The following is a 72089-nucleotide window of genomic DNA, read 5'->3' on the forward strand; positions in this document are numbered from 1 at the left end:
ATTAAACTAGTCCTTAGGTTTATCAGCAATAAACACAGAATTGACTTGACAAGGGATTTGATTTTTTGGACTGTTTTGGTGTGTTCTTTAGTCGAGGGCTTTGGATTCTTTTTGAGCCTTTCAAAAAGTGGCTTGCAAATGGGTCTGATATTTTGAAGGAAATCAGACACATAATTGAGACATCCCAAAAATCATTGTAGTTGGGTTTTATCCGTAATTTGGTCCGAAAAGTTTGAGGCAAACTCAATGGATCTTTGAATGGGTTTATTAGACCCAAATGAATTTCAAATCCAAGAAAACGGATCTTTGTTGGAAAAAGTTTAATTTTTGGTTTAGACACAACTAAACCGTTTCTTTTGACTGTCGTAAAAAATGTTTGAAGATGCTTGAAGTGTTGATCGATGTTTTGAGAAAAAATCAGAACATTGTCAACATAAACAATTGAAAAGTCTTGAAAAGGATTGAAAATATCATTCATAATCTTTTGAAATTCGGATGGAGTGTTTTTTAGCCCAAATGGCACAACTTTCCATTCCTATTGTCCGAAAGGGACATTGAAAGCCGTTTTATACTTGTCTATTTCTGAAATCTGGATTTGCCAAAATCCTGATTACATATCAAATTTTGAAAATACTTTTGCATTTGAAATTCTTTGCATTAAATCTTATTTATTTGGAATTGGATATCTAATCCATTCCAAAACCTTATTTAAGGGTTTGTAGTTTATTACCAGTCGTGGGACTCCACGTTCATTCTCTACCTGGTTGTTGACGTAAAAAGCCGCACATGACCAGGGGCTCTTTGACGGCCTAATAAGACCCTTCTGCAAAAGATTATTGATTTCTGCTCTGCAGAATGTTAGTAATTCCTTATTCATTTGAATAGGTCGGGCCTTCGTAGGAATATTTTTCTCCTCGAAGTTTTTGACATAAGGAAGATTAACTATGTGTTGCTTCCTATTCCAAAAGGCATTAGGGATAGTTGAACAAATCTCCCTTTCTATTTGAGTTTGTAAAGTTTTGATTTTAGACTGGACGGTCTTACTTTGAATCTGTTCTTCTATTCTCTTGAATGAAATTTCTTCCTTCAAAAAAAGAAATTTGTTTTTCTGTATAATTTAATACATTTATTGATTGAATAATTGTATTTTTTTTGTAAGGTTATTTATTTCACTCATCCTTATAGGAAAAGGAAATTAAATTTTATCTTCTTTACTAGGGCTTTTGACTCTAACCGCTTTTCAGTTATTTTAAAAGGGTATAATTTAGTAATGAAAGGAGTACTAGGATTAGTTCTTGTCCTAAGTCCTTTACTAAAAGAAAGGAATTTACGAAGCAAATTCTGTCATTACAAACATGGACTTTAGATAATTTGTAATTAATTTTGAGTCTATTGTTATTTGCACCTCTAAGGCCCTCAGTAGTTTTTTCAAAATACTTTGTAGGTATTAGGCCTTCTTGAATGCAATTTTGATCGACTCCAGTATCTATGAGAGCCTTTAGTGTGATTTTGAAATCATAATTTTTTAAGGTAACGAGAGCGTACCATTTTTGATATTGAGAAGTGGTGATGGCTCCAACGAAGGAACTATGAAAGTCATCCTCGTCCAGGTTTGGTTCCGCCGTTTTCTTTCGTTCGAGCAGCCGTTCCTGAAGCTTGAGAACTTCTTGGCGAAGCATATAGGATTCTGACCTGGTTTCAGATATTAATGCTTGTACTTCTTGTTTGAGAATATTAATCTCTTTTTGTAGGTCTTGAGTAGTGAGTTCTCTCGGTTTTTCAAACCTTTGGAGAACTGATTGAAGTCTGTAGGGATTTCTTTCTTCCCTTTTTCTACTACTTCGAGTAGAATTTCTCGATCCTTTGTAAGGACATTTATGCATCCTTCGCACGTCCTCTTTCCTTATTGTCCTGATTCATATTCTGTGCTAGAATATGAATCAGATTCTTCTTGGAGTTCGAGGATTTCTCCCTCGCTTGATTGTTCTGAGTCGGTTAGAGCCAGTCGTAGTAGCTGATTTTTCAGCTCTTGATCTATATCCAACTCATTGATCTTTCCTCTTATCGGACACTTGTTAGCATAGTGTCCTTCTTCTCGACATTTGAAGCAAGTTTGCTTTTTCTTTCCTCTATGGGTTTTGGTAGGAGTATATTTTCTTCTTGAATATGTTGGCTTTTGAGATTGTACTGGTTTGTTCCGATACTTTTCTCTGGGCCTGTACGAATTATATACTTTGGATGCGTCTTAACCTTCTTCCTTCTGGAGGTTGAGGGGGTCTCTATCCCCTTGCATCCATATTAATCGCAAGTCTGAGTCCTTCTTCTATGATGAAGGATGCTATTGACCCGTATGACAAAGTCTGCCATGGAATTGTTCCATTATACTTTGTCTTAAGACCGTCTTTTATCCTTCTTGAGAAGTGTTTTGGTAGTCCATTGACAAAATTCTCTTTCCAGAATTCCAACGAACTGTTTCTTCTAATAAGAACTTTACTGAAATACATGTCTTTGTACCACTTGAAATCTCCTAAGGTGGGGCACTTCAGATTCATGAGTATTTCGGCGGATCTTTCCTGGTATTTCAAGGGGTCGCCAACGAAGAATTCTATAAGGGTATAAATGAGGGTGTTTACAGCATCCTCTACCCTTTCATGTTGTACTTCTGTCCTAGTTGATGGACCTTCCTCTTTGATGATTTGAGTAGTTGGCCTAATGACATGGTGGCTTAATATCTATTGGCGAGTTGCTTCATCGAGATCTTTGTCCCACCAGTCCTTGAGTTGCCCGGTAAATCCGTTCACTAAAACCTGAGCTATTTGATGGTCGGATTTATGGCCCTGTAATTTATACGCGCCTGCGGCCATCATCATTTCATTGACAACATTCATTATCAGATAGTCGGACAATCCATCGATATTCCATTCATAGATTGCTAGACCATCGTAATGAGCTTGAGTTTGTAGAGTCTTTTCTTCGAATTGAATATCCGGAAAAGACGGTTGAGGATACCAGTTTTTCTGATTACTGGTATTATTTTGACTTCTCCTGTTGGTTCTTTCAATTCGATTGTACAGAGGCTCTTCTACCTCATCTAAATTCTCGTTTTCGAATTCTTGAATTTCATCGTCATTGTTAACGACATTGACAGATGAATCCTGATGTGTTATCCAAGGATTTAGGATTCTATCCAACTTTTCTTCTATTTTGGCCATCGCGACCTCTTCTTTTGAAATCCTCTTTGTAAATACGTCGAGGTTTGCCGGTCTGAGTATTGGGATTGACTCATCGACTTTCGGTACAGAGCTGTCTGCTTGTTCTTGCAGAGTACCAGAATTTTTTGAGATTTTTCCCTAGATACTCTCAAGCTAGGTGGAGATCGTGGATAAAATCTTGTTTGAATAATTATTTTGATGCTGGATATTCTTGATATCCTTTAGGGTCGGATTGCCCTTTTCTAGTCCTTCTGGGATAGTTTTGAAAGGACTAGCTTTGACCTTTTCTCCGTAATAATTGTAAATTCGACTTCTTCCAATGGAGGATGTTTTGAATATACTTCGCCTCTTCTTGTAGTCTTTCAGCTTCTTTGAGTCGAAGTGCATATTTGCAAAATATTTTCTTCAAACCATTCGAAGAATGATATGTTTTCTTCTATGGTTTCCATATGAGAATACCATTGAGCTCTTAATTCACTTCGCTTAGCTAATTTGTAGGTTTGGAAGAAAGCTTTTCTCTTTGAAGAGTTGGCAGCTGACATAAAATCTGCCTTCAATAATTCTTTGTCTATCTGGAAATCAGCCGTAATGACATTTAGCTGACTTTCGTAGACGGATTGAGTATCCATATCCATATGGGTTGGAGATTTTTAGTCATCTCCATAGTGGATTGATGCCCTTTTTTTTTATCATAACTGACCACTTTTACCTTTAAGGGGTCATACATTGATCTTGAAACTCCCGACGTACTTGGTCTAGAACTCAAGAATTCTTTTACTTTTGATTCTGACGAGGGTTCTTCGCTGAATTTTATTTCAACGCTTCCATCGTCATGTTCGATGATTTGTAATGGGTTTTGAGATTTCTTTTTCCTCGGAAGATTAGCATCTTCTATTTTCCGGAGAGTATTTCTGGTTATTTGATCCCAAGAAAGAGTTTTTGGAACAGCCACCGAGGACTTTTCAATATTTTCCTCTATGAGCATGGTTGATCCTTTTGGCAAGGATCTTAATGCTCTTTGAGAAATATTTGTATTCATGAGTTTGTAATAAACCGTGAATATGACGACTGAAGAATGAGTTTCAGCCTTGATGTTCAAATTTTTTTATTGTAAGTCCAGCATGAGGGCTGATAATATGTGTGGGTCGTGGAGCGACAAAGTAAAATTTGGATAACAATTGAAATAGACTGGTTCATTCTCTAGATTGGATTGAATCTTTCCCAATAAAGAATTTGAGAAATCTTCATGTCTCTTATCTCGTAAGGAGATAAGGACTGGGATATCTAACCCAAGTCTGAACAATGGTTTTACAGCGACTTGGACAAGACCGACGTGAAGATAGTTAAACTCTTCACGATGTTGGAGTATAAGAGATTTTGAAAAAAGATTCAAAGATTCCCTATTGCTATGAATTTGGATGTTTTTCTCTGAGAATTTGATGCATGATCTTTGAGTAAAATTGAAGGTTGAGATTTGGTAGATAGTTTTAGGATCTACCTTTGGAATAGTCCAATTTTGGAGTTGGTCTTCGATCCTGCAATCTGATATTCTTGATTGACAGTATTTGAGATTGTGAGATTTTCTCCCCTTCTATGTTCATTTGAACTTTCTTCTTCATGGGTAGAACATTTGAAATGGTTTGATTTTGTGAGCTTTCTCAGAACTTCATTCATAGAGTAGAATAATTTTTCTCTGAATTCTTCAATTGATATTCAAGAGAGAGCTATCGGCCGATCGATGCTCTCCTTCATTGATGAAGTCGTTTTATAGACTTCAGATTTGAACGTAAATTTGAAAAATACCAACTAAGAGATAAGATCAAATCTTACAGGACAGGACCCTGCAAGATCTGCTTTCCTAAAAGTAAGAAAAAGACATAAAGCAAACTAATAATTTAAAAGACTAATAATTTACAAACACTGATAATTCACGTCTGAGCCTTCACTGTGTGCCTGACAAGTTGTCAATCTTTGTTTTGTCTCTGATAAAGGTGTCAGGTTGTAGATAAGATTTTCTTCAGAATTTTTCATACGACTAAGCACCCAAGCTTGCCAACGGACTTACTGCGCTTCCCGCGTCTTACCACCTGGAACACAAAGGGCTATTCGCTCAGCTATCACATACTCCAATTTCTTCTGAATCTCTCTTATCATCCTCCTGGTTTACACTTTCGTTCTTAAAGATCGAGTAACTCCTCTTCCATCACAAAAAATGAGAGGCTGGCTCTGATACCATTCCTACGCTTAATGACTTGAGCCCTAACAATTTACATGAGCTCTGTCATCCTAGCTTAATTTACATATTCAAAATACAATTCTTAATGTACATATAAATAATTAGATGAAAGTGGAAATCCATATTTATCAAATGAAAATGGAAAAAGTGAAAATAATAAAAGTGGGAAAAGTGAAAATGGTGAAGCAAAACATAGAAGAAAAACAAACATGATGAAATATGTGAGGAAATATGTTTTATCCTCACATATTTCACCTACAATTTTTTTTTTTTTTAATGTTGTAGTGGATACTCGATTCGAGGCATGAAAACTATCTCGATAGACCAATGTAGTCTTTCCAACATGCTTTGTTCTCATTCACATGCATCCTAGGAAAATTTCTAAAAGATCTCCCAACATATAATTGCTCCGAGTAAAGCATGCTTAACCATGTGGTCCTATGATTGAGCTAGCATAAGGGAAGGTGCTCCTTGGTTGTATAGGTAGTGACTTTCAAGTCTTTTAAACATTTCTTAGTCATCTTATCCTCACGGTCGCTCTTATAAGGATGTGATCTTAGGTGATTCATGTACCTATAATTTACTCAGAAGTGACACTCATTAACATAGTATTGTTTTTTCATAAATTACTTATTCAACAAAATTTAATAAATTCAAAGTAAAAAAGAAAAGAAAAAGTAAAATAAAATGGAACTTGAGATAAATTGACAAGAATATTACTTTAACATCTTTTTTAATTATTATATGGATAAATATATTTTTGTTCTAATAATTGTAATATTATATGTATTACATAAATTTAGTGAGTACAAAATCTACTAATTTTACTACAGCATAGCAATATAGCATAACATGAGACATCCGATCCCTTCAATAATTTTTTTTTCAGAACATGCCCACTAGTAGATTCATTGACAAAGAGGGGCTCTATGGTGGACCTCTTGACAACTGCAATGGACATTCATCGTCTCCATCTTTTAAGGTAGGTGGAGTTTCTATCGTTCTAATTATGATCATCTTATATTGCATGAGACATCCATTCGAAATGGTGCAAAACAAGGAAAGAAAATCTATGGATTCGGATGTCTATTTACCCTAAGGAAAGTTTTTCTTCCCAAGATTTAATTGAGGCCACTATTACTTTTCACGAGACGTGCTTATGGAGGGACTGTATACAAGCCAGTGATGCATTCTGGACAAGCTATTACTGTCAAGAAGTTAACATCAAACAGGGAAGGGAGTAAAGTCAATAATAGGAAAGAACCTGTAGAGTATTTTCAGAGTTTGTAGTATATGAGGTAATGGTTATGTTACCCAAATATTGCTTAGATTTTGCATTTGTTCTAGGATTCAAAAGTAGGCTTGTTTTGATACTTAACATGTTCCAATAGTTATGAAACTTTACCACATCCTCGAACATCACAGAATAAGGTGTACCATAGAATTTTATAGCATTTGGAGGTCCTCTAGGTAATGAACCGTTGGTAGTATGCTCAGTGACACAATCGCACTTTCGAAGGCAGCGGACTAGCGATTGTGCGGCACTCACTTTCCAGCGACAAGTGAGTTAAGCCAATTTGTTCTTGCGTCGCCTACGGCCAAGCGACGTACGGTCGAGCCTCTAGCCTCGGTTTTAAAAGAAGGTTTTAGAAAACGAGGAGAGAGAGAGATTTTTGAAAGAGAGATTTTAGAAAGAGACGTTATATAAGCAAGCAAGAGAAAGATAACAACGGCTTAGCATATATAACCTTGGGTAGGGAGAAGTTGACGACTAGTCATATCCCCCTATAGTACATTCTGGGCCATTTTAGTTCTGGCAGGCCTAGACATGATTTTCTTGAGGTGTCATACGCTCTAGAATTACAAAGGGAAAAACACTAGAATGAAAAGACATGACAAGGGTTTGGCTTGTCATGGGCATGCGGCCATGGGCAAACACTAGAATGAAAAGACATGACAAGGGTTTGGCTTGTCATGGGCATGCGGCCATGGGCAACAGGCCCTGGACAGGCATGACCGAGACATCCTCCCCCACCTAATTGGTTGACGTCCCCGTCAACCGACTACTTTCATACCTTGCGATGTGGGTGGCGGCGGAGTTCAGATCTTCGGCGCGTTCCCAGCTTGTTTCCTCTGTAGGGAGATTCTTCCATTTGACAAGGAATTCACGAATCGTCCATACAGGTCTTCCTATCTTCCTAACCCTGTCGGCTAGGATCTCTTCCACTTCCTTTGTTTCTTTTTGTTTCAGATCGATGCTCGGTCTTGTGGTTGTATTTCGATGGTCGTCGTCTGGATCAGGGTGATAGGGCTTCAAGTTGCTCACATGAATGACGGGGTGAATTTTCATCCATGCGGGGAGTGCAACTCGGTAGGAGGTAGCCCCAATCTTTTTAAGGACTTCAACCGGGCCTTCGTATTTACGAACTAATCTCTGGTCCTTTCGGCTACGAAATCTGATCTGTTCTGGTCTCAGCTTGATAAGGACTTGATCTCCTGCACGGAAATGAAGGGGGCGACGCTTCTTGTCCGCCCATTTCTTCATATGCTTGGAAGCCTTCTCTAAATATGCTCGGGCTATATCTGTCGTCTGCTTCCATTCTCTTGTAAAGTTGTGTGCTTGAGGGTTTTTTCCTGCATAAGGATGATCAATAATATGGGGTAAGGCCGGTTGTTGTCCACTTACAATTTCAAAGGGACTCTTCCCTGTAGACGAGCTTGTTTGACAATTGAAGCAAAATTGGGCGACATCTAACAATTGTATCCAGTTCTTTTGGCGAGCGTCGACGAAGTGACGTAAGTATTCTTCGAGCAAGCAGTTGAACCGTTCTGTCTGTCCATCGGTTTGAGGGTGATAACTCGAGGAGATGTTCAAGGTTGTTCCCAAGAAAGCGAATAACTCAGTCCAGAATGTCCCAATGAATCTGCCATCCCTGTCACTGATGATGCTCGACGGAATGCCCCATAACTTTACAACGTGTTTGAAAAACAGTTGGGCTGTGAGTTCCGCCGAACATAATTTGGGAGTGGGGATGAACGTTGCATATTTTGAGAACCGGTCCACAATAACCAAGATGGCGTCATATTCCCCGACTTTTGGGAGGTGTGTTATGAAGTCCAGAGATACACTTTCCCAGGGTCTTGTTGGCACAGGTAGAGGTTCCAAGAGTCCAGAGACTTTGGCTTTCTCGACCTTATCCTGTTGGCAGATGAGGCACGTCTTGGTGTATTGCATGATGTCATCTCGCATGTTTGGCCAGAAGTACCCCTTCTTTATTAGGGCGTATGTTCTTTGCCATCCCGGGTGTCCGGCCCATAAGGTGTCGTGACATTCTTGAATGAGCTTCTTCCTCAGTTCCCCCGTTCTTGGGACGTACAATCTGTTTCCTTTGGTTATCAGGAGGTCCCCCTCAACCCAGAACTGCCGTGTCTTTCCAGCCTTAGCTAGTTCGACAACGGCTTTGGCCGATGGGTCTTTGTGTAAATGTTCCTTGATGATGTCGCGCATCGATCCGTCGATCTTACTTGAATGAATATGGGCTAACATGCACAGGGCCGCATGTTCGCCCTTCCGACTCAGCGCGTCGGCTGCTTGATTACTCTTTCCCGCTTTGTGTTCGAACTTGAAGTCGAATTCAGCCAACGACTCCTGCCACCGGGCTTGTTTTGCTGTTAATTTTGGTTGATCAAAGAAGTGGCAAGTGGCGCTGTTATCCGTCTTCACTACGAACTGCGATCCTAAGAGGTACTGTCTCCAGACTCGAAGGCAGTGGACTACAGCCAGCATTTCTTTCTCGGAGACAATGTATCTTCGTTCGGCATCGTTGAGCTTTCGACTTTCATAAGCGATGGGGTGGCCTTCTTGAATAAGGACCCCACCGAGAGCAAAGTCGGAAGCATCGGTTTCCACTTCAAATGGCTTTGTGACGTCAACCAACCCGAGGACAGGACCCCTCGTCATGGTTGTTTTCAGATTTTCAAAGGCCATTTGACAATCATTCGACCACGACCAAGGGTGGTCTTTCTTCAACAGCTCTGTCAATGGGGCGGCTCGTCGTGAAAACCCTTCGACGAACCGCCTATAGTAGTTGGCTAGTCCTAAGAAGGACCTCAACTCAGATACGGAAGTAGGAACCTTCCATTCTTGGATAGCTTTTATCTTGTCGCTATCCATACTGATTTGTCCACATCTGACGACATGTCCAAGGAAGTGGATGCATGTTTGTGCGAATGCACATTTCTCCTTCTTCACATACAGCTGATTCTGCCGGAGCTTGTCAAACACTAACTTCAAGTGCACTTTGTGTTCCTCGAGGGTTGTGCTGTAAACAACAATGTCGTCGAGGTATACTATGACGAACTGATCCAGGTATTCGTAGAAAACCTGGTTCATCAACGTGCAGAACGTAGCTGGGGCGTTTGTCAAGCCAAAGGGCATTACTAGGAATTCGAAGGCCCCATATCTTGTTACGCACGTCGTCTTGGGTTCGTCCCCTTCGGCAATACGTACTTGATAATATCCCGATCGTAAGTCCAATTTCGTGAAGTACTTGGCCCCGTGAAGTTGGTCGAACAAGTCAGATATTATCGGCAGAGGATATTTGTTGCGTACTGTCACCTTGTTTAAGGCTCTATAGTCTATGCACAGACGCAACGTCCCATCCTTCTTCTTCTGGAATAGTACGGGGGCTCCATAAGGGGCCTTTGCCGGGCGAATGAATCCCGCCTTCAGCAACTCGTCTAGTTGTTTCCTCAATTCGGCTAGCTCGGGTGGAGCCATCCGATATGCATTCTTTGCGGGCGGCTTAACCCCGGGGAGGAGTTCGATTTCGTGGTCAATGCCTCGACGAGGTGGTAGTGTTTGTGGTAGACTCTCTGGCATTATGTCGGTATAGCTGTCTAATACATCCTTGATTTCCTCTGGGACAGTCTCTTCGGTGGTTGCCTCTTCTATCAGTGGTATGGCCATGAAGGTAGGTTCCTCTCGTGCGAGTCCCCTTTTCAGCTGTATGGCCGAGATCATCCGAAGATTACCTGGTTGCTTGATGCTTGCAGGTATTACTGTGGGGTTACGGTCGGTGATCACCAAGCATTTCGCCAATGGCATTGGGATGACTTTGTGTTCTAGGAGGAACTCCATCCCAAGTACCACATCGAAGTCGTCCATGCGAACCACGACAAGGTCTAGCTCTCCAGTCCAATCCCCTATTTTGAAGGGGACTCCTTTGGAAACTCCCACAATAGGCAAGGCCTCGGAGTTGACGGCTTTCATCTTCCCCGGGTCTTTTCCTACGGTGAGTCCCAATCTTCTGGCTTCTTGATCAGCAATGAAGTTGTGGGTTGCTCCAGAGTCTATTAGAGTGCTCTTGCTCAGTCGAGAGTTTATGGTGGCATCTACGAACATAAGCCCTTTCTCTATTATCTCCTTCGGTTCGACTTTCCGTTGGAGGGCTGACAAGAATTTGAGTGCGCCCATTCGGGGGTTGTCGTGATCTTCTTTCTTGTCTAGCAAAGTCTCGACTCTTGCCTCATTGCTCTCTTGAATGGACACTTGGAGTGCAGTGAGAGAGGCCCGATGAGGACAGTAGGATACCTTGTGGGGGCCTTTACATAGCATGCATTGCAAAGGCGTCGTCGGGTGGTTCTTTTGGTGGTAAGGCCCTCGAGATGTCCCCGCTTGATTGTTCTGAGGAGGTCTATCCGTCCATCCATTCGATCTGTTGGGGCTTCCATTTCGATGGCCTGGTGGTCGGTATGGTTTGCCCCCATTGTTTGGGGCTAGTGTCGCTCTTCTTTGGGATCCTGCTTCGTTCCCACAGTCCACGAGTCTTTCGGCGCAGGCCATTGCGGCAGCTAGGGTTTGGACCCTGTTCTCATGTATCTTTGTTTTGGCCCACGGTTGTAGACCATTTATAAAGAAGAACACCTTGTCCTTCTCTGCTGTACCCCTGATATCCAGCATCAGGGTTGAGAATTGTCTAACGTAGTCCCGTATGTTTCCAGTGTGTTTCAGGGCTACTATTTTCTCCATTGCTATGTGTCCTGCGTTCTCGGGGAGGAATTGTTCCCTCAACTCTCTCTTGAGGTCCTCCCATGAGTCAATGGTGCACAATCCATCCTCGATGTCTTGCACCTTCGTACGCCACCACAGTTTGGCGTCGTCTACGAGATACATCGCAGCTACAGTCACCTTCTTGTCGTCGGTACAAGCCGTTGTGGCTTTGAAGTACTGTTCGACGTCAAAGATGAAGTTCTCCAACTCTTTGGCGTCCCGATTCCCTTTGAAGGCTCTAGGGTCTGGGAACCTTAGTTTGTTGGATCCGGCATTAGTTTGTCCAGCCGCGACACCTTCCACGGCTTTCATGGTAACTTCAATTCGAGTGCTCATGGCGGACATCCTTTCTTGGAGGTCGTCGACTGTTGATCTGAATTCATCAGCCAATCCATTGAACAAACTCATCATTGTGTTTTGTAGTACGTCGAACTCTTCGCCACGTCCCTCTTTGTGTGCGACAGAGCTATCCGGACTATTAGACGGTTTTGGGCTGCTCGTAGGAGCAACTCTTTCTTCGAGCGAGGTCACTCGAAACAACAGTTCTGCGATTGGCAACCCGTCTAGGCGGTTGCCCATTGCGTCGACTTGGACGACTTTCTCACTCAGTTCGGTCACCCGTGTTTCCAGGAAATGGAGGGTGTCAGGGACTTCTTTGAGGAACAGCATTTCCTCCTCTATTAGCGTAAGCCGATCGGCTTGTGCTTTGGGTGTCGACTTTGTCGTCGACATGATTTCGGTCTGTATGACGTTACGGAGCTAACAAAGCTCTGATACCACTTGACACAATCTCACTTTCGAAGGCAGCGGACTAGCGATTGTGCGGCACTCACTTTCCAGCGACAAGTGAGTTAAGCCAATTTGTTCTTGCGTCGCCTACGGCCAAGCGACGTACGGTCGAGCCTCTAGCCTCGGTTTTAAAAGAAGGTTTTAGAAAACGAGGAGAGAGAGAGATTTTTGAAAGAGAGATTTTAGAAAGAGACGTTATATAAGCAAGCAAGAGAAAGATAACAACGGCTTAGCATATATAACCTTGGGTAGGGAGAAGTTGACGACTAGTCATATCCCCCTATAGTACATTCTGGGCCATTTTAGTTCTGGCAGGCCTAGACATGATTTTCTTGAGGTGTCATACGCTCTAGAATTACAAAGGGAAAAACACTAGAATGAAAAGACATGACAAGGGTTTGGCTTGTCATGGGCATGCGGCCATGGGCAACAGGCCCTGGACAGGCATGACCGTGACACTCAGCATTTCTTGGTTTACCTACTTATCCTTATCCAATGACCACCAAATTTCTTGTAGAACCTCAACATGCTGTAATATGCTCAGCATTAAAATTTCTTAGGCAACGAAGTTCATCTAGTTGGTTATTTTAATGTTACTTAAATCCGTAGCAATTTGATCGGTTCAGGGCTTTAACTCATGGTTCTTTGAGTTTTATTTTAATATATACTTAATTCATACTTGTTTTAGGATTCATGTGAAAATCCAAGCGATAAAAACAAGTATTTCTTAAGAAAAGTACAAGGTGGCTACTTACCTCATTGTCGATGTTCGGGACTTTCATTCTTGAGCTTTCGGTATCTGAATTATTCAAAATTATCTTTAATATATTCATCTTTTGAGTCTAGTTTTAGGAACAATAAAGAAATTCATAAGAACTTGTCTGAAAGGGGTTCAAATTGATCAAAATTTATAGAAAGGTCAACATATGGTTACTAGAAAAATCACGATTTTTCTTACCATACCACTCTGGTTTTTCCTTTGAATTGCTCTATATACGCCTCTAATGGACTAAATTTCTTCACGAAATGTTTAATGAAGTTTCAAGGAAGAAGTAGAGGCCAATTTCACACCTTGTCGTGTTGGGTTTTATGTCCTAAAACTCATAGTTTGTAAACAAAAACATATTCTGTTTTCAATAAAGTTATTATTGATGTTTATTCAGTAAGGATTGTTATTGAATAAAGTGAATGTTACGATCATTAATCTAAATCCAATAAACTAACAATACTCTGACTATAGTATGAGTACTTGAACTATATGTAGAGACATAAGAGTGGATCAAGTTCAAGTATATAGTCAAAATGATCTATAGTACAGGGATAAGGCTGAGTACCTTATTTTGGGGACACTATGGATGCAGCCCACTTTTGTATATGATATAAACAATGTGATCACTAAATTGTACATGTAGAGACACGTGAGTGGTGGCGTCCTATGCAATGAGTATTGCATAAGATCGAACCATGAAGAAAACCACTCACTTTATAATGTCGTTTACTATTATGACTGATTTTTTCGTTCGATTACCTAGATAACTCAATCTTAATCCTGAGCTAACTATGAACTCCTGTTTATTCGGAATTAACCTTAGATTTGCATGGGTGAGTGTGAAACGAGTTCGCCGTCTCAATAAGCCTCCCATTTCAGGGGTAAGACTGGGTGAATAGCTGGGGACATAGGGTGTAAGATGGAATTCACTCCTACCCGCTTTTAGGGATAGTAGAGAGGTTGTTAAGTACTGACTCGAGGTCTTGAACAAGGTCCCTACCAATGAGAGGGATTCGATTTGGTGGTTGGACCACAAACCAATTGTTTATTAGAGGATCAGTGGGACTTAAGGAATAAGAAGTAACTTTAGGGGTAAAATAGTAAATTGATCCAGCTCTGGCTACGAACAACATGTGAAGGACCGACTTACTAATCATGGTTATATCAAATTGACAAAAATATATATATAGTGAGGGCAGTGCAACTACTAGGCTATAGTTGAGTGACCTAGTAGTTAACGAATGTTGGTTAACAAGGTTAATGAGTTTAGCTGGTTAATCTTGGATCGTTTGAACCCATGATCTATAGGTCCATTTGGTCCCCCTGCTAGCTCATATCGTACTAAACCTTAGAATATTGTGACGAGTGAGTTCGATGTGTTTGAATTCAAATTAAGGAATATGCACTACATATATATATTGATATATTTAACCACATTTTGTTTTAATTATGAATTAAACAAAAAGAGAGAATTGGAGATATTTAAATAAGATTTAAATATTTTAATTATGAATATGGATTCATAATCAAAATGTGTCGGAATTGATTGGGTTTGGCATTTGATTTAACGTTAAATATTAATTAAATTGTTTAATTAATCCTTTAATATTATTTTGATTTGAAATTAATTATTTAAATTAATTGTTGAATTAAAATAAAGAAAGTCAAAATGTTGACTTCACTTAATAAAAAAATCCATGTTTGAGTTAGTGGAATATTGAGTGTCAATATATGATTTAACCAAACTTGCATGTTTGCCACGTAATCACATAAATTTGAGTGAAATTTTGAGTGTCAAAATTTAGTAACCTCAAGTTTGCACGAACATGCAAATATGACGCTATAAATAGAGTGATCAAGGTACATGTGCATTACTCGATAAATAGAGTGATAAGGTACATGGAAATTCTGCTCGAAAAACATTGAGAAAATCTCTCAAAACTCTCTCTTTACATATACTAAATTCCTATCAAGTTTAGTCACTCACCAGATTCCACAATCCCGTTCTAAGGACAGAGAATAGTAGGGAAGACACTAGTGGTGGTTCGAAACCAGTTCGTGAGGAAAAAAGAATTTGAACTACAAAAGGTTAGTATTCAAACTCATTGAGTTTCAATGCTTTTAAACATGCTAGCTAATTTACTATAATTAATGTACTTAGAGTGCCTAAGATCCAAATTGCTTCCGCACGTGTTATAGTAACACCATCATGTCGTGGTATGTAGCTTGACTTAAAACCTTCCAAAGTTCGCCGGAAAACATGCTTCTCGCCTTTATTTGGGGCTACCGATTCTAGAGCTTTTCACTATACGATTCCTTCACGAAACTTGTTGAAAATTCCATATGGAATGTGTAGGAGTTGGTAGGACGAAAAATGATTAACCACAACCCTCGAATTTAGAAGAAATTTGAGGAAGATTAACCCATAATTTAAAAGCTTCAAACTCCAAGTTTAGGAATCCTCATTACTTGATTCTTGGCTTAAAACATTACCCATAACTTCATATTTATGGATCAAGCTTGTACTGCCATTGATTGTTCCAGAGTTGTTGTGAATTTTCTCATTTTTTATTTTAAACATTTCTAAAATTTGTGTCAGAAATATCTTCTCCGATGAGGGAGCTACCGACATTGATTTTCAACTTTAACCGTTGGGTCTATACAACCTTGAGTCTTGTTAAACATATCCAAATTGCTGTCATTCAAATAGTTGGATGTGAAGAAACGATTGATTTTCTTCTGCTGGACGATTCTGGAAGCAACTCTGGTTACAACTAGCGTAGTTTGAGTCAAGAACATGTTTCACCGTGGGACATCTTAGGAGTTTTTCTTGAGTTTCTTGGTTTTAGGAACTTTGTCCCTTATCCTTGAGTGGTACCTAGCATTCTTCTTGCTTTGGTAGTTGTAAAGCTTGTACGGTATTGTTCTTGGTTCTCAGTCTTGTAAGTTTCTAAGGTTCATAATTCCTTGAGGTATAAGTTGTAACATCCATTTGTAAACATATGATTTAAATATCTTAATCAAATATGTGTCGGAATTGATTGGGATTGGCATTTAAATTAATATTAAATATTAATTAAATAGTTTAATTAATCATTGAATATTACTTGAAATTAGTTATTCAAATTAATTGTTGAATTAAAATAAAGAAAGTCAAAATGTTGACTTCATTTAATGGAAAAATCCATGTTAGTGGAATTTTGAGTTGTCAAAAATTTGGTTTAACCAAACTTGCATGCTTGCCAAATAAACCCCACAAATTTGAGTGGAATTTTGAGTGTCAAAATTTGGTGAACTCAAACTTGCATGCTTGCCACATAGTCCCAAACATTTGAGTGGAATTTTAAGTGTCAAAATTTGGTGATCTCAAATTTGCATGAACATGCAAACATAACTCGAGTTTTCCGAAAATGATCTATAGTATCAAGTTCAAGTATATAGTCAAAATTCGAGTTTTCCGAAATAGGGTTTCGATTTTCAACACTTTTTTACTGTATTATACACTCTGTTTCTTCGACATTCTATTCACTATAATCATGCCAAATCATTCCCCACAAAAGTTTCGAAAAAGATGGACAGTTACTCGGTTTTATTAGGACGTGCTTCAAACATCTCGAATTCGGGGTTTTCGAATTAGGGTTTCGATTTTAAGCACTTTTTTACTGTTTGATACACTCCGTTTCTTCGACAGTCTATTCTAAATGATCTTGCCTAATCATTCCCCACAAAAGTTTCGAAAAAGATGGACAGTTACTCGATTTTATTAGCACGTGCTTCAAACGTCCTCAATTCGGGGTGTCCGAATTAGGGTTTTGATTTAATCGCTTTTTTTACTATTTTATACCCTCTGTTTCTTCGACATTCTATTCCAAATCATCATGCCTAATCAATCCCAACAAAAGTTTCGAAAAAGATGGACAATTACTCGATTTTATAAACACGTGCTTCAAACGTCCCGAATTCGGGGTTTTCGAATTAGGGTTTCAATTTTAAGCACTTTGTTACTGTTTTATACACTCCGTTTCTTCGACATTCTATTCTAAATCATCATGCCTACTCATTCCCCACGCCTTTGTCGAAAAAGATGTGACTCGGTTTTATTAGCACGTGCTTCAATCGTCCCGAATTCGGGTTTCCGAATTAAGGTTTCAATTTTAAGCACTTTTTTTTACTGATGTATACACTTCGTTTCTTCAACATGCTATTCTAAATCATCCTACCTGATCATTCGCCTCAAAAGTTTCACAAAAGATGGACAGTTACTCGGTTTTGTTAGCACATGCTTCAAACGTCCTGAATTCGGGGTTTCCAAATTAGGGTTTCGATTTTAAGCACTTTTTTACTTTTTTATACACTCCATTTCCTCGACACTCTATTCTAAATCATCATGCCTAATCATTCCCCACAAAAGTTTCGAAAAAGATGGACAGTTACTCAATTTTATTAGCACGTGCTTCAAACGTCCCGAATTTGTGGTTTTCGAATTAGGGAGTCGATTTGAAGAACTTTTTTTACTATTTTATACACTCCGTTTCTTCGATATTCTATTCTAAATCCTCATGCCAATTCATTACTCCAAAAGTTTCGTAAAAGATGGCCAGTTGCTCGAGTTTATTAGGACGTTCTTCAAACGTTCTGAGTTCGGGGTTAACCAATTAGGGTTTCAATTTTAAGCACTATTTTACTTTTTTGTACACTCCCTTTCTTCGACATTCTATTCTAAATAATCATAACTAATCATAACTAATCATTCCCCACAAAAGATTCGAAAAAGATGGACAGTTACTCAATTTTATTAGCACGTGCTTCAAACGTCCCGAATTCGGGTTTCGTTTTATACACTCTATTTCTTCGACATCAAGTCTAAATCATCATAACTAATCATTCGCCACAAAAGTTTCGTAAAAGATGGAGAGTTACTCGGTTTTATTAAGCGTGCTTTAAATGTCCCAAATTCGAGTTTTCCGAAATAGGGTTTCGATTTTCAACACTTTTTTACTGTATTATACACTCTGTTTCTTCGACATTCTATTCACTATAATCATGCCAAATCATTCCCCACAAAAGTTTCGAAAAAGATGGACAGTTACTCGGTTTTATTAGGACGTGCTTCAAACATCTCGAATTCGGGGTTTTCGAATTAGGGTTTCGATTTTAAGCACTTTTTTACTGTTTGATACACTCCGTTTCTTCGACAGTCTATTCTAAATGATCTTGCCTAATCATTCCCCACAAAAGTTTCGAAAAAGATGGACAGTTACTCGATTTTATTAGCACGTGCTTCAAACGTCCTCAATTCGGGGTGTCCGAATTAGGGTTTTGATTTAATCGCTTTTTTTACTATTTTATACCCTCTGTTTCTTCGACATTCTATTCCAAATCATCATGCCTAATCAATCCCAACAAAAGTTTCGAAAAAGATGGACAGTTACTCGATTTTATTAGCACGTGCTTCAAACGTCCTCAATTCGGGGTGTCCGAATTAGGGTTTTGATTTAATCGCTTTTTTTACTATTTTATACCCTCTGTTTCTTCGACATTCTATTCCAAATCATCATGCCTAATCAATCCCAACAAAATTTTCGAAAAAGATGGACAGTTACTCGATTTTATAAACACGTGCTTCAAACGTCCCGAATTCGGGGTTTTCGAATTAGGGTTTCAATTTTAAGCACTTTGTTACTGTTTTATACACTCCGTTTCCTCGACATTCTATTCTAAATCATCATGCCTAATCATTCCCCACGCAATTGTCGAAAAAGATGTGACTCGGTTTTATTAGCACGTGCTTCAATCGTCCCAAATTCGGGTTTCCGAATTAAGGTTTCAATTTTAAGCACTTTTTTTTACTGATGTATACACTTCGTTTCTTCGACATGCTATTCTAAATCATCCTACCTAATCATTCGCCTCAAAAGTTTCACAAAAGATGGACAGTTACTCGGTTTTGTTAGCACATGCTTTAAACGTCCTGAATTCGGGGTTTCCAAATTAGGGTTTCGATTTTAAGCACTTTTTTACTTTTTTATACACTCCATTTCCTCGACACTCTATTCTAAATCATCATGCCTACTCATTCCCCACGCAATTGTCGAAAAAGATGTGACTCGGTTTTATTAGCACGTGCTTCAATCGTCCCGAATTCGGGTTTCCGAATTAAGGTTTCAATTTTAAGCACTTTTTTTTACTGATGTATACACTTCGTTTCTTCGACATGCTATTCTAAATCATCCTACCTGATCATTCGCCTCAAAAGTTTCACAAAAGATGGACAGTTACTCGGTTTTGTTAGCACATGCTTCAAACGTCCTGAATTCGGGGTTTCCAAATTAGGGTTTCGATTTTAAGCACTTTTTTACTTTTTTATACACTCCATTTCCTCGACACTCTATTCTAAATCATCATGCCTAATCATTCCCCACAAAAGTTTCGAAAAAGATGGACAGTTACTCAATTTTATTAGCACGTGCTTCAAACGTCCCGAATTTGTGGTTTTCGAATTAGGGAGTCGATTTGAAGAACTTTTTTACTATTTTATACACTCCGTTTCTTCGATATTCTATTCTAAATCCTCATGCCAATTCATTACTCCAAAAGTTTCGTAAAAGATGGCCAGTTGCTCGGGTTTATTAGGACGTTCTTCAAACGTTCTGAGTTCGGGGTTAACCAATTAGGGTTTCAATTTTAAGCACTATTTTACTTTTTTGCACACTCCCTTTCTTCGACATTCTATTCTAAATAATCATAACTAATCATAACTAATAATTCCGCACAAAAGATTCGAAAAAGATGGACAGTTACTCAATTTTATTAGCACGTGCTTCAAACGTCCCGAATTCGGGTTTCATTTTATACACTCTATTTCTTCGACATCAAGTCTAAATCATCATAACTAATCATTCGCCACAAAAGTTTCGTAAAAGATGGAGAGTTACTCGGTTTTATTAAGCGTGCTTTAAATGTCCCAAATTCGAGTTTTCCGAAATAGGGTTTCGATTTTCAACACTTTTTTACTGTATTATACACTCTGTTTCTTCGACATTCTATTCACTATAATCATGCCAAATCATTCCCCCACAAAAGTTTCGAAAAAGATGGACAGTTACTCGGTTTTATTAGGACGTGCTTCAAACATCTCGAATTCGGGGTTTTCGAATTAGGGTTTCGATTTTAAGCACTTTTTTACTGTTTGATACACTCCGTTTCTTCGACAGTCTATTCTAAATGATCTTGCCTAATCATTCCCCACAAAAGTTTCGAAAAAGATGGACAGTTACTCGATTTTATTAGCACGTGCTTCAAACGTCCTCAATTCGGGGTGTCCGAATTAGGGTTTTGATTTAATCGCTTTTTTTACTATTTTATACCCTCTGTTTCTTCGACATTCTATTCCAAATCATCATGCCTAATCAATCCCAACAAAAGTTTCGAAAAAGATGGACAGTTACTCGGTTTTATTAGCATGTGCTTCAAACGTCTCAAATTCGGCGTTTCTGAATGAGAATTTCAATTTTAAGCACTTTTTTCTTGTGTTAAAAACTCCGTTTCTTCGACATTTTATTAGCACGTGCTTCAAACATGCCGAATTCGGAGTTTTCGAATTAGGGTTTTGATTTAAGCACTTTTTTACTGTTTTATACACTCCGTTTCTTCAACATTCTATTCTAAATCATCATGCCTAGTCATTCCATGCAATAGTTTCGAAAAAGTTGGAAAGTTACTCAGTTGTATTAGGACGTGCTTCAAACGTCCCAAATTCGAATTTTTCGAATTAGGGTTTCGATTTAATCACGTTTATACTTTTTTATACACTCTGTTTCTTCGACATTCTATTTTAGATCATCATGCCTAATCATTCCCCACAAAAGTTTCGAAAAAGATGGACAATTACTCGATTTTATTAGCACGTGCTTCAGACGTCCTGAATTCGGGGTTTCCGAATTAGGGTTTTCCATTTTAAGCACTTGTTTACTGTGTTAAAAACTCCGTTTCTTCAACATTCTATTCTAAATCATCCCGCCTAATCATTCCCCATAAAAGTTTCGCAAAAGATGGAAAGTTACTCGGTTTTGTTAGCACGTGCTTCAAACGTCCCGAATTCGGGGTTTCCGAATTAGGGTTTCGATTTTAACCAGTTTTTTACTGTTTTATACACTCCGTTTCTTCGACATTCTATTCTAAATCCTCATGCCAATTCATTACTCCAAAAGTTTCGTAAAAGATGGCCAGTTACTCGGGTTTATTAGGACGTTCTTCAAACGTTCCGAGTTCGGGGTTAACCAATTAGGGTTCAATTTTAAGCACTTTTTTACTACCTTATATACTCTATTTCTTCGACATTCTATTCTTAATCATTATGCCTAATCATTCCGCACAAAAGTTTCAAAAAAGATGGACAGTTACTGTAATAACCGAAGAAAGAGAAATAGAAATAGAAAAAGAAAAAAAAAAAAAAAGGAAAAGTTGAGAGGGGCAAATAGGTAAATTTTCCCCTCCAACCACCTAAGGGGTCCAAACGAAACCCCATCCATAGTCCTGCAAAAGAGAGATAGTGAGAGAAAGGGGTAGAGAGAACCTAGAGAGAGGAGAAAGGATGAACCGCCGGAAGACTCACCGAAAACTACCGTCGGAGTCTATTCCGGTGAAGATCATGATGCAAGGAGGTGAAGATCATGCAGAGAGACTTTCTTGGAAGGGAAAAGAGAATGTGGGTGGCCGGAGTCCCATTTTTCATCAAGAAGTCGGAAAACCCGCAAGGTAAGGATCTTGAACGTTTTCTCAGATCTACGATTTTTCTTTGTGAATCAAGATCTGAAATCTTGATATATTCATCTAGGAACAACTCTACGCATGATCTGTGAAGAAGTTTGGCCGAGACCTCAACCCGAAGGCAAAATTCCGACCTTCTTAACTCGTCCAGTAGTTAAGCGAAAATTACGAAAAAAATACGAGGACGTAGCCCGTAACACGATCTAAAACATTGCCGAAGGAATCATGTCGATCCGATCTACGGATCAAAAGATATGAAAATCGGAAAAGAGGGTTGTGTTTCGGTTTTCGGAGGGCGGAGAGAAAGAAAATGAAAAAAAAAAAAGTCGGCCAGCGAGCGGCGGACGGCGGCGACAGGCGCCGGACACGCGTCGACCATCGGCTGGAGCAACGCAGCTCCAGCGAGGCGTTGACACGTGTCGCCCGCAAGCCGGGCCGAACCGCGACGCGAGCCGAGCTGACCGGACCGGCCGACCCGTGACTACGTGGAGGCAGGCGCGCGTGGCAGGCGCGCGTGTAGCCTGCAACTGGCGCCTTCCCGCGCGCGTGGCCACGCACTCCCAGCGTGCTGCTGGCGCGTGAACGCGCGTGGAACGGTCAATTTGGCCCGGTTGTTTTCTGTTTTCCCGATTTTTGTCCCGGTTCTAGTTCTAATACTATTTTTACGTGAATAGGGACTTAATTTAGAGAAATCAGTATTTTTGGACACCTCACGGGCAAAGAAATGCTAGCGAAAGGGCACGTGTCAACCAGGTAAGTCACCACCCGGTATTTAGGAAGAAATACTTGTAGGGTTCGCTTGGATTGCATGTATGCATGTTAATAATTTTGCCTTAAATTAGCTCTCCATGAATGAGATTAATTAGATGGATTGTTATGATGTGTTGGGTGAATTATCTGAGTGTTGCTTGTATGCCTTAAGCTTTCGTTGTACGTATGTGTAACACTCCTAATTTTCTTTAACCTAATTAGTGACGTCACCCATGCATACTTATCTCATTAAGCGGAAGCTCATCATAAATAACCTTGAAATAGTCTTTCATAAAAATTCATGAATCCAAAACAAAACCTAAACTCCGAAAATAACCATTCAATACTGAATTCAAAATAAATCCAAATAAAACGATACTCAATCCTATAACTTAAAACAGTCTAATAAAAGTAAACTCTTAAAAATATCCCGTCTCCAACTTCCATGGTGGCCTCAGCTCCGCCGTCAACCATACATTGGCGCCTTGCCTTTACCTGAAAAATGTAGGTAGCACGTGGCTTGAGTATTTTATGAAATACTCAGTAAGTCACCCCATCGTTGGGGTTAGGAATGCAAACACATGCAACATATGAGCGGGACCTAACTTTTCATAAACTTTTCATAGCCTTGGGCACTTTTCTATTCCGGGTAGGGTTGGATGTGTGGTACTCCTTCACACATGGCCCATGTACGTGTACATGAACCCACCAGGCGGGCTCTTATATGTACCCCCTGGGCCTGACTTGGTCGGGCACAACGTGTTACACGTAGCCGGACACCACAGAACAGAAAAGGGCCCGCATGATATCATGGCGAACATAAATATCGTATTTCATTCTTTCGTAACATAAAGGGAAAGAATCCCGATGCACGTGACATACATATATGCATGAGGTCCCTTAACGTATCTAACATGACATTACATAAGCAGTGCTAACATCGCATTTACGTTTCTTACATCACATGACATCTCACATGACTTACATTACATGGCATATAACATAAACATTCCAGTTACATAAACATCTGATGACATGACTCGATAATTCTACGTGTATCTATGGCATCAATCAACATATTCATGGCATATAATACTAACATCTCATTCATGACATAACATAAACCGTCAACAGTCAACACAAGTTCATACATCACATAAAATATCACATAAAATATGGTGCATGCAGGGGCCACAGGGCACACACCATCATACAACACGTAGAAAGCTAACTCCAACAGTAAGGTCACTTACCTCAATGGTCTTGGTTGAAGTCACTCACAACGAGCTAATCCCAGTGGTTAAATATGTCCTATGATAACCACACAAAAATTTAGAACCTTTCATAAGGTACCCTAGCTAAACCTCATGCTATTTATCAAAATAAACCCTCGACCTAATCTGTCTTCAACGTTTAGGAGCCATACTGACCTCGGATGGTAAAACTAAGGACAGAAACGTCTTCGGAAGGGCCAAAAACCTTGGAATCGATATATTATAGTGATACCGATTCACCAAGCTGAGCTGCCGAGCCGACCAATTAAGCCGCCAAGCTGAGCTGCGGGATTTGACGGAGCCGAGCTGCGGGTTTTGATGGAGCCGAGCCGCCGTACACGTAAGCCGAGCCGAGAGCACGCGTGCGGAGCCGAGACCAAGGCTGCAGCGCGCATCCGCGTTGGGCCGAAACGCACAGGGCCCGCGTTCGTTCCGTGGGATGGTCCAGAGGCCAAACGTGAACCCGACCCGTTTTCCTTCGTCTTCCTTACCCGAAATCTCACGAAAAACCTAATCGTTGCTGCGCCGCCAATGACGACGTCACAACCCAGATTCTGACGATGCGACGACACCCCTCGCCTATTCCGACCGACGCGCAACGATATTCAACACCGATAGCCTCGGTCGCTTCTCCCTCCGGCCACTCACCGAAGAAAATCCAGCGAACCACCTCACACGTTTTTCCTAGCTAACCCTCTCGATTTTTCCATACTCTCAGACACCCTCGAAAACCCTAAACGTTTGGAGAGCAAAAGTTGTTTCCAAGGAAGGAGGAGAGTTGTATATGGGAATATAAAAGGTCTTTATGACTTTTCCATTAAGGTAGTAATTTCCTTGCTAGAAATCATACCTTTTCCAGCGACAATAAATGCAGCTTAATATCTTTTCGTTTTGGCAGCAAAAATAAAAATCTTAGCATAAAATCTAAAATAAATAAAACAAAAATTCGAATCCTTACAGTATGCATGCGTTTAATTTATGTTAGAATTATGTATGCCGGGTTTCGGGTGCTTGATGGACGAATTCGCCCCATTGAGCGCGAACTTCGTGCTGTGGGTGCTTGATGGAGGTCATCGCCCCGTTGAGCCGGTATGCCTAGTTCGCATGAATTGCATACTATGATGTTAGAAGAAGATTGCATGCACCCTCTGTTAATTGCTAGGGCCCATTTCTATGATAAGATTAGGGAATTTCTGTTAGGAGCGATATGCCGCTCTAGACAGACTTAATTTTCCCCTAGAAACTTAGCGGTTTACCACGGCAAGAAAGTACCTAGGAGGGTTCATAGATTGCTAGCGTGAGAACGGTATCTATAGCTCCGTGGGAGGACCAGGGGTCCCTGATCAGTCCTTACTGCTCTTAGCCATTTCGCATGGGAAATGTGTCCCCACGTCGTACAGCCCGTTAGCTGCATGGGAACGGGTTGGGTCGCGCCCCCCATAGGAGGACTATATGGGCGTAGGGGTATTCAGCACACCCCTAGGCTAGATACCATGTAGTCCTAGATAGCCATGTAGAGGTAGCGCCTCATAGAGAGATACCGACCATATCAGCTTGGCATAAGGAACCTCTAGGTGACTAATGAAAGGACGATGAACCGGCGAAACCCAAGGGGCAAGCCCCAAGAGACTAAGGTTAGAACCCGATGTCCTAGAACCGAATTAGGAAACCATGGGAGTTCTGTTAAATTAAGATGCGAAGAGAGCCTACAAGTAGGTGGCTTACTGAGTATAATTTTTATACTCATCCCGTTCTCCTTTATTTTTCTCAGGTGTTCACTGGCTGCTGGTCGAGGTGGAGGAGCGTTTGAGAGCTGTACAGTCACAGAGGGGGTCGTTCCGGAGCGTCAGTCCCTTTTCGGTCTTTTAGAGTCTTTTGTATTTCATTTTATATTTGCAATTTCTTTTGTAATAATTAACAAACAAAATTTCTCTCTTTTGTTTTAATTCAAAGTATTTTTATCCTTTTACTTTGGTTTTCTTTTCTTTTATTTTCCTTTTGTTTGTTTTCGATTTCGTGTTTTTAGTCACGATTCGGTTTTTCGAAGCCTCGAAAATCGAGTCGTGACAGTTACTCGATTTTATTAGCACGTGCTTCGAACGTCCCGAATTAGGGTTTTGATTTTATGCACTTTTTTGTTGTTTTATACATCCGTTTCTTTGACATTCTATTCTTTTCTTTCTAATTTCATTTGTTATCTCTTGTTAGGTAAATTATTCCTTGTAAATTTTCTATTAATGTAATTTAGTTAGGGAAATTAATTTTTCTAGTAAAAATTATATGTATTTAAGTTAGGATATTCATGTAAATAGTATGGCATTCAATTTGTAAGGGAAGAGGAGTTACTCAATCATTTAAGAGTGAATACTGAAGGCAGGGAGAGGATAAAAAGAACTTGAGAGAAATCTGGAGGATGTGATAACTGAGCGAATAGTTCTTGTGTTCCAGGTGATAAGACTGGAGAAGCGCGCAGTCCATTGGCAAGCGTGGGTGCTTGGTCATACAAAAGATTCCCTAAAAGATTTTATCAATAACCTGTCATCTTTATTAAGACAAACGAAGATTGACAACTTATCAGCCACACAATCAAGGCTCACATGTGAATTATTAGTTTTTTTTTTTTTTTCTTTGTCTTTGTAAATTATTAGTCTTTAAATTATTAATTATTAGTTTGCTTTAGGTCTTTTCTTACTTCTATAAAAGCAGATCTTGTGGGGGTCCTGTCCTGCTACATTTAATCTTATCTATTAGTTTATGTTTTTCAAATCTACTTTCAAATCCGAAGTCTATAGAAAGACTTGATCAATGTAAAGAGGGCATCGATCGGCCGATAGCTCTCTCTCGAAATTGGAAAATCAAGAGAAGAAAATTATTTTAGTCCACCTATCTCCCATTCTACTCCACATATCTCCCGTCCCTTCATCTTATGTACGAATTTTTTAGAAAACTTAGAAAATCAAACCATCTCAAATGCTCTACCGAAGAACAAGAAGAAAATTCAAATGAGCACAGAAGAGTAGGAAATCTCACCATCTCAAAAACTGTCAATCAACCATATCAAATTGCAGAATGGAAGACCAACTCCAAAATTGGACTATTAGCAAGGTAGATCCTAAAACTATTTTCAAAATTTCAACCTTGAATTTTACTAAAAGATCATGCATCAAATTTTGAGAGAAAAATATCACAATTCATCATAATAAAGAATTCCTGAATCTTTTTTCAAAATCTCTTGTACTCCAACACTGTGAAGAATTTAATTATCTTCACGTCGGTCTTGTCCAAGTCGCAGTAAAATCGTTATTCAGACTTAGACTAGATATCTCCGTCCTTATCTCCCTTCGAGATAAGAGACATGAACACTTCTAAAATTCCTTACTCGGAATGGTCAATCTAATTTAGAGAATGGACTAGTATATTTCAATTGCTATCCAAATTACTTTGTCGCTCAACGACCCACACATATTTTCATCCCTTATACTGGATTTACAATAAAAAAATAAAAAAACTTGAACATCAAGGCTGAAACCCATTCTTGAGTTGTCATATTAAGAGTTTATTACAAGCTCATGAATATAAATATTTCTCTAAGAGCATTACAATCCTCGCCAAAAGGATCAACTATGCTCATAGAAGCAAATATTGGAAAGTCTTTCGTGACAGTTCCAAAAATACGGATCAAATAACTAGAAGTACTCTCTCGAAAATAGAAGATGTCAATCTTCCCAAAAGAAAAAAAATCTCAAAACCCAGTCCAAATCATCGAACATGATGATGGGAGTGTTAAAATAAAATTCAACGAAGAACCTTCGTCAAATCCAAAAGTAAAAGAATTCTTAAGTTCTAGACCGAGTCTTTCAGGAGTTTCTAGCTCAATATATGACCCTTTAAAGGTAAAGGATGTCAGTTATGATAAAAGAACAACATAAATCCACTACGAAGATGGCTCAAGATCTCTCACCCATGCCGATATGGATACCCAATTTGTCTACGAAAATCAGCTTAATGTCATTAGAGCTGATTTCCAAATAGACAAGGAATTGTTAAGGGCAGATTTTATGTCAACTGCCAACTCTTCAATGAGAAACGCCTTCTTTCAAACCTACAAAGAAGCTGAGCGAAATGAATTGAGAGCTCAATGGTATTCTCATATGGAAACCATGGAAGAAAATATACCGTTCTTTGAATGGTTTGAAGAAAATATTTTACAAGTATGTACCTTGACTCAAAGGAACTGGAAGACTACCAGAAGAGGCGAGGTATATTCAAACCATCCTCCCTTGGAAGAAGTCGAATTTGGCAACTACTACGGAGAAAAGGTAAAGCCAGTCCCTTGAAAAATATTCCGGAAGGACTAGAAAAGGGTAATCTGACTCTAAAGGATATCAAACATATCCAGCATCAAAAACAATTACTCAAATAAGGTTTTATCCACGATTGCTACTCAACTTCAGAGTATCGAGGGAAAAATCTCGAAAAATCTAATATTCAGTAAGAAAGCACAAGCAACTTTGTACCAAATGTCGATGAATCAATACCAAGACTCAGACTAGCAAATCTCGATATGTTTACAAGAAGGGTTTCAAAAGAAGAGGCTGTAATGGGCAAGATAGAAGAAAAATTGGATAGGATTCTAAGTCCTGGTCAATGTCGTTAACAATTACGATGAAATCCAGGAATCCAAAGATGAGATTGTAAATGAGATAGAAGAACCTCTCAACAATCGAATTGAAATGATCTCCAAAACAAGTCAAAATAATACCAGTAATTAGAAAAACTGGTATCCTCAATCGTCTTTTTCAGATATTCAGTTCGAAGAAAAGACGCTACAAACTCAAGCCCATTACGATAGCCTAGCAATCTATGAATGGAATATCGATGGACTATCCGACTATCTAATAATGAATGTTGTCAATGAGATTATGATGGCCGCAAGCGCATATAAATTACAGGGCCATAAATCCGACCATTAAATAGCTCAAGTCCTAGTAACTGGATTTACCGGGCAACTCAAAGACTGGTGGGACAAAATATCTTGACGAAGCAACTTGCCAACTGATATTAAACCCCTATGTTATTAGACCAACTACTCAAATCATTGAAGAAGAAGTTCCATCAACTAGGACCGAGGTACAACATGAATGGGTAGAAGATGCTGTCAACACCCTCATCTATACCCTCATAGAATTCTTCGTAGGTGACCCCCTTAAATACCAGGAGAGATCCACCGAAATACTCATGAACCTAAAGTGCCCAACCTTAGGCGATTTCAGGTGGTACAAAGACATGTATTTCAGCAAAGTTCTCATTAGGACAGACAGTTCGTTGGAATTTTGGAAGGAGAATTTTGTCAGTAGACTGCAAAAACACTTCTCATGAAGGATCAAAGACGGTCTTAAAACAAAGTATAATGGAATAATTCCATGGCAGACTTTGTCATACGGATCCATAGCGTCTTTCATCATAGAAAAAGAACTCAGACTTTGCAATGAGTCAAAGATTCAAAACAAGCTCAATTCTTCAATATCAAACAGAAATGAGCTGGGAAGATTTTGTGATCAATATGGATGCAAGCGGATACAAGCCCCCACCACCTCCAGAAGAAAGAAGGTCAAAACGTATTCAGGATCATACATATGGTAGGCTCATTATCAAAGATAATAATTTATATAATCATAACAATAATAATGATAATAATAATAATAATAATAATAATAATAATAATAATAATAATAATAATAATAATAATAATAATAATAATAATAATAATAATTTGTATAAAAAAAACTTACATAAATTTTATTAAGACTTGGGTTTGATTGCCAGGGTGGAAAGTGTAGTGGAAGCTCTAGATGTTACTATGCATTTCTATTTATTGTGAAATATTTTATCAAAGTTTTTCACTTGTAAGAGCTATAATTTGAAGATGAAAATAACATAAAACAGACACGTTAAAGATGGAAATGCTTGCAATCTAAAGAATATTCCATTCCGAAATTAACATCTCTCTCCTCTAGTCTACTCGTTCACTTGTACAAGTTATAATTTGAAGATGAAAACAACATGAAACAAGAAAATTATTATTTTTTCACGTTTAATTATTATTCGATAACAGCAGGATTCAAAATAACAGCAGACTTGCTAAAGATGAGAAAGATTGCAATCGGGAGAATATTCAGTTCTGGAATTACCATCTCTTTTCTTTTGTTTCCAGCTACCGCCCCTTTTCTTTCTTGGTTGCCAACCCTCATAACAGCAGGGTAAAAATGGTTCTCAATTTGAGGATGAAAACAACATGAAACAAGAAAAATATTATTTTTTCACCCTTAACTATTATTCGATAACAGGCATGTTCCCAATAACAACAGACCGGCTAAAGATAGGAAAAATTGCAATCGGGAGAACATTCAGTTCTGGAATTACCATCCCTCTTTGATCGCCAGCTACAACCCTTCTTCTTTCTTTGGTTGCCAGCCCCCATAATAGGTAAACATGGTCTATATTTGAAGATGAAAAAAACATGAAAAAGAAAATTATTATTTTTTCACCCTTAACTATTATTCGATAACAGCAGACCTGCCAAAGATTGGAAAAATCGTAATCTGGAGAATATTCAGTTTCGGAATTACCATCCATTTTCTTTGGTTGCTAGCTACCGACCCTTTTCTTTCTTTGGTTGCCAGCCCCCATAACAGCACGGTAAGGATGGTTCTCAATTTGAAGATGAAAACAACATGAAACAAGAAAATTATTATTTTTTCACCCTTAATTATTAATTCGATAACAACAGGGTTCCCAATAACAGCAGACATGCTAAAGATGGGAAAGATTGCAATCTAGAGAATATTCACATCTGGAATTACCATCCCTTTTCTTTTGTTGCCGGTTACCGCCCCTTTTCTTTTGTTGCCAGTTACCGCCCCTTTTCTTTCTTTGGATGCCAGCCCTCGTAACAGAGGGTAAGGATGGTTCTCAATTTGAAGATGAAAACAACATGAAACAAGAAAATTATTATTTTTCACCCTTAACTATTATTCGACAACAGCACGGTTCCCAATAACAATAGACTTGCTAAAGATTTGAAAGATTGCAATCTGGATAACATTCAGTTCAGGAATTACCATCCATTTTCTTTGGTTGCCAGCTACAGACCCTTTTCTTTCTTTGGTTGCCAGCAAGAGCCCCCATAACAGCGTCGTAAAGATAATTCTGGAATTATCATCCCTTTTCTTTTGGTTGCTAGCTATAGCCCCCTTTCTTTCTTTGGTTGCCCGCAACAGCCCTCATAACAACAGGGTAAAGATATTCTTGAGAACAACAGAATTTGGCCCAAGAAAGAAGTATCCTTTTGGCATAAAGATCAACTTTAGGTGCAATATAATTTGGTTGCCAGCAACAGCCCCATAGCAGCAGGGTAAAGATACTATTATTCGATAACAACATGGTTCCCAATAACAGAGACCTGCTAAATATGGGGAAAATTGCAATATGGAGAATATTCAGTTCTGGAATTACCATCCCTTTTCTTCGGTTGCCATCTACAGACCATTTTCTTTCTTTGGTTGCCAGCAACAGCCCCCATAATAGCACGGTAAAGATGGTTATGGAATTATCATCTCTTTTCTTTGGTTGCCACAGCCCCTTTCTTTCTTTGGTTGCCAGCAACAGTCCCCCGTAACAGTAGTGTAAAGATATTCTTAAGAACAACAGAATTTGGCCTAAGAAAGAAGTATCTTTTGGCATAAGGATCAACTTTAAGGTGCAATATAATTTGGTTGCCAGCAACAGCCCCCAGTAGAGATATTCTTAAGAACAGCAGAATTTGGCCCTAGAAAAAAGTATCCTTTTGGCATAAGGATAGCCCCAGTAGAGATATTCTTAAGAACAGCAGAATTTGGCCCTAGAAAAAAGTATCCTTTTGGCATAAGGATAAACTTTAGGGTGCAATATAATTTGGATGCCAGCAACAGCCCCCATAACACCAGGGTAAAGATATTTTCGAGAATAGTATAATTTGGCTCAAGAAAGGAGTATCCTTTAGGCAAATAGCAAAAAGCAATGGCATGAAATAAGCCTTTGGCCCAAGAAAGAAGTATCCTTTAGGCAAAGAGCAAAAAGCAATTGCATGAAATAAGCCTTCCAACGCCAACAAATGCAAGACTGCATAATGTGATATTCGTACTAATAGATGCCAGCAACTGCCCCCATAACAGCATAGTAAAGATATTCTCAAGAACAGCAGAATTTGGCTCGACAAAGGAGTATCTTTAGGCAAAGAGCAAAAAGCAATTGCATTAAAACAGCAGAATTTGACCCAAGAAAGAAGTATCCTTTAGGTAAAGAGCAAAGAGCAATTGCATGAAATAAACATTTGGCCCAAGAAAGAAGTATCCTTTTGACATAATGTGATATTCGTACTCATGAACATAATAAAATGGATGTCGAAAATGAGATTTGAATTGACACCCTCTCATAAAGAGTAGAACTTAAGTCTAGCTCCTTAAACCACTCAGTAGTCATCCTGACTATTTGTTAAGAAAATAATTTTCACTCTACACAACTCAAAGTTAATTATTGAGCTGTTATAACCCATAATCTTAAGGGACTTGAACTAGAACCATATTAAAACCTTTCTAATACCTCAAGCCTCCCTTAAAAAAAATTAGGTAATTAAATTCACATATTTTATTTTATAGAATATTTAGATTTCAAAAGTTTCAATTTCATATTTACACAACTTAATATTATTCTGTATTTCATGAAACGCTTAAATATAGTTCATCATATTCAAAGATAATATTCTTATCTCCTAAAAAATTGTTATGAGTCATCTCAAATAATTTCAAAATTCTCATTTTTCTTAGTGAAGTCTGCCGGTTAATTTCAAAAGCTGCATTGATGTTCAAATCTTCTTTGCATTCTATTGCTATGATCTATTTAAATTGCATTAATAATTTGGTGACAATTATTTCCAAGGTTATTATTTTTTTTTATTTTTTTAATAGAATAACTCCAGCATGCTAATTTAATTCATAACCTCTCTGATCACAACATAGAGAGAAAAGTAACACACTAACAACACTTTCTTTTATTTAACATGAAGAACATGAAGAAGGAGAAAAGACAACACAAAGACAAAAAAAATACAAAGATAACAAAAATAAAAACACCATTAATTTGGGAGAGGATGACTTGTGAACCAGTTACTTAGGAGCAACAAAAGGGGAGTAGACGGCAATTGGTGCTAACAAGATTGGTACAATCAAAGTCGTCCTCCATTAAAAGTTTGTTGTTCTACGAAAAGAGGATTTTAAGTTTGTTCTACGAACATATGATTTTAAGTTTGTTGTTCTACGAACACGAGATTTTAAGTTTGTTGTATGAGCAATTTTAAGTTGTTCTAGGAACAGATGATTTTTTTTAAATTTGTTTACGAAAAAATTGTTTTAAGTTTGTTCTCCAAATAGAGAAATTTAAGTTTGTTATAAGAAAATGGATTTTAAGTTTGTTCTACAATTTTAAGTTTGTTCTAATTTAGAACAATTTTAATGATGAGTGTATAACTTCTGTATGTTTTTTTTTTTTGTTTTTTTTCTTGGTTCAATTTAACTAGAGTTGACTTGAGGGTGTGAATTAAAATAAGTATTATATTTTTAATTTTAAAAGAAAAAAATAATCATATAAATGATATGTTGCCTTTCCTACTCTTAGTGGCACCCAATTTCCTTTCCCACTCTTCTTGCATCCTCAAACATGGTTTATCTTTTCTCTCTCCTTAAGACCACTCCAACTATCTTTTTCTCTCTCCCCTCTCCATTCCAAACTCTAACTCGCTTTCTTTTTTTGTTTCTTTCTCTCGACCTCTCTAATGGCGGTGATTGTCGAAAATAATCTCGATCTGACGATGGAGGCTCTGTGGCGTCTTTTGCCGGAGACTCTACTTCGATTTAAGTCTATTTACAAGTCCTGGTATACTCTAACATTTATCAAATTCTTGTAAACATAAATGCATTTTACACAAGCTTGTGGTGCCGAAAAACACTAGAAAAGAGGAAATTATGCTCTCTATCCTCAATTTTTCCTTCGATTCATCTATGTCCGTTCTAGATCTCGATTTTCCATATAATGAGAATTTCCAGTATTTTGAAATCTAAGGTCATTCTCACGTCTAAGTCTGTGTTGATGTGAGATATTTTCCTTTGTAACTCATTATAATAATATATTTTTTTTAATTAGTATTTGAATGATAATAATTTTACGTGTAAATTAGTATTTATATAAATTTATACATATAATACTAGGATCTTAATATAAATTACAAAAAATCTCACAAGTTCATTTCACACCATCCTTTTTGCAAGTAGGTAGGGACTAATTGTTGGGTTAGAATCCATGAATGGTGAACATAGCGATAGACTTACCCTTACAACTGTTATCACCGCTCTTATCAAGCTACATCCCAGCTAAATAAAACAAGAAATAATGTAGCTATTGATTGTGTTAATATAACACATGCGGAGGCAATTTGGATCTTAGGCACTAACATCAATTATAGTAAATAAGTAGCATGTTCAAAAGTATTAAAACTTAATGAGTTTAGATACTAACCTTTTGTAGCTCAAACTCCTTTTTCCTCACGAACCGGTTTCGAACCACCACTAGTGTCTTCTCCACTATCCTCCGGCCTTAGAACGGGATTGTAGAATCTGGTGAGTGACTAAACTTGGGAGGGATTTTGTATATGAAGAGACTGTTTTTTAGAGGTTTTTTCTCAAGGTTTTTCACCAAGAAGAAGACCTTCCATGTACCATGATCACTCTATTTAAAGAGTCATGTTTGCATGTTCATGCAAATTTGAGTTCACCAAATTTTGACACTTACAATTTCACTCAAACTTGTGGGGTTTATTTGGCAAGCATTCAAGTTTGGTTAAACCAAATTTTGACACCTCAAAATTTCACTAACATGTATTTTTTCATTAAATGAAGTCAACATTTTGACTTTCTTCATTTTAATTCAACAATTAATTTGAATAATTAATTTAAAATTAAAGTAACATTAAATGATTAATTAAACTATTTAATTAGTATTTAATATTAATTCAAATGTCATCCCAATCAATTCCGACACATAATTGATTAAGATATTTAAATCTTATTTAAATATCTCAGATTCTCTCTTTTTGTTTAATTCGTAAATAAAACAAAAATGCGGTTAAATATATTGTATATGTGTAGCGCATATTTCCTAATTTGAATTCGAACACTTTGAACTCACTCGTCAAACTATTCTATGGTTTAGTCCGATATGAGCTAGCAGGGACCTAATGGACCTATAGATCATGGGCTCCAACGATCCAAGATTAACCGGTTAAACTCATGAACCTGGTTAACCAACATTCGTTAACAAGTAGGACACTCCACTATAGCCTAGTAGTTGCACTCCCCTCACTATAGATATATTTCTGTCCATTTGATATAACCATGATTAGTAAGTCGATCCTTCATAGGTTGTTCGTAACTAGAGCTGGGTCAATTTACCGTTTTACCCCTGAAGTTACTTCGTGTTCCTTATGTCCCACTGATCCTCTAATGAACTATTGGTTTGTGGTCCAACCAGTAAACCGAATCCCTCTCAGGCCAATGAGAGGGTGGGGCACCTTGTTCAAGACCTGGAGTCAATGCTTAAGGGAAGTACCTCTCTTCTATCCCTAAAAGTGGGTAGGAGTGAATTCCATCTTGCACCCCACGTCCCCAGCCATTCACCCAGTCTTACCCCTGAAATGGGAGACCTATGGAGTCGGCGAACTAGAGCCACTCTCACCCATGCAAATCTAAGGATAATTCCGAATAAACAGGAGTTCATGGTTAGCTCAGGATTAAAACCGAGTTACCTAGGTTATCGAATGAAAAGAAAACCAGTCTCAATAGTAAACAACATTATAAAGTGAGAGTGGTTTTCTTCATGGTCCGATCTTATGCAATACTCATTGCATAGGACACCTCCACTCACATGTCTCCACATGTACAATTTAGTGATCACATTGTTTATATCATATACAAAAGTGGGCTGCATCCATAGTGTCCCCAGAATAAGGTACTCAGTCTTATCCTTATACTATAGATCTTTTGACTATATACTTGAACTTGATCCACTCTTATGTCTCTACATATAGTTCAAGTAATCATACTATAGCCAGAGTGTTCTTAGTTTATTGGATTTAAATTAATGATCGTAAAGTTCACTTTATTCAATAACAATCTTTAATGAATAAATAATAAATAACTTTATTGAAAATAGAATATGTTTTTCTTTACAAACTATCAGTTTTAGGACATAAAACCCAACAGCTATGTCCCATTTGAAGTCTATGAAAGATGATGAGAGTGAAAAGGTGAAGTAGTCTGCAATTGGGATAGACATTTATAGAGAAGGACTCAATCAGCCTCCTCTGACATTTTTAATATATTAATGAATCTGTGTATTTATGGTAGGAATAAGAGATTTTAAGTTTGTTGTGGTGTAGTTGGTTATCACGTCAGTCTAATACACTGAAGGTCTCCAGTTCAAGTCTGGACGATGCCATCTTTGTAATTTTTATTTTCATTTTTGTATTTATAATCTCGATTCATTTTAGACCTTTAGGAGAAAGTTTAAGAGCCATTTTAGACCTTTAGGAGAAAGTTTAAGAGCCATCGAGCTTGATAAGCATGGGAACCGTGCCCTCGAACACACATTGATTCATTTTAGACCTATACGAAGAAGTTTAAGAGCCTTAGAGCTTGATAAGTCCGAGAACCGTGCCCTCGAACACACATTGAGCATGTAATTAATTGTTTGGACTTTTATTGAAGAAATACCTGTACGAATCAACAAGGACTAAGGTGGAATGATTGTGAGCACGTTGTACGCTTAATGTACGCAGGACTAAGGTAGATTGATTGTGAGCACGTTGTACGCTTGATTTAGCCATGAAATTTAAGAACTAAACTTAGTATCAGAATTCTAGGTTGATTGGTCCAACAGACTATTTTCGCCAGACGAAGAGTCATTGAGTCTTTCGTTACGTGATTTTCGAGTCTTCAAATCTCAAACCGTGACGAAAATAAAACTAAAAGTAAAATTAAATTAAACATTCAGATAATGCAATTTAAAATCAAACAACACCTCGACTAGAACGAATTGAAAGGCAATGCAAACATGTGTTGTTAAAGGGTTGTTACAAATGGAGAAAGGGTTTGGGGTACTGCTTCGAACGAAATATTAACGACCCAAAGTACACAGACCGGGTCAACACTCATAAACGACCCTCAAGTGACAATGCATCTCTCAAACGCTCCCCCACCTCGTGCGACAGTTAGCGAAGACCTGAAAAAGAAATCTAAAATGCAATGAGTAAAAAAGTACTCGGTAAGCAGCCTACTTGTAGGCTCTCGTCGCATCCAGTTCCAGGTGGGTTTCCACGGGCTTTTCTCTAGGCTCTAGGAAGTTTGGGTTTAACACTATAGTTTGCCTGACCTTCTGAGGAGGCTTCCAATGGTGTTGTGGTGTAGTTGGTTATCACGTCAGTCTAACACACTGAAGGTCTCCAGTTCAAGTCTGGGCAACGCCATTTTTGCAATTTTTATTTTTATTTTTATATTTATAATCTCCAACTACACATTGATTTAGCCAAGGAATTTAAGAACACTCATAAAGTCGACATCCAGTTCCAGGTGGGTTTCCACGGGCTTTTCTCTAGGCTCTAGGAAGTTTGGGTTTAACTATATAGTTTGGCTGACCTTCTTGGGAAGCTTCCAACGGTGTTGTGGTGTAGTTGGTTATCACGTCAGTCTAACACACTGAAGGTCTCCGGTTCAAGTTTGGGCGAGCCATCGAGTTTGATAAGCATGGAAACCGTGCCCTCGAACACACATTGAGCATGTAATTAATTGTTTGGACTTTTATTGAAGAAATACCTGTACGAATCAACAAGGAACTAAGGTGGAATGATTGTGAGCACGTTGTACGCTTGATGTACGCAGGACAAAGGTGGATTGATTGTGAGCACGTTGTACGCTTGATTTAGCCATGAAATTTAAGAACTAAACTTAGTATCAGAATTCTAGGTTGATTGGTCCAACAGACTATTTTCGCCAGACGAAGAGTCATTGAGTCTTTCGTTACGTGATTTTCGAGTCTTCAAATCTCAAACCGTGACGAAAATAAAACTAAAAGTAAAATTAAATTAAACATTCAGATAATGCAATTTAAAATCAAACAACACCTCGACTAGAACGAATTGAAAGGCAATGCAAACATGTGTTGTTAAAGGGTTGTTACAAATGGAGAAAGGGTTTGGGGTACTGCTTCGAACGAAATATTAACGACCCAAAGTACACAGACCGGGTCAACACTCATAAACGACCCTCAAGTGACAATGCATCTCTCAAACGCTCCCCCACCTCGTGCGACAGTTAGCGAAGACCTGAAAAAGAAATCTAAAATGCAATGAGTAAAAAAGTACTCGGTAAGCAGCCTACTTGTAGGCTCTCGTCGCATCCAGTTCCAGGTGGGTTTCCACGGGCTTTTCTCTAGGCTCTAGGAAGTTTGGGTTTAACACTATAGTTTGCCTGACCTTCTGAGGAGGCTTCCAATGGTGTTGTGGTGTAGTTGGTTATCACGTCAGTCTAACACACTGAAGGTCTCCAGTTCAAGTCTGGGCAACGCCATTTTTGCAATTTTTATTTTTATTTTTATATTTATAATCTCCAACTACACATTGATTTAGCCAAGGAATTTAAGAACACTCATAAAGTCGACATCCAGTTCCAGGTGGGTTTCCACGGGCTTTTCTCTAGGCTCTAGGAAGTTTGAGTTTAACTCTATAGTTTGGCTGACCTTCTGGGGAGGCTTCCAACGGTGTCGTGGTGTAGTTGGTTATCCCGTCAGTCTAACACACTGAAAGTCTCCAGTTCAAGTCTGGGCGACGCCATCTTTGTGATTTTTATTTTTATTTTTGTATTTATAATCTCGATTCATTTTAGACCTTTAGGAGAAAGTTTAAGAGCCATCAAGCTTGAGAAGCACGGGAACCGGGCCCTTGAGTATGTAATTAATCGTTTGGACTTTTATTGAAGAAATACCTGTACGAATCAACAAGGACTAAGGTGGAATGATTGTGAGCACGTTGTACGCTTGATTTAGCCATGAAATTTAAGAACTAAACTTAGTATCAGAATTCTAGGTTGATTGGTCCAACAGACTATTTTCGCCAGACGAAGAGTCATTGAGTCTTTCGTTACGTGATTTTCGAGTCTTCAAATCTCAAACCGTGACGAAAATAAAACTAAAAGTAAAATTAAATTAAACATTCAGATAATGCAATTTAAAATCGAACAACACCTCGACTAGAACGAATTGAAAGGCAATGCAAACATGTGTTGTTAAAGGGTTGTTACAAACGGAGAAAGGGTTTGGGGTACTGCTTCGAACGAAATATAAACGACCCAAAGTACATAGACCGGGTCGACACTCATAAACGACCCTCAAGTGACAATGCATCTCTCAAACGCTCCCGCACCTCGTGCGACAGTAGCGGCAGATGGCCGTGTTGGAGAGGCAGAAGGCCTCGTCGGAGTGATAACCTCCGCTTGTTTTTTAGAAAGCTTTGCTCTAGACCTGGTCACCAATATGAAACCAACATCCATTGCGTAGCTTTCGGATGTCATTGGAGTAGGTGTGTTTGAAGAAGCAATGGGCTTCTTCCCGTTTTCTGTTGCTTTCTCACCGGTCATCACTGGGAGAAGGAGGTTGGCTAGTTAGAGTTTTTCTTCGAGAGTAAGAATTCTCTTGAGAGGTAATCTGCCAAGGGGTTTTCAATCCCTTTTATAGGCAAAATTTGGAATTCTAAGCAAGATAAAATGACTTGTCATCTAGCAAAAATTTGTTTAGATAACAAGATTTTTGACATCTTTTTCTAAAACAAATTTAGATGCCCTTGAATCTATTTGGATAACAAAGCTTTTGTTAATTAAATCTCTTTGAAATTTTTGTACACAAAGTACTATTGAAAGTATTTCTTTCTTCACCGTTGAGTAATTTTTTTGAGTAGAATTCCATATTCCCGAATGGAAACGGACAATGGATTCTTTCTTGTCAAGAGACTGTTTCAGGATTCCTCCATATCCAATATCGGATGCGTCGGTCTCCACTATTAAACTAGTCCTTAGGTTTATCAGCAATAAACACAGAATTGACTTGACAAGGGATTTGATTTTTTGGACTGTTTTGGTGTGTTCTTTAGTCGAGGGCTTTGGATTCTTTTTGAGCCTTTCAAAAAGTGGCTTGCAAATGGGTCTGATATTTTGAAGGAAATCAGACACATAATTGAGACATCCCAAAAATCATTGTAGTTGGGTTTTATCCGTAATTTGGTCCGAAAAGTTTGAGGCAAACTCAATGGATCTTTGAATGGGTTTATTAGACCCAAATGAATTTCAAATCCAAGAAAACGGATCTTTGTTGGAAAAAGTTTAATTTTTGGTTTAGACACAACTAAACCGTTTCTTTTGACTGTCGTAAAAAATGTTTGAAGATGCTTGAAGTGTTGATCGATGTTTTGAGAAAAAATCAGAACATTGTCAACATAAACAATTGAAAAGTCTTGAAAAGGATTGAAAATATCATTCATAATCTTTTGAAATTCGGATGGAGTGTTTTTTAGCCCAAATGGCACAACTTTCCATTCCTATTGTCCGAAAGGGACATTGAAAGCCGTTTTATACTTGTCTATTTCTGAAATCTGGATTTGCCAAAATCCTGATTACATATCAAATTTTGAAAATACTTTTGCATTTGAAATTCTTTGCATTAAATCTTATTTATTTGGAATTGGATATCTAATCCATTCCAAAACCTTATTTAAGGGTTTGTAGTTTATTACCAGTCGTGGGACTCCACGTTCATTCTCTACCTGGTTGTTGACGTAAAAAGCCGCACATGACCAGGGGCTCTTTGACGGCCTAATAAGACCCTTCTGCAAAAGATTATTGATTTCTGCTCTGCAGAATGTTAGTAATTCCTTATTCATTTGAATAGGTCGGGCCTTCGTAGGAATATTTTTCTCCTCGAAGTTTTTGACATAAGGAAGATTAACTATGTGTTGCTTCCTATTCCAAAAGGCATTAGGGATAGTTGAACAAATCTCCCTTTCTATTTGAGTTTGTAAAGTTTTGATTTTAGACTGGACGGTCTTACTTTGAATCTGTTCTTCTATTCTCTTGAATGAAATTTCTTCCTTCAAAAAAAGAAATTTGTTTTTCTGTATAATTTAATACATTTATTGATTGAATAATTGTATTTTTTTTGTAAGGTTATTTATTTCACTCATCCTTATAGGAAAAGGAAATTAAATTTTATCTTCTTTACTAGGGCTTTTGACTCTAACCGCTTTTCAGTTATTTTAAAAGGGTATAATTTAGTAATGAAAGGAGTACTAGGATTAGTTCTTGTCCTAAGTCCTTTACTAAAAGAAAGGAATTTACGAAGCAAATTCTGTCATTACAAACATGGACTTTAGATAATTTGTAATTAATTTTGAGTCTATTGTTATTTGCACCTCTAAGGCCCTCAGTAGTTTTTTCAAAATACTTTGTAGGTATTAGGCCTTCTTGAATGCAATTTTGATCGACTCCAGTATCTATGAGAGCCTTTAGTGTGATTTTGAAATCATAATTTTTTAAGGTAACGAGAGCGTACCATTTTTGATATTGAGAAGTGGTGATGGCTCCAACGAAGGAACTATGAAAGTCATCCTCGTCCAGGTTTGGTTCCGCCGTTTTCTTTCGTTCGAGCAGCCGTTCCTGAAGCTTGAGAACTTCTTGGCGAAGCATATAGGATTCTGACCTGGTTTCAGATATTAATGCTTGTACTTCTTGTTTGAGAATATTAATCTCTTTTTGTAGGTCTTGAGTAGTGAGTTCTCTCGGTTTTTCAAACCTTTGGAGAACTGATTGAAGTCTGTAGGGATTTCTTTCTTCCCTTTTTCTACTACTTCGAGTAGAATTTCTCGATCCTTTGTAAGGACATTTATGCATCCTTCGCACGTCCTCTTTCCTTATTGTCCTGATTCATATTCTGTGCTAGAATATGAATCAGATTCTTCTTGGAGTTCGAGGATTTCTCCCTCGCTTGATTGTTCTGAGTCGGTTAGAGCCAGTCGTAGTAGCTGATTTTTCAGCTCTTGATCTATATCCAACTCATTGATCTTTCCTCTTATCGGACACTTGTTAGCATAGTGTCCTTCTTCTCGACATTTGAAGCAAGTTTGCTTTTTCTTTCCTCTATGGGTTTTGGTAGGAGTATACTTTCTTCTTGAATATGTTGGCTTTTGAGATTGTACTGGTTTGTTCCGATACTTTTCTCTGGGCCTGTACGAATTATATACTTTGGATGCGTCTTAACCTTCTTCCTTCTGGAGGTTGAGGGGGTCTCTATCCCCTTGCATCCATATTAATCGCAAAATCTTCCAAGCTCTTTTCTATTTGATGTTGAAGAATTGAGCTTGTTTTGAATCTTTGACTCATTGCAAAGTCTGAGTCCTTCTTCTATGATGAAGGATGCTATTGACCCGTATGACAAAGTCTGCCATGGAATTGTTCCATTATACTTTGTCTTAAGACCGTCTTTGATCCTTCTTGAGAAGTGTTCTGGTAGTCCATTGACAAAATTCTCTTTCCAGAATTCCAACGAACTGTTTCTTCTAATAAGAACTTTACTGAAATACATGTCTTTGTACCACTTGAAATCTCCTAAGGTGGGGCACTTCAGATTCATGAGTATTTCGGCGGATCTTTCCTGGTATTTCAAGGGGTCGCCAACGAAGAATTCTATAAGGGTATAAATGAGGGTGTTTACAGCATCCTCTACCCTTTCATGTTGTACTTCTGTCCTAGTTGATGGACCTTCCTCTTTGATGATTTGAGTAGTTGGCCTAATGACATGGTGGCTTAATATCTATTGGCGAGTTGCTTCATCGAGATCTTTGTCCCACCAGTCCTTGAGTTGCCCGGTAAATCCGTTCACTAAAACCTGAGCTATTTGATGGTCGGATTTATGGCCCTGTAATTTATACGCGCCTGCGGCCATCATCATTTCATTGACAACATTCATTATCAGATAGTCGGACAATCCATCGATATTCCATTCATAGATTGCTAGACCATCGTAATGAGCTTGAGTTTGTAGAGTCTTTTCTTCGAATTGAATATCCGGAAAAGACGGTTGAGGATACCAGTTTTTCTGATTACTGGTATTATTTTGACTTCTCCTGTTGGTTCTTTCAATTCGATTGTACAGAGGCTCTTCTACCTCATCTAAATTCTCGTTTTCGAATTCTTGAATTTCATCGTCATTGTTAACGACATTGACAGATGAATCCTGATGTGTTATCCAAGGATTTAGGATTCTATCCAACTTTTCTTCTATTTTGGCCATCGCGGCCTCTTCTTTTGAAATCCTCTTTGTAAATACGTCGAGGTTTGCCGGTCTGAGTATTGGGATTGACTCATCGACTTTCGGTACAGAGCTGTCTGCTTGTTCTTGCAGAGTACCAGAATTTTTTGAGATTTTTCCCTAGATACTCTCAAGCTGGGTGGAGATCGTGGATAAAATCTTGTTTGAATAATTATTTTGATGCTGGATATTCTTGATATCCTTTAGGGTCGGATTGCCCTTTTCTAGTCCTTCTGGGATAGTTTTGAAAGGACTAGCTTTGACCTTTTCTCCGTAATAATTGTAAATTCGACTTCTTCCAATGGAGGATGTTTTGAATATACTTCGCCTCTTCTTGTAGTCTTTCAGCTTCTTTGAGTCGAAGTGCATATTTGCAAAATATTTTCTTCAAACCATTCGAAGAATGATATGTTTTCTTCTATGGTTTCCATATGAGAATACCATTGAGCTCTTAATTCACTTCGCTTAGCTAATTTGTAGGTTTGGAAGAAAGCTTTTCTCTTTGAAGAGTTGGCAGCTGACATAAAATCTGCCTTCAATAATTCTTTGTCTATCTGGAAATCAGCCGTAATGACATTTAGCTGACTTTCGTAGACGGATTGAGTATCCATATCCATATGGGTTGGAGATTTTTAGTCATCTCCATAGTGGATTGATGCCCTTTTTTTTTATCATAACTGACCACTTTTACCTTTAAGGGGTCATACATTGATCTTGAAACTCCCGGCGTACTTGGTCTAGAACTCAAGAATTCTTTTACTTTTGATTCTGACGAGGGTTCTTCGCTGAATTTTATTTCAACGCTTCCATCGTCATGTTCGATGATTTGTAATGGGTTTTGAGATTTCTTTTTCCTCGGAAGATTAGCATCTTCTATTTTCCGGAGAGTATTTCTGGTTATTTGATCCCAAGAAAGAGTTTTTGGAACAGCCACCGAGGACTTTTCAATATTTTCCTCTATGAGCATGGTTGATCCTTTTGGCAAGGATCTTAATGCTCTTTGAGAAATATTTGTATTCATGAGTTTGTAATAAACCGTGAATATGACGACTGAAGAATGAGTTTCAGCCTTGATGTTCAAATTTTTTTATTGTAAGTCCAGCATGAGGGCTGATAATATGTGTGGGTCGTGGAGCGACAAAGTAAAATTTGGATAACAATTGAAATAGACTGGTTCATTCTCTAGATTGGATTGAATCTTTCCCAATAAAGAATTTGAGAAATCTTCATGTCTCTTATCTCGTAAGGAGATAAGGACTGGGATATCTAACCCAAGTCTGAACAATGGTTTTACAGCGACTTGGACAAGACCGACGTGAAGATAGTTAAACTCTTCACGATGTTGGAGTATAAGAGATTTTGAAAAAAGATTCAAAGATTCCCTATTGCTATGAATTTGGATGTTTTTCTCTGAGAATTTGATGCATGATCTTTGAGTAAAATTGAAGGTTGAGATTTGGTAGATAGTTTTAGGATCTACCTTTGGAATAGTCCAATTTTGGAGTTGGTCTTCGATCCTGCAATCTGATATTCTTGATTGATAGTATTTGAGATTGTGAGATTTTCTCCCCTTCTATGTTCATTTGAACTTTCTTCTTCATGGGTAGAACATTTGAAATGGTTTGATTTTGTGAGCTTTCTCAGAACTTCATTCATAGAGTAGAATAATTTTTCTCTGAATTCTTCAATTGATATTCAAGAGAGAGCTATCGGCCGATCGATGCTCTCCTTCATTGATGAAGTCGTTTTATAGACTTCAGATTTGAACGTAAATTTGAAAAATACCAACTAAGAGATAAGATCAAATCTTACAGGACAGGACCCTGCAAGATCTGCTTTCCTAAAAGTAAGAAAAAGACATAAAGCAAACTAATAATTTAAAAGACTAATAATTTACAAACACTGATAATTCACGTCTGAGCCTTCACTGTGTGCCTGACAAGTTGTCAATCTTTGTTTTGTCTCTGATAAAGGTGTCAGGTTGTAGATAAGATTTTCTTCAGAATTTTTCATACGACTAAGCACCCAAGCTTGCCAACGGACTTACTGCGCTTCCCGCGTCTTACCACCTGGAACACAAAGGGCTATTCGCTCAGCTATCACATACTCCAATTTCTTCTGAATCTCTCTTATCATCCTCCTGGTTTACACTTTCGTTCTTAAAGATCGAGTAACTCCTCTTCCATCACAAAAATTGAGAGGCTGGCTCTGATACCATTCCTACGCTTAATGACTTGAGCCCTAACAATTTACATGAGCTCTGTCATCCTAGCTTAATTTACATATTCAAAATACAATTCTTAATGTACATATAAATAATTAGATGAAAGTGGAAATCCATATTTATCAAATGAAAATGGAAAAAGTGAAAATAATAAAAGTGGGAAAAGTGAAAATGGTGAAGCAAAACATAGAAGAAAAACAAACATGATGAAATATGTGAGGAAATATGTTTTATCCTCACATATTTCACCTACAATTTTTTTTTTTTTTTAATGTTGTAGTGGATACTCGATTCGAGGCATGAAAACTATCTCGATAGACCAATGTAGTCTTTCCAACATGCTTTGATCTCATTCACATGCATCCTAGGAAAATTTCTAAAAGATCTCCCAACATATAATTGCTCCGAGTAAAGCATGCTTAACCATGTGGTCCTATGATTGAGCTAGCATAAGGGAAGGTGCTCCTTGGTTGTATAGGTAGTGACTTTCAAGTCTTTTAAACATTTCTTAGTCATCTTATCCTCACGGTCGCTCTTATAAGGATGTGATCTTAGGTGATTCATGTACCTATAATTTACTCAGAAGTGACACTCATTAACATAGTATTGTTTTTTCATAAATTACTTATTCAACAAAATTTAATAAATTCAAAGTAAAAAAGAAAAGAAAAAGTAAAATAAAATGGAACTTGAGATAAATTGACAAGAATATTACTTTAACATCTTTTTTAATTATTATATGGATAAATATATTTTTGTTCTAATAATTGTAATATTATATGTATTACATAAATTTAGTGAGTACAAAATCTACTAATTTTACTACAGCATAGCAATATAGCATAACATGAGACATCCGATCCCTTCAATAATTTTTTTTTCAGAACATGCCCACTAGTAGATTCATTGACAAAGAGGGGCTCTATGGTGGACCTCTTGACAACTGCAATGGACATTCATCATCTCCATCTTTTAAGGTAGGTGGAGTTTCTATCGTTCTAATTATGATCATCTTATATTGCATGAGACATCCATTCGAAATGGTGCAAAACAAGGAAAGAAAATCTATGGATTCGGATGTCTATTTACCCTAAGGAAAGTTTTTCTTCCCAAGATTTAATTGAGGCCACTATTACTTTTCACGAGACGTGCTTATGGAGGGACTGTATACAAGCCAGTGATGCATTCTGGACAAGCTATTACTGTCAAGAAGTTAACATCAAACAGGGAAGGGAGTAAAGTCAATAATAGGAAAGAACCTGTAGAGTATTTTCAGAGTTTGTAGTATATGAGGTAATGGTTATGTTACCCAAATATTGCTTAGATTTTGCATTTGTTCTAGGATTCAAAAGTAGGCTTGTTTTGATACTTAACATGTTCCAATAGTTATGAAACTTTACCACATCCTCGAACATCACAGAATAAGGTGTACCATAGAATTTTATAGCATTTGGAGGTCCTCTAGGTAATGAACCGTTGGTAGTATGCTCAGTGACACAATCACACTTTCGAAGGCAGCGGACTAGCGATTGTGCGGCACTCACTTTCCAGCGACAAGTGAGTTAAGCCAATTTGTTCTTGCGTCGCCTACGGCCAAGCGACGTACGGTCGAGCCTCTAGCCTCGGTTTTAAAAGAAGGTTTTAGAAAACGAGGAGAGAGAGAGATTTTTGAAAGAGAGATTTTAGAAAGAGACGTTATATAAGCAAGCAAGAGAAAGATAACAACGGCTTAGCATATATAACCTTGGGTAGGGAGAAGTTGACGACTAGTCATATCCCCCTATAGTACATTCTGGGCCATTTTAGTTCTGGCAGGCCTAGACATGATTTTCTTGAGGTGTCATACGCTCTAGAATTACAAAGGGAAAAACACTAGAATGAAAAGACATGACAAGGGTTTGGCTTGTCATGGGCATGCGGCCATGGGCAAACACTAGAATGAAAAGACATGACAAGGGTTTGGCTTGTCATGGGCATGCGGCCATGGGCAACAGGCCCTGGACAGGCATGACCGTGACATCCTCCCCCACCTAATTGGTTGACGTCCCCGTCAACCGACTACTTTCATACCTTGCGATGTGGGTGGCGGCGGAGTTCAGATCTTCGGCGCGTTCCCAGCTTGTTTCCTCTGTAGGGAGATTCTTCCATTTGACAAGGAATTCACGAATCGTCCGTACAGGTCTTCCTATCTTCCTAACCCTGTCGGCTAGGATCTCTTCCACTTCCTTTGTTTCTTTTTGTTTCAGATCGATGCTCGGTCTTGTGGTTGTATTTCGATGGTCGTCGTCTGGATCAGGGTGATAGGGCTTCAAGTTGCTCACATGAATGACGGGGTGAATTTTCATCCATGCGGGGAGTGCAACTCGGTAGGAGGTAGCCCCAATCTTTTTAAGGACTTCAACCGGGCCTTCGTATTTACGAACTAATCTCTGGTCCTTTCGGCTACGAAATCTGATCTGTTCTGGTCTCAGCTTGATAAGGACTTGATCTCCTGCACGGAAATGAAGGGGGCGACGCTTCTTGTCCGCCCATTTCTTCATATGCTTGGAAGCCTTCTCTAAATATGCTCGGGCTATATCTGTCGTCTGCTTCCATTCTCTTGTAAAGTTGTGTGCTTGAGGGTTTTTTCCTGCATAAGGATGATCAATAATATGGGGTAAGGCCGGTTGTCGTCCACTTACAATTTCAAAGGGACTCTTCCCTGTAGACGAGCTTGTTTGACAATTGAAGCAAAATTGGGCGACATCTAACAATTGTATCCAGTTCTTTTGGCGAGCGTCGACGAAGTGACGTAAGTATTCTTCGAGCAAGCAGTTGAACCGTTCTGTCTGTCCATCGGTTTGAGGGTGATAACTCGAGGAGATGTTCAAGGTTGTTCCCAAGAAAGCGAATAACTCAGTCCAGAATGTCCCAATGAATCTGCCATCCCTGTCACTAATGATGCTCGACGGAATGCCCCATAACTTTACAACGTGTTTGAAAAACAGTTGGGCTGTGAGTTCCGCCGAACATAATTTGGGAGTGGGGATGAACGTTGCATATTTTGAGAACCGGTCCACAATAACCAAGATGGCGTCATATTCCCCGACTTTTGGGAGGTGTGTTATGAAGTCCAGAGATACACTTTCCTAGGGTCTTGTTGGCACAGGTAGAGGTTCCAAGAGTCCAGAGACTTTGGCTTTCTCGACCTTATCCTGTTGGCAGATGAGGCACGTCTTGGTGTATTGCATGATGTCGTCTCGCATGTTTGGCCAGAAGTACCCCTTCTTTATTAGGGCGTATGTTCTTTGCCATCCCGGGTGTCCGGCCCATAAGGTGTCGTGACATTCTTGAATGAGCTTCTTCCTCAGTTCCCCCGTTCTTGGGACGTACAATCTGTTTCCTTTGGTTATCAGGAGGTCCCCCTCAACCCAGAACTGCCGTGTCTTTCCAGCCTTAGCTAGTTCGACAACGGCTTTGGCCGATGGGTCTTTGTGTAAATGTTCCTTGATGATGTCGCGCATCGATCCGTCGATCTTACTTGAATGAATATGGGCTAACATGCACAGGGCCGCATGTTCGCCCTTCCGACTCAGCGCGTCGGCTGCTTGATTACTCTTTCCCGCTTTGTGTTCGAACTTGAAGTCGAATTCAGCCAACGACTCCTGCCACCGGGCTTGTTTTGCTGTTAATTTTGGTTGATCAAAGAAGTGGCAAGTGGCGCTGTTATCCGTCTTCACTACGAACTGCGATCCTAAGAGGTACTGTCTCCAGACTCGAAGGCAGTGGACTACAGCCAGCATTTCTTTCTCGGAGACAGTGTATCTTCGTTCGGCATCGTTGAGCTTTCGACTTTCATAAGCGATGGGGTGGCCTTCTTGAATAAGGACCCCACCGAGAGCAAAGTCGGAAGCATCGGTTTCCACTTCAAATGGCTTTGTGACGTCAACCAACCCGAGGACAGGACCCCTCGTCATGGTTGTTTTCAGATTTTCAAAGGCCATTTGACAATCATTCGACCACGACCAAGGGTGGTCTTTCTTCAACAGCTCTGTCAATGGGGCGGCTCGTCGTGAAAACCCTTCGACGAACCGCCTATAGTAGTTGGCTAGTCCTAAGAAGGACCTCAACTCAGATACGGAAGTAGGAACCTTCCATTCTTGGATAGCTTTTATCTTGTCGCTATCCATACTGATTTGTCCACATCTGACGACATGTCCAAGGAAGTGGATGCATGTTTGTGCGAATGCACATTTCTCCTTCTTCACATACAGCTGATTCTGCCGGAGCTTGTCAAACACTAACTTCAAGTGCACTTTGTGTTCCTCGAGGGTTGTGCTGTAAACAACAATGTCGTCGAGGTATACTATGACGAACTGATCCAGGTATTCGTAGAAAACCTGGTTCATCAACGTGCAGAACGTAGCTGGGGCGTTTGTCAAGCCAAAGGGCATTACTAGGAATTCGAAGGCCCCATATCTTGTTACGCACGTCGTCTTGGGTTCGTCCCCTTCGGCAATACGTACTTGATAATATCCCGATCGTAAGTCCAATTTCGTGAAGTACTTGGCCCCGTGAAGTTGGTCGAACAAGTCAGATATTATCGGCAGAGGATATTTGTTGCGTACTGTCACCTTGTTTAAGGCTCTATAGTCTATGCACAGACGCAACGTCCCATCCTTCTTCTTCTGGAATAGTACGGGGGCTCCATAAGGGGCCTTTGCCGGGCGAATGAATCCCGCCTTCAGCAACTCGTCTAGTTGTTTCCTCAATTCGGCTAGCTCGGGTGGAGCCATCCGATATGCATTCTTTGCGGGCGGCTTAACCCCGGGGAGGAGTTCGATTTCGTGGTCAATGCCTCGACGAGGTGGTAGTGTTTGTGGTAGACTCTCTGGCATTATGTCGGTATAGCTGTCTAATACATCCTTGATTTCCTCTGGGACAGTCTCTTCGGTGGTTGCCTCTTCTATCAGTGGTATGGCCATGAAGGTAGGTTCCTCTCGTGCGAGTCCCCTTTTCAGCTGTATGGCCGAGATCATCCGAAGATTACCTGGTTGCTTGATGCTTGCAGGTATTACTGTGGGGTTACGGTCGGTGATCACCAAGCATTTCGCCAATGGCATTGGGATGACTTTGTGTTCTAGGAGGAACTCCATCCCAAGTACCACATCGAAGTCGTCCATGCGAACCACGACAAGGTCTAGCTCTCCAGTCCAATCCCCTATTTTGAAGGGGACTCCTTTGGAAACTCCCACAATAGGCAAGGCCTCGGAGTTGACGGCTTTCATCTTCCCCGGGTCTTTTCCTACGGTGAGTCCCAATCTTCTGGCTTCTTGATCAGCAATGAAGTTGTGGGTTGCTCCAGAGTCTATTAGAGTGCTCTTGCTCAGTCGAGAGTTTATGGTGGCATCTACGAACATAAGCCCTTTCTCTATTATCTCCTTCGGTTCGACTTTCCGTTGGAGGGCTAACAAGAATTTGAGTGCGCCCATTCGGGGGTTGTCGTGATCTTCTTTCTTGTCTAGCAAAGTCTCGACTCTTGCCTCATTGCTCTCTTGAATGGACACTTGGAGTGCAGTGAGAGAGGCCCGATGAGGACAGTAGGATACCTTGTGGGGGCCTTTACATAGCATGCATTGCAAAGGCGTCGTCGGGTGGTTCTTTTGGTGGTAAGGCCCTCGAGATGTCCCCGCTTGATTGTTCTGAGGAGGTCTATCCGTCCATCCATTCGATCTGTTGGGGCTTCCATTTCGATGGCCTGGTGGTCGGTATGGTTTGCCCCCATTGTTTGGGGCTAGTGTCGCTCTTCTTTGGGATCCTGCTTCGTTCCCACAGTCCACGAGTCTTTCGGCGCAGGCCATTGCGGCAGCTAGGGTTTGGACCCTGTTCTCATGTATCTTTGTTTTGGCCCACGGTTGTAGACCATTTATAAAGAAGAACACCTTGTCCTTCTCTGCTGTACCCCTGATATCCAGCATCAGGGTTGAGAATTGTCTAACGTAGTCCCGTATGTTTCCAGTGTGTTTCAGGGCTACTATTTTCTCCATTGCTATGTGTCCTGCGTTCTCGGGGAGGAATTGTTCCCTCAACTCTCTCTTGAGGTCCTCCCATGAGTCAATGGTGCACAATCCATCCTCGATGTCTTGCACCTTCGTACGCCACCACAGTTTGGCGTCGTCTACGAGATACATCGCAGCTACAGTCACCTTCTTGTCGTCGGTACAAGCCGTTGTGGCTTTGAAGTACTGTTCGACGTCAAAGATGAAGTTCTCCAACTCTTTGGCGTCCCGATTCCCTTTGAAGGCTCTAGGGTCTGGGAACCTTAGTTTGTTGGATCCGGCATTAGTTTGTCCAGCCGCGACACCTTCCACGGCTTTCATGGTAACTTCAATTCGAGTGCTCATGGCGGACATCCTTTCTTGGAGGTCGTCGACTGTTGATCTGAATTCATCAGCCAATCCATTGAACAAACTCATCATTGTGTTTTGTAGTACGTCGAACTCTTCGCCACGTCCCTCTTTGTGTGCGACAGAGCTATCCGGACTATTAGACGGTTTTGGGCTGCTCGTAGGAGCAACTCTTTCTTCGAGCGAGGTCACTCGAAACAACAGTTCTGCGATTGGCAACCCGTCTAGGCGGTTGCCCATTGCGTCGACTTGGACGACTTTCTCACTCAGTTCGGTCACCCGTGTTTCCAGGAAATGGAGGGTGTCAGGGACTTCTTTGAGGAACAGCATTTCCTCCTCTATTAGCGTAAGCCGATCGGCTTGTGCTTTGGGTGTCGACTTTGTCGTCGACATGATTTCGGTCTGTATGACGTTACGGAGCTAACAAAGCTCTGATACCACTTGACACAATCTCACTTTCGAAGGCAGCGGACTAGCGATTGTGCGGCACTCACTTTCCAGCGACAAGTGAGTTAAGCCAATTTGTTCTTGCGTCGCCTACGGCCAAGCGACGTACGGTCGAGCCTCTAGCCTCGGTTTTAAAAGAAGGTTTTAGAAAACGAGGAGAGAGAGAGATTTTTGAAAGAGAGATTTTAGAAAGAGACGTTATATAAGCAAGCAAGAGAAAGATAACAACGGCTTAGCATATATAACCTTGGGTAGGGAGAAGTTGACGACTAGTCATATCCCCCTATAGTACATTCTGGGCCATTTTAGTTCTGGCAGGCCTAGACATGATTTTCTTGAGGTGTCATACGCTCTAGAATTACAAAGGGAAAAACACTAGAATGAAAAGACATGACAAGGGTTTGGCTTGTCATGGGCATGCGGCCATGGGCAACAGGCCCTGGACAGGCATGACCGTGACACTCAGCATTTCTTGGTTTACCTACTTATCCTTATCCAATGACCACCAAATTTCTTGTAGAACCTCAACATGCTGTAATATGCTCAGCATTAAAATTTCTTAGGCAACGAAGTTCATCTAGTTGGTTATTTTAATGTTACTTAAATCCGTAGCAATTTGATCGGTTCAGGGCTTTAACTCATGGTTCTTTGAGTTTTATTTTAATATATACTTAATTCATACTTGTTTTAGGATTCATGTGAAAATCCAAGCGATAAAAACAAGTATTTCTTAAGAAAAGTACAAGGTGGCTACTTACCTCATTGTCGATGTTCGGGACTTTCATTCTTGAGCTTTCGGTATCTGAATTATTCAAAATTATCTTTAATATATTCATCTTTTGAGTCTAGTTTTAGGAACAATAAAGAAATTCATAAGAACTTGTCTGAAAGGGGTTCAAATTGATCAAAATTTATAGAAAGGTCAACATATGGTTACTAGAAAAATCACGATTTTTCTTACCATACCACTCTGGTTTTTCCTTTGAATTGCTCTATATACGCCTCTAATGGACTAAATTTCTTCACGAAATGTTTAATGAAGTTTCAAGGAAGAAGTAGAGGCCAATTTCACACCTTGTCGTGTTGGGTTTTATGTCCTAAAACTCATAGTTTGTAAACAAAAACATATTCTGTTTTCAATAAAGTTATTATTGATGTTTATTCAGTAAGGATTGTTATTGAATAAAGTGAATGTTACGATCATTAATCTAAATCCAATAAACTAACAATACTCTGACTATAGTATGAGTACTTGAACTATATGTAGAGACATAAGAGTGGATCAAGTTCAAGTATATAGTCAAAATGATCTATAGTACAGGGATAAGGCTGAGTACCTTATTTTGGGGACACTATGGATGCAGCCCACTTTTGTATATGATATAAACAATGTGATCACTAAATTGTACATGTAGAGACACGTGAGTGGTGGCGTCCTATGCAATGAGTATTGCATAAGATCGAACCATGAAGAAAACCACTCACTTTATAATGTCGTTTACTATTATGACTGATTTTTTCGTTCGATTACCTAGATAACTCAATCTTAATCCTGAGCTAACTATGAACTCCTGTTTATTCGGAATTAACCTTAGATTTGCATGGGTGAGTGTGAAACGAGTTCGCCGTCTCAATAAGCCTCCCATTTCAGGGGTAAGACTGGGTGAATAGCTGGGGACATAGGGTGTAAGATGGAATTCACTCCTACCCGCTTTTAGGGATAGTAGAGAGGTTGTTAAGTACTGACTCGAGGTCTTGAACAAGGTCCCTACCAATGAGAGGGATTCGATTTGGTGGTTGGACCACAAACCAATTGTTTATTAGAGGATCAGTGGGACTTAAGGAATAAGAAGTAACTTTAGGGGTAAAATAGTAAATTGATCCAGCTCTGGCTACGAACAACATGTGAAGGACCGACTTACTAATCATGGTTATATCAAATTGACAAAAATATATATATAGTGAGGGCAGTGCAACTACTAGGCTATAGTTGAGTGACCTAGTAGTTAACGAATGTTGGTTAACAAGGTTAATGAGTTTAGCTGGTTAATCTTGGATCGTTTGAACCCATGATCTATAGGTCCATTTGGTCCCCCTGCTAGCTCATATCGTACTAAACCTTAGAATATTGTGACGAGTGAGTTCGATGTGTTTGAATTCAAATTAAGGAATATGCACTACATATATATATTGATATATTTAACCACATTTTGTTTTAATTATGAATTAAACAAAAAGAGAGAATTGGAGATATTTAAATAAGATTTAAATATTTTAATTATGAATATGGATTCATAATCAAAATGTGTCGGAATTGATTGGGTTTGGCATTTGATTTAACGTTAAATATTAATTAAATTGTTTAATTAATCCTTTAATATTATTTTGATTTGAAATTAATTATTTAAATTAATTGTTGAATTAAAATAAAGAAAGTCAAAATGTTGACTTCACTTAATAAAAAAATCCATGTTTGAGTTAGTGGAATATTGAGTGTCAATATATGATTTAACCAAACTTGCATGTTTGCCACGTAATCACATAAATTTGAGTGAAATTTTGAGTGTCAAAATTTAGTAACCTCAAGTTTGCACGAACATGCAAATATGACGCTATAAATAGAGTGATCAAGGTACATGTGCATTACTCGATAAATAGAGTGATAAGGTACATGGAAATTCTGCTCGAAAAACATTGAGAAAATCTCTCAAAACTCTCTCTTTACATATACTAAATTCCTATCAAGTTTAGTCACTCACCAGATTCCACAATCCCGTTCTAAGGACAGAGAATAGTAGGGAAGACACTAGTGGTGGTTCGAAACCAGTTCGTGAGGAAAAAAGAATTTGAACTACAAAAGGTTAGTATTCAAACTCATTGAGTTTCAATGCTTTTAAACATGCTAGCTAATTTACTATAATTAATGTACTTAGAGTGCCTAAGATCCAAATTGCTTCCGCACGTGTTATAGTAACACCATCATGTCGTGGTATGTAGCTTGACTTAAAACCTTCCAAAGTTCGCCGGAAAACATGCTTCTCGCCTTTATTTGGGGCTACCGATTCTAGAGCTTTTCATTATACGATTCCTTCACGAAACTTGTTGAAAATTCCATATGGAATGTGTAGGAGTTGGTAGGACGAAAAATGATTAACCACAACCCTCGAATTTAGAAGAAATTTGAGGAAGATTAACCCATAATTTAAAAGCTTCAAACTCCAAGTTTAGGAATCCTCATTACTTGATTCTTGGCTTAAAACATTACCCATAACTTCATATTTATGGATCAAGCTTGTACTGCCATTGATTGTTCCAGAGTTGTTGTGAATTTTCTCATTTTTTATTTTAAACATTTCTAAAATTTGTGTCAGAAATATCTTCTCCGATGAGGGAGCTACCGACATTGATTTTCAACTTTAACCGTTGGGTCTATACAACCTTGAGTCTTGTTAAACATATCCAAATTGCTGTCATTCAAATAGTTGGATGTGAAGAAACGATTGATTTTCTTCTGCTGGACGATTCTGGAAGCAACTCTGGTTACAACTAGCGTAGTTTGAGTCAAGAACATGTTTCACCGTGGGACATCTTAGGAGTTTTTCTTGAGTTTCTTGGTTTTAGGAACTTTGTCCCTTATCCTTGAGTGGTACCTAGCATTCTTCTTGCTTTGGTAGTTGTAAAGCTTGTACGGTATTGTTCTTGGTTCTCAGTCTTGTAAGTTTCTAAGGTTCATAATTCCTTGAGGTATAAGTTGTAACATCCATTTGTAAACATATGAATCCATCGTAATAACAAGCATGAATTGTTTTAGAAGATCATAGATTCATAATGAATTGCTTAGAGGGCTCTAGAAGGGTCTTGAGTCTTTAAGTATCTCCTTTAGGCATTTCTTGGGTCCTAACTTGCTTTAGGTTTCAAGCTTGCTATAATCAACTTGAACTCTTGAACATATCTTCTTGTGCTTAGGAATAGGACTTATAAGAAGTAGCAAGTCATTTAGAGCACGTATAGACCTGGACTTTTAATAAGTACTTCAAGGGGCATTTTAGTCATTTCACCCCTAATTCTTGGTTTTGCTACTTAAGGTATTCCAATGGCTTTCAAACTTCATCACATCATCCGACATCACAGAATAAGGTGTACCACATAATTTAATTTTATTTAGAGGTCCTCTAGGTCATGAACTGTAGTTAGATATCTTTAGAGGCAATATGGTCATTTTGCATCATTTCTTGGTTTACCTACTCTAGGCCAAGCCCAAGGCTCTACCTTACCTTTACTCTAGGTCAAAATCCTTCTAATACAATGTTGCATCTCATATAGTTTTTTTGATTATCAATCATGACCAAAAGAGATGGGTATGAACACATTTGTGCGTGATTTGTTTCACTTTTTATAGTTGAAAAAGAGTGTAGTGGAAGATAAGAGTTGATCCGTAATAACCCATAAATAAATAAATAAATAAATGAACCCATTTGTTTCTATTTCTAACTTTTTTTTTTTTTTTTTTTTTTTTTTTTTTTTTTTTTCTTTGTAACATATGGTTGTGTGCGAAGGAATTTGTTGAATATTTCAGGGGAGGAGTTATTATTAATTAATTATTTTCTTTTTATATTTTTTTCTATTGTTACATTGTTTATAATAAAAATAGAACAGTGATCTTTGACCTGTTATTTTTTAAATTGAAAAATATATGCTCGAAACTCATTATGGGTTATTCTTTCTAAAATTTTGAATTAAAAATGTAAAAGTATAATATAGAAATTAATTTTATGTTATGGTCGTACAGTCCTCCACCTAATTACTTAGGCCCATTAGTTTTGTTCTTGACTTATGGTTCTTATCATGATCTTTCTTGAAGATCTTGGTCCTTGGACTCTAAAACCTTGGTTATCCTTTAAGGGCTTTAGTACTATGGTTCTTGATTATTGGTTTCTTCCTTAGAACTTTGTTCTTGATCCATGTTATAGTCCTTAATCATTCTCTTATACTTGGTACTTTCTAAGTTCTTGTTCGGTTCTTGGTGATGGTGTTAATATAACACATGCGGAAGCAATTTGGATCTTAGGCACTTTTAGAACATCAATTATAGTAAATAATTAGCATGTTCATAAGTATTAAAACTTAATGAGTTTGAATACTAACCTTTTGTAGTTCAAACTTCTTTTTCCTCATGAACCAGTTTCGAACCACCACTAGTGTATTCTCCACTATCCTCCGGCCTTAGAACGGGATTGTGGAATCCGATGAGTGACTAAACTTGGGAGGGATTTTGTATATATGAAGAGAGTGTTAGTGAGAGGTTTTTCTCAAGGTTTTTCACCAAGAAGAAGAAGACCTTCCATGTACCATGATCACTCTATTTAAAGAGTCATGTTTGCATGTTCATGCAAATTTGAGATCACCAAATTTTGACACTTAAAATTCCACTCAAATGTTTGGGATTATGTGGCAAGCATGCATGTTTGAGTTAACCAAATTTTGACACTCAAAATTCCACTCAAACTTGTGGGGTTTATTTAGCAAGCATGCAAGTTTGGTTAAACCAAATTTTGACACCTCAAAATTCCACTAACATGGATTTTTCCATTAAATCAAGTCAACATTTTGACTTTCTTCATTTTAATTCAACAATTAATTTGAATAATGAATTTCAAATTAAAGTAACATTAAATGATTAATTAAACTATTTAATTAATCTTTAATATTAATTCAAATGCCAATCCCAATCAATTCCGACACATAATTGATTAAGATATTTAAATTTTATTTAAATATCTCAGATTCTCTCCTTTTGTCTAATGAACAATCGGTTTGTTGATAAGATAAGGAAATCAACTACAAGGAGAGTAAGATTCAGATTACCTTGTTGATCGAATATCTCAAGGCAAGAACACTTGATTGAGATTCGAATCACTCCACAAGCAAGATCGATCATGTCTAGCTTGAATGACTCTTGTTGATCAAATATCTCAAACACTTATTTGAGATTCGAATCACTCCACAAGCAAGATTGATCATGTCGAGCTTCAATGATTCTACAGCAATCTAAACTACATAGAATTGCAAAGAAACTTAGCCATTAGCTAAAGAAAAGCACAAATGCTTCTTTTACTATATTTTCCAAGTCTTCTTACAAATACAACATACGTGGCTTTATATAGCCTCAAAATGAAACTACTAAAGGCATTCCTAAGAGTTGTAACATTCATACTTAATGGCCATAATGAGTCATTATGTAAATGTAACCTAAAAAATCTTAAAATACAATAACTTTAAATTACTCTAAATTGTAACCCACCCAAAATTTACAACAATCAAACTTCATTCTTCTTCAATGTAGCATGAGTTGAAACATCTTTTTGATAATTTTGACAACCTTTTCTTCACATCTTCATTGAAGTATATTGTATGATTGATGTCTCTTGGTTCATATCATTTGTGGTCCAACCAGTAAACCGAATCCCTCTCAGGCCAATGAGATGGTGGGGCCCCTTGTTCAAGACTTGGAGTTAACGCTTAAGGGAACTACCTTTCTTCTATCCCTAAAAGTGGGTAGGAGTGAATTCCATCTTGCACCCCACGTCCCCAGCCATTCACCCAGTCTTACCCCGAAAATGGGAGGCCTATTGAGTCGGCGAACTAGAGCCACTCTCACCCATGCAAATCTAAGGATAATTCCGAATAAATAGGAGTTCATGGTTAGCTCAGGATTAAAACCGAGTTACCTAGGTTATCGAATGAAAAGAAAATCAGTCTCAACAGTAAACGACATTATAAAGTGAGAGTGGTTTTCTTCATTGTCTGATCTTATGCAATACTCATTGCATAGGATGCCCCCACTCACATGGCTCCACATGTACAATTTAGTGATCACATTGTTTATATCATATACAAAAATGGGCCGCATCCATAGTGTCCCTTGAATAAGGTACTCAGCCTTATCCTTATACTATAGATCATTTTGACTATATACTTGAACTAATCATACTATAGCCAGAGTGTTCTTAGTTTATTGGATTTAGATTAATGATCGTAAAGTTCACTTTATTCAATAACAATCTTTACTGAATAAACAACAATAATAACTTTATTGAAAACAAAATATGTTTTTGTTTACAAACTATGAGTTTTAGGACATAAAACCCAACACTTGGTTCTTTCTCCAAGACACTACCCTTAAGATTTACGGTATCAGACATGAACCTGATGTCCTGTGTCCAAGGTTTCATGCGTTCCAAGCGACACAGTCTTAACTCGCACCTCAGGGCTCGCCCTTCGATATGCTCTGAAAACCTATGCCCAAGGCTTCATGCATTTCAAGTGGCATAGTCTGAAAACCTACATCCAAGGCTTCTTATTTTCCAAGAGATGTAGTCTAATTCTGCATCAAGGGCTTGCCCTATGATACAGTCTGAATACCTATGCCCAAGACTTCATGCGTTCCAAGCAGCATAGTCTGAATACGTACGCTCAAGGCTTCATGCGTTCCAAGAAGAGTAGTCTGAAATCATGCACCTAGTGCTTGCCCTATGGTATGACATGAATACCTATGTTGAAGACTTCATGCTTTCCAAGCGGCATAATCTGAATACCTACGCTCAAGGCTTCATACGTTCCAACTAGCGTAGTCTGAGTCAAGAACATGTTGTACCGTGGGAGGTCTTATGATTTGTTCTTGAGTTTATGAGTTTTAAAACCTTGGTCCCTTATCCTTGAGTGGTATCTAACATTCTTTTTGCTTTGGTAGTTGTAGAGCTTGTATGATATTGTTCTTGATTCTCAATCTTGTAAGTTTCTAAGCTTCATAATTCCTTGAGGCATAAGTTATAACATGCATTCGTAAACATATGAATACATCGTAATAACAAACATGGGTTGTTCTAGAAGGTCATAGATTCATAATGAATTCCTTACAGGATTCTAAAAGGGTCTTGACTTTTGTGTCTTGAGGTATTTCTTTGGTCCTAACTTGCTTTAGGTTCCAAGCTTGCTCTAATGAACTTGAACGGTTGAACATAACTCCTTGTCCTTACGAATAGGCCTTAAAAGAAGTAGCAAGTCATTTGGAGCACATATAGACCTTGAATTTAAATAAGTAGTCCTAGGGGCATTTTGGTCATTTTAGCTCTAATTCTTGGTTTTGCTAATCAACGTGTTCCAATAACTTTCAAACATCACCACATCTTTAGACATCACAGAATAAGGTCTACCACATAATTTAATAGCATTTGGAGGTCCTTTAGGTCATGAACCATAGTTAGATATCCTTAGGGGCAATATGGTTTTTCACATTTCTTTGTTTACCTACTTATCCTTCCTTATCCAATGTAACACCCCAAAAAATGAAGAAAAGTCATCCATGTAAGACCCAAAGAATGCAAGAAAAGAAATCAAGAGGATTGATCAAAGACAATAGTCTTAAGAATGACCAAGAAGGGATGAAGAATTGTTAGGAAAATTATGGATTTTTTTTTTTTAGAAAAATAGTAATAATATATTCTGAAAGTGACAAACTACCTAATGACCCCTGAAGATATGGATAATTACGAAACTGCCATTATGACAAGAATCAGATGATCAACAGTGACCATCTGCACAAAATCTATCGAATCTTGACTCTCAACCTATTGGAGCAAAGATCTTAAACAAGGTAAGGGCTTGACCCATATCGAATCTCGACTCTCAACAGTGACCATCTCGACTCTCATTACTTGTGGATTCATAGACTAGTCGGAGCAAAGAATCCAAGCCCTATATTCTCCACCTTCAAATATCTTAAACAAGGTAAGGGTTTGACCCATTTGTAGAATGGCATCTCTTTCATCATCATTAGGACCTCCAATAAAATGAAATACATACTTTATGATGAAGTTTTAAAATCATGTAAGATTAAAAGCGTATTGGACATTCAAAGTTATCTAAATTATACATTTAGTCTAAGATAAACTTTCAACTTTATATCTATTTGGTCCGTAAACCTAATACTATGTCTAATATGTCTCTAAATTTTCTCTTTTTTTAAGTTCAACATTTTAGGAGTAAGAAATTGAATTATCGAACTTTGTGATCTTAATTCATACCGTATCTACTAAATTATGCTTAGGGTAGTTCATACCTTATTTGCAAACGGTCGAAATGTATGGGTCAAACTAATATAATACGACAGTTTCTCATTAGTGGAAGCATTTACGGGTCAAACGAAACTGAGTTTATTATGGAATCAAACTTAAATTATTTATGCTTAAATAGGCATAGTTTAAATCATTAGGAGTATGTTTAAAATTATTTCATGCAAGATTAGGTGAGTCAACTCCCATAGTACTAATTTACGATTGTTGGACACATTAGGCAGAATTAAATTTCGGAGAGCAGTGTTAAGTAGCGCTAGCATCAAGGAGTCGTAGTAGCTTCGGCCTAGGTCAACCAAGTAAGTGGCCCTACCGTCGTGAAATTGTACGTTGTCTTGTGGCACATGCCTTTGGTTTCCCATGTGTCATAATTTGTATGTTGAGACCGTTATCATTTAATACGTAAATGTTATACAACGTGAACGTTATGTTGTCTTGAATGAATTGATATAAGATATAACGTGATGTGATATTTTATGCTCGGATTGCATTATGTGACTGGTAAGATATTTACTGTATGAATTGCGCGTTACGAAACGTTATATTGAAAGCTTGAAAATGTTACGTTACGTCTTGTGAATTGTATGTATAACATGATATGAATGACATGAAAAACGAGAAATAATATGAAATATAACCTCAGTATAAGCATGAACGATATGATAACTGATATGAGAAATGGTATTATACGAATAAAATGATAGCATGGTTATATTTAATAATGTTTCAAATGGAAAAATATTGGGACCTCATGAATTAATGTGTGCTCATGCATTTCGGGATAGCCATCATGTTTGCTATACCTTAGTAATACAAAACAAGCTTTTTCGATACCATACTTGCAGAGTCATAGACTACACATAATACAACTAAACTCACTCACCAAAAATCTCAAGAAATCGTTTCTGACGTGGAAGATCAGACAAAGCTTCAACCACAAAGCATAACAAGAATTCCAAGAGATCAGACAACCTACGCCGACCTCACTTTGATACAAGATTGTTGAACACAACTCGCTGTGGGAAACACTCGCACTCTTTATTAACACCAAACGAAAAGAGAATACAAGATAATCGGTAGAATACTACTGCTTTGTATTTTTTTTTTTTTTTTTTTTTTTTTTTTTTTATGAAAACCTAGGTAGGGTGGAGAACTTTTCAATGGTTGGAATACTTCAAGAAGTTTTGCAAGCTAGGGTTTCTACAGAGGTAGAATTCTTTCTCTTCTATTTATTACCTTGTTTTAGTTCTGAATAAAAATCAAAACGGCTCCCAATGCTTTTGCTATGTGGATTAAGAGTTCATTCCCTTCAAATAGGATTCCAGGCAACGTCACTTGGAACATATGAACCCTTGGATGTTGGTTTTAGACTACACCGCATGAAATGTAATAAGCCTATGGCGTAGGTTTTAGATTGAATTGCAAGGAATGAATGAAGCCCTAAATACAGGCTAAAACTATGTCACTTGAAATGCATGAAGCATTAGACATAGGTTAAGATTGTGTTGCTTGGAACGCATGAATTCTTGGACACAGGTTATCAGGCTCGTGTCTTGTATTATAATCCCTAGGAGGAGTGTCTTAGGAAACAAAATGACAAACAAGAATAAGAAATAAGAAATAAGAATAGGAACTAAGAACAAGAGAAGGACAAAGACAAAAACTAAGAATTAAGGATGAGGACTAGAACATGCATCAAGATCCAAGTTCTCATTATTAAGACCCTTGATATTACTCTTTGCTTCTAAGCATGAAAACTATCTTGATAGTCCAATGTAGTGATTCCAACATGCTTTGTTCTCATTCACATGCATCCTAGGAAAATTTCTAAAAGGTCTGCCAACATATAATTGCTCCGAGTAAAGCATGCTTAACCATGTAGTCCTATGATTGAGCTACCATAAAGGAAGGTGCTCCTTAGTTGTATAGATAATGACTTTCAAGTCTTTTAAACATTTCTTAGTCATCTTATCCTCACGGTCGCTCTTATAAGGATGTGATCTTAGGTGATTCATGTACCCATATTTACTCATAAGTCACACTTATTCACATAGTATTGTTTTTTCATAAATTGATTTTTCAACCAAATTTTAGAAATTCAAAGTACAAAAGAAAAAAAAAAGTGGAATATGAGATAAATGGACAAGAATATTACTTTAACATCTTTTTTATTTTTTTATTATATCGATAAATATATTTTTGTTCTAATAATTGTAATATTATATATATTACATAAGTTTTGTAGTTACTCAGTTGAATTTTCATAAATTTTGTCTGAGCTTTTGTTTTATTTTAATCCAATCAATATGTTTTTCTTGACAAATAAAATATAGAAAGAAATAAAATTTAACAATAGAAGTTTTAGCAGTAAAAAGTATAGATATTTGAAGAATAATCATTCTAATGTGAGTACAAAATCTACTAATTTTGCTACGGCATAGCAATATAGCATAACGTGAGACATTCGATCCCTTCAATAACGTTATATATCCTCGTCAATAACTTTGTTTCAATAATTTTGTTGTCGGATGCCTATTTTAGTCCTTATAAAAATCTCTAAATTTGTCACTGAGGAATGGGTTGTCTGGGGCGTCAGTCCAGTCTTTATTTTGTATTTGCATTCTTTCAAACTTTATTTCCAAACTGTTAAGTGTTGATTGTTTTTCGTTGAAAAATTTTATGGGAATTAAAGGATTTTCTCTATTTCATATTTAAATCACTTTGCGCATTCGTGTGTTGTCATTAGTCACAATCCGTAGTAAAATATTGGGTCGTGACATGAAGCCTTTGGAGAAGGATTGGGAATGAAAATATAAACGAAAAGGACGAAAAGGTCCTTTCCAATTTCAAAGGATCTTTCTAGATTTTAAATTCCTTATTTAGATGGAATTTCAAGATGGTCTTCAAGGATGAAGAATTGTTAGGAAAGTGACAAACTACCTAATAACCCCTGAAGATATGGATAATTACGAAACTGCCATTATGACAAGAATCAGATAATCAACCGTGACCATCTGCACAAAATCTATCGAATCTCGACTCTCCGCCATTAGATCTCCACCAAAATTAGGTATATTCTAAAACACTCACAGAATATCACATCCAATGGCTAGGATTCTAAATGAAGGTCGGTAAGGCTGATCGGAGTAGATATTTCTGATGGATTATCTAGAAAGCTCAATCTCCTAATCACTACGGTTCTAGATCTCTTAATGTCGGTTTAAGCTTCTCCTATAAACTCTAAAGTTGAGGAAGTAGTTTGGAACAAGAATCGAGCAAGGTCAAGCTCTCTATTGTAGGCAATAAGCGTTTAGATTTTGGATCTCCTACTCTCGAATTTCTTCCAAACTCGGAAGCAATTCTCCACCATTTCTCTTCAAACTTATTCCTACAGTTTCTAAACAAGATTACCAACAAGTTCTATGAAGAAATCAAGTGCTGAAAGTGCCTAGAAACTATTCCCCCAATCCAATTTGCCATTAAAGAGCTTCAAGGAAAACTCAAAATTCTAATCCGAGGATACACGACAATTCCTCGAGCAAGAATGATCCCAGTGAGTTTCTGCACCTCCAAGAAATATTTTTGTAGAAGACCATGAAGAGAAATAATCGGAAGAACGTGCCCAATTAAAGAAAATCTGTTTTGAATTCCTATCTACGGTTCCTTTTCCTTCAAATTGAGAATTCCTTAACCTTCAAAGGATCAAGTTGAGTAACTTTGATGAAGGAAACGAGAGCTTAAACGTCGTAGAACAGGCTGTCCAAGAGAACGAAAATTTGACATTTTGAGTAACATTGCAACCGATTACAATTTCTCAAAATTAAGGTCCCACACTCAAAGGCGTTCCTCCAAACCAAGTCCTTTAGCTTGAGGAAAGTATATGAGAATGGCTCCATGAAGAAATTGGGCCTTGAAAACCCCAAGAATTGGCTACCCAATAATTAATCCTCTGTTTTTATTCGAGCGAAAAACTGATTTTGGATGAACTTCAGAAGAAAATATCTTAGGCTACAATTCACAAGAAGGTATGAAATCAATCCTCAGCTCTTCCTTGTAACACCATCTTTAAGTTTCATGAAGAAATCGAGGGGAGAAATGCTGTAAATGTGACCGTAGAGGCTGAGTTTCAGACAACAGCGTCTGGAGGAAGAAGACGATAACGTGGTCGGTTTAGTTGAACCGGCCCAGTCGACCCTAAATTCGATATTTTCTCAGTTTTTCTCACTTTTAACCCCCTTCCAAATCGGTTCTCATGAAAACTCTTACGGTTCAAGAAACTAGATACAATAAGGAGTCTGTGGAAGGAAATTTGAAGTGATTTGGATACCGAAAGCTCAAAACGAAAGTCCCGAACGTCGATGATGAAGCAAGCAACTCACGCTATGATGGGTTCATATGGTTACAAATACAAGTTACAACTTATGCCTCAAGGAATTATGGACCTTAGAAACTTACAAGATTGAGAACTAAGAATAACACCACACAAGCTTTACAGCTACCTAAAAAAGAATAATGCTAGGGACCAGAAAAGAATAAGGGACCAAGGTCCTCAGACACAAAAACTCAAAAATGCTACGTAATAATCTAATCATGTCCAAAATGACCCATGACCTCCCACCCAGTTTCCCTCTTCTAGGAGGGATGCCCTGCACCATGTTTCCTTTGCAGGATGTCATGTTTGGCCTCATTCCCTAACCTAGAGGAGATGCCCTACACCATGTTATGGGTACCCAAATATTTGCAACAGGCCATGTTCATGTATGCACCGATCACGTGACCTTTATGGTCTATCATGAGGAGTAGTCTAGAGCCACAATGGAACAAGAAGAGAGAAAGTTACCTTAGCCACGAATCAATAACCTCCTAAGGCCTCCCACGGTACAGTGTGCTCATGACTGAACTACGTTGCTTGGAATGCATGAAACCTTGAGTGTAGGTATTCAGACTTTATTATAGGGCAAGCCCTTGATGCAGGATTAGACCACATCGCTTGGAACGTAAGAAGCTTGGATGATGGTTTTCAGACTATGCCACTTGGAACACATGAAGCCTTGGACATAGGTTAGCAGACCGTATCGAAGCGCAAGCCCTAAGATTCGAGTTAAGCCTACATCGCTTGGAACGCATGAAGCCTTGGACGTAGGTTAAGTCTTTGTTGCTTGGAACGCATGAAGCCTTGCACACAAGATTTCAGGAGCATGTCTAGTGCCGTAAATCCTAGGAGGAATGTCTTGGAGAATGAATCAAGAACATAACAAGAACCAAAAAAGTACCAAGAACAAGAGAAAGATCAAGGTCTAGAACATGGATCAAGATACTAGTTTTAATGACAAGAATGAAGAACTAAGAACCATGGTACTGAGGCCTTCAAAGCATAACCAAGGTTTCAGAATCCAGGGACCAAGGTCCTCAGGATATATCATTATAAAGACCCTAAGAACAAGAACTACAGGACCTAAGTACTTACAACAAGAACAAGAACTAGACAAGAACAAAGAATGTGGTACCCTAGCATATCAAGGAAACTATTAATCTGAGACCATTGCAATTCGAACCTCTGTCCGGCTGACGACGACATTACAATCCGAGACCATGACACATGCATACTGTATTCGGATTTATTTTCTTAGACTTGAGTTAAAACAAGGTGTTTTTAATTTTTACGTTTATTTTTTTAATTTAGTTTTTTGTTGTATCGTCTTAAAGATGCTTTCGAAGATAGAAATACTCGCACTCTTTATTAACACCAAACGAAAAGAGAATACAAGATACCCGGTAGAATACTCGCACTCTTTATTAACACCAAACGAAAAGAGAATACAAGATACCCGGTAGAATACTACTGCTTTGTTTGTTTGTTTGTTTTTTTTTTTTTGGATCAAAACCTAGATAGGGTGGAGAACTTCTGCATGGTTGGAATCCTTCCAGACGTTTTGCAAGCTAGGGTTTCTACAAAGGTAGAATTCTGCTCTCCTATTAATTCCCTTGTTTTAATTCTGAATAAAAATCAAAGAAGGAATGAATGAAGCCCTGAATACAGCAAGAATTCTACCTGTGTATTGTTTTTCATAAATTACTTTTTCAACCAAATTTTATAAATTCAAAGTAAAAAAAGAAAAAAAAAGTGCTATGTGAGATAAATGGACAAGAATATTACTTTAACATCTTTTTTATTTTTTTTTATTATATTGATAAATATATATTTGTTATAATAATTGTAATATTATATATATTACATAAATTTTATAGTTACTCATTTGATTTTTCACAAATTTTGTGTGGGATTTTGTTTTATTTTAATCGAACCAATATGTTTTTCTTGACAAACAAAATGTTAGCTAATATGTAAGAAACGTTAGAAAGAGAAAAATAAAATTTAACAAATGTGAAATAGAAGTTTTAGCGGTAAAAAGTATACATAGTTGAAGAATAATCATTCAACTGTGAGTACAAAATCTACTAATTTTGCTACAGCATAACAATATAGCATAACGTGAGACATTCGATCCCTTCAATAACTTTCTTTCAGAACATGCCCACTAGTAGCTTCATTGACAAAGAGGAACTCTTGGGTGGACCTCTTGACAACTGCAATGGAGATTCATCGTCTCCATCTTTTAAGGTAGGTGGAGTTTCTATCGTTCTAATTATGATCATCTTATATTGCATGAGACATCCATCCGAAATGGTGCAAAACAAGGAAAGAAAATCTATGGATTCGGATGTCTATTTCCCACCTAAGGAAAGATTTTCTTTCCAAGATCTAATTGAGGCCACTAATACTTTTGATGAGATATGTGCTGATGGTGGAACTGTATACAAGGTAGTGATGCATTCTTGATAGGCCATTACTCTTAAGAATTTAACATCAAAAGTATTTTAAGAGTATTTTAATAATAGGAAAGAACCTATAGAGTATTTTAAGAGTTTGTAGTATGTGAAGTAATGGTTATGTTACCCAACTATTCATGATATTTTGCATTTGTTTTAGGATTTAATAAAGTATTCTTTGTATAGTTTTTGAATAGAGCTATTTTGTTATTCAAAGCCTATTTTAGTCCTTAAAAAGATCTCTCTAACTTTGTTAAATCCCGTCATGTAGGGAGGGGAACAAAATATTCATTACAATGGTGTTGTAATCTCTCCATGATAGACGCATTTTAAAACCGTGAGGTTGACGATGATATGTAATGGGATGGAACAAACAAAATATGCTAAGTGTGGGCTTGGGACGTTACAAATGGTATCAGAGTCGGGCACTCAGCAGTGTGCCAATGAGGATACTAAGTCCCTAAGGGAGGTGGATGGTGAAATCTCACATCAGTTGGAGAGGGGAACAAATCATTCCTTATAAGGGTATGAAAACCTCTCTCTAGTAGACGCGTTTTAAAACTGTGATGTTGACAATGATATATAACGGGCCAAAGAGGACAATATCTTCTAGCAGTGGACTTGAAACATTACAATCTCTATTTTTTATATACAAGAGAGCCTTATTGGAGGTCCTAATGATGATAAAAGAGATCTCATTCTACCAATGGGTCAAACCCTTACCTTGTTTAAGAAATTTGAAGGTGGAGAATATAGGGCTTGGATTCTTTGCTCGAACTAGTCTATGAATCCACAAGTAATGATAGTATGATATCCATTAATTTAAAAAAAACAACATTTAAAAGGAATGATTACAATGCTTGGCATAATCTTTATACCCATTAAAGCTCGGTTTTTTGTTTTTTGTTTTTATGCTTTTAAACGCTATTCATTATTATTATTTTTTTCTGAAATGGATAAAAATGGAGAAAACCCCTATTTATAAGTTGATATTTTAGTGGCCTTTTTATATTTCATTAAAACTAATGCACCATATCAATTTTCAAGAAAGAAAAAGCATACGCACACAAACAATATACCAAAAATATCTATTCTGTCTTCTCTTTCTCCTTATTCATTGTAATAACAAACATATGAATACATTGTAATACATTGTAATAACAAGCATGAGTTGTCCTTAGAGGATTCAAGAAGGGTCTTGAGTCTTTAGGTGTTTCCTTTAGGCGTCTCTTGGGTCCTAACTTGCTTTAGGTTCCAAGCTTGCTCTAATCAACTTGATCTTTTGAAAATACCTTCTTGTCCTTAAGAATAGGCCTTATAAGAAGTAGCAAGTAATTTGAAGCACGTATAGACCTTGAATTTTCAAAAGTAGGCTTGTTTTGATACTTAACGTGTTCCAATAGTTTCAAACTTTACCACATCCTCAAACATCACAAAATAAGGTCTACCACAGAATTTAATAGCATTTAGAGGTCCTCTAGGTCATGAATCGTTGGTAGACATCCTTATGGGCATTATGGTCATTTTGCACCATTTCTTGGTTTACCTACTTATTCTTATCCAATGACCACAAAATTTCATGTATAACCTGAACATGATATAATATGCTCAACATTAAAATTTCTTAGGTAACGAAGTTCATCTAGTTGGTTATTTTAATGTTACTTAAATCCCAAGCAATTTGGTCTGTTCAGGACTTTAACTTATGGTTCTTTGAGTTTTTTTTAATATATACTGAATTCATACTTGGTTTAGGATTCATGTTAAAATTCAAGCGATAACAACAAGTATTTCTTAAGAAAAGTCCAAGGTGGCTACTTACCTCATTGTCGATGTTCGGGACTTCCATTCTTGAGCTTCTAATATCCAAATTATTCAAAATTATCTTTAATATATTAATCTTTGAGTCTAGTTTTAGGAACCATAAAGAAATTCATAAAACTGGTCTGAAAGGGGTTCAAATTGATCAAAAAGTGTAGAAAGGTCAACATATGGTTACTAGAAAAATCACGATTTTTCTTATCATACCACAATGGGTTTTCCTTTGTACCACTCTATATAAACCTCTAATGGACTAAATTTCTTCATGAAATGTTTATATGAAGTTCGCCGGAAAACTGTTGGGTTTTATGTCCTAAAACTCATAGTTTGTAAACAAAAACATATTCTATTTTCAATGAAGTGATTATCGTTTTTTATTCAGTAAAGATTGTTATTGAATAAAGTGAACTTTACGACCATTAATCTAAATCCAATAAACTAAGAACACTCTGGCTATAGTATGATTACTTGAACTATATGTAGAGACATAAGAGTGGATCAAGTTCAAGTATATAGTCAAAATGATCTATAGTATAAGGATAAGGCTGAGTACCTTATTCTGGGGACACTATGGATGCGGCCCACTTTTGTATATGATATAAACAATGTGATCACTAAATTGTACATGTGAAGACATGTGAGTGGGGGCATCCTATGCAATGAGTATTGCATAAGATCGGACCATGAAGAAAACAACTCTCACTTTATAATGTCGTTTACTGTTGAGACTGATTTTCTTTTCATTCGAAGACCTAGGTAACTCGATCTTAATCTTGAGCTAACCGTGAACTCCTGTTTATTCGGAATTATCCTTAGATTTGCATGGGTGAGAGTGGCTCGAGTTTGCCGACTCAATAGACCTCCCATTTCAGGGGTAAGACTGGATGAATAGCTGGGGACGTGGAGTGTAAGATGGAATTCGCTCCTACCTACTTTTAGGGATAGAAGAGAGGTAGTTCCCTTGGTCTTGAACAAGGGGCCCCACCCTCTCATTGGCTTGAGAGGGATTCTGTTTACTGGTTGGACCACAAACCAATTGTTCATAAGAGGATCAGTGGGACATAAGGAACAAGAAGTAACTTCAGGGGTAAAACGGTAAATTGACCCAGCTCTAGTTACGAACAACCTGTGAAGGATCGACTTACTAATCATGGTTATATCAAATGGATAGAAATGTATCTATAGTGAGGGGAGTGCAACTATTAGGCTATAGTGGAGTGTTCTCGTAGTTAACGAATGTTGGTTAACAAGGTTAATGAGTTTAACCGGTTGATCTTGGATCATTGGAGCCCATGATCTATAGGTCCATTAGGTCCCTCTGCTAGCTCATATCAGACTAAACCATAGAACAGTGTGACGAGTGAGTTCAAAGTGTTCAAATTCAAATTAGGATATATACGCTACATATATACGATATATTTAACTGCATTTTTGTTTTATTTACGAATTAAACAAAAAGAGAGAATCTAAGATATTTAAATAAGATTTAAATATCTTAATCAAATATGTGTCGGAATTGATTGGGATTGGCATTTAAATTAATATTAAATATTAATTAAATAGTTTAATTAATCATTGAATATTACTTGAAATTAGTTATTCAAATTAATTGTTGAATTAAAATAAAGAAAGTCAAAATGTTGACTTCATTTAATGGAAAAATCCATGTTAGTGGAATTTTGAGTTGTCAAAAATTTGGTTTAACCAAACTTGCATGCTTGCCAAATAAACCCCACAAATTTGAGTGGAATTTTGAGTGTCAAAATTTGGTGAACTCAAACTTGCATGCTTGCCACATAGTCCCAAACATTTGAGTGGAATTTTAAGTGTCAAAATTTGGTGATCTCAAATTTGCATGAACATGCAAACATAACTCTATAAATAGAGTGATCATGGTACATGGA

The 72089-nt window shown here is 37.9% G+C and overlaps 1 protein-coding gene, 1 long non-coding RNA gene and 2 other non-coding genes across 4 annotated transcripts; 3 read left to right on the forward strand and 1 right to left on the reverse strand.

Annotated features, from left to right (window-relative positions):
• Positions 1 to 22504: 22504 nt before the first annotated feature.
• LOC147786079 (uncharacterized) lies at positions 22505 to 25820 on the forward strand. The gene is made up of 2 exons (XR_015414875.1): positions 22505 to 22580; positions 25623 to 25820. It is a non-coding gene; the product is annotated as an uncharacterized LOC147786079 (long non-coding RNA).
• An 11569-nt stretch (positions 25821 to 37389) lies between these two features.
• On the forward strand, positions 37390 to 37463 carry TRNAV-AAC (transfer RNA valine (anticodon AAC)). Its single transcript has one exon. It is a non-coding gene; the product is annotated as a tRNA-Val (tRNA).
• Positions 37464 to 38488: 1025 nt separating this feature from the next.
• Positions 38489 to 38562, forward strand: TRNAV-AAC (transfer RNA valine (anticodon AAC)). Its single transcript has one exon. It is a non-coding gene; the product is annotated as a tRNA-Val (tRNA).
• A 10135-nt stretch (positions 38563 to 48697) lies between these two features.
• LOC147786082 (uncharacterized) lies at positions 48698 to 52348 on the reverse strand. The gene has a single exon (XM_087120909.1). The coding sequence runs from the start codon at positions 52346 to 52348 to the stop codon at positions 48698 to 48700; it is 3651 nt and encodes a 1216-aa protein (XP_086977035.1).
• Between the last annotated feature and the right edge of the window lie 19741 nt (positions 52349 to 72089).

Source organism: Cucurbita pepo, unplaced genomic scaffold (genome assembly GCF_057944985.1).
Source record: "Cucurbita pepo subsp. pepo isolate OVF unplaced genomic scaffold, ASM5794498v1 scafford_6, whole genome shotgun sequence".
Lineage (NCBI taxonomy): Eukaryota > Viridiplantae > Streptophyta > Magnoliopsida > Cucurbitales > Cucurbitaceae > Cucurbita > Cucurbita pepo.

What these genes read in the sequence shown, in the direction of transcription:
- LOC147786082 (XM_087120909.1), bottom strand. Translation starts at nt 52,348, where the DNA reads ATGTCGACGACAAAGTCGACACCCAAAGCACAAGCCGATCGGCTTACG.